Genomic DNA, 72,089 nt, shown 5'->3' with positions numbered 1-72,089 from the left:
TAATGAAAATAATAAAAGCAGCAGCAATAAAATACACGCACATCCTGAAAACCATAGCCCCATAAACCCAAACCCATTGCAAAATATTCAAGGTCTGTGAGTTTTCATAGATTGATCATTAGCAATCAGAGCATCATTGGGCCCCCAAAGAGAAGGTTCAATTCACATGTTTAATGGTTTTTAAATTGGGGGGCGGGGGCGGAGGGAGTATCACTTACCACTTTTTTTTTCACTTCAGGATTATCTTGAACCTCGCTGTTGCTTTTCTCTTTCATCTCTGTGCAGTTGTTTTCCATTTTGTTATCTGATGGGGACAGAGAAAGGTGTTTGCAAAGAAAAGGAGAAACAAAACTGACCCTCCACCCCAGCAGCTTCATGAAGAAGTTGGGAGAGGAGGGGAGAGAAGACAGGAAGCCAATTTGTGCAATCTCCATTGCGTAAATTCCATGGAGCAGATCACTATTCTCCTAACACCACAATATGGAACCAGCCTTCTCAGAAAGGAATGAGTTCACTGCACTATAGAGCCTCTCCCATTTCTTTATCTCAAGCAGCCGATCCAGAAGGATGCAATGATCAGTTGTATCAAAAGGAACTGAGAAATGCAGGAGAAGAAAGAGGACTGGACAATCCTGTCCCTCTTCTGGTGAGGGCTGTAGGTCAATGGGCGATCGCAGATCGACCCTAATGGAGATTTCACTTTTTTTAACCAAAATGGTGCCAGTGTTATCGATTATTTTCTGGTTTCATTAGATCTCTTACCTCTAATCAGTAATATGGAAGTCTGCGATTACATGGGCAGTGACCATCTCCCTATCTCTCTTTCAATCAACCAATTATGTGTTCCACACTTATTACCATCCTATCATCAAATATTGCACCAATCCCAAAAAGCCCTAGCTCGTGTTTACTGGAGCCCTGAGCTTGATTCCTTGGTGCGTGGTAAAATGCAGCTTTTGGAGGTGACTTCGCTGAAAGCTGCCCTCCTTGAGCAAGAGTCTGCAGCTACTGTCTTAAATGTTTTTTTCAGATTAATTGATTTATTTAAACCTTTATTTACTAAAGAAATCACCTCAAGCTTTCACGCTTTATACAAACGAAATTCTTGGTTTAACCACGAGTGTAGACTACTCAAACGAGCAATAACCAGGAAACATAGAGAATTCAGAAGGAACAATACTATTTCAGTATTGAAGGAATTGTTAACTATTAAAAAGAACTACAAGGACATGGTAAACTGGAGGAAAAAAGAGGCCCTATATAAAAATTGGAGGAGCTTGATTACAGCTATAAACAACAATGATAATTCAACTTTCTGGCGGACTGTGAATTCTTTAAGCAATGGCTATGCCAGAGTCGCCGCATGTATCCCGTCTTTGGTCTGGGTAGCTTACTTCAAGAGCCTCTTCTCCTACTCTGTGGAAAACCAGGGTCTTATACCTGTAGCACCTTCTATTTTGTTGAATTCCTGGCCAGATGTGTCTCCTAAGGAAATTAAATCGCTCATTGATCGCCTACACTCAGGTAAAGCCCCAGGTCCTGATCTAATTCCCTACGAACTTTTTAAAGTCAACAGCGATTGGTGGGCCAACATTCTTGCTCCTGTATTCACACAAATTAATGCCTCAGGAGCTATTCCAAAATCTTGGAGACATACTATTATCGTCCCAGTCTTTAAAAAGGGTCAGCGCTCTGACCCAAGCTGTTATCGTCCAATCAGCCTTTTGTCTTGCTTAGGCAAATTGTATTCCTCCTACTTATTAAAGAGGCTGTTGGACTGGGTTGAGAGTAATGACATCCTTGGCTGGGAACAGATTGGCTTTAGAAGGGGTTGGTCTGTCACGGACCACTGTTTAGTGCTCTCCCATCTAGCCGAGAAATATTCCTCCCCCCGAAATGGCACCCTTTATGCGGGTTTTATGGATCTTAAGGGAGCTTTTGATACCATCCCGAGGGAGAGGCTATGGTTGAAACTATCACATTCTACTATGGATAGGAGGTTACTATGGCTTATTCAGCAATTTCATACTGACCTCACAGCTTAGGTTCGCTGTGGCAACCAAGGAGAACTAACCGAGCCCTTTGAACTGGTCAAGGGAGTTAGACAAGGTTGCTCCTCTCTTGTTTAACCTATACCTGAATGATATGGCAACCAATTTCTCAGAGTTTTGTCACCCCACAAAGCTTGCAAGTCATCCCACCCCGATTCTACTCTATGCTGACGATGCAGTTCTCCTGTCCCGCACAAGAATTGGTTTGAAAAGATCTTTGCAAACTTCTTCTGAGTACTGCTCTAGGGAAGGTCTTAAAATAAACCATCATAAATCTAAGATTATGATCTTCACTAAGAGAAGAAAATTGCCTCTTTTTCGCTGGGTATTAGATGGCTTTGAGGTTGATCAAGTCAAGGAGTTTGTTTACCTTGGCATTCTTTTTTCCCGTAACCTAAATTGGAATGCCCATCAAAAAGCAGTGTCCAACAAAATTAAACCTGGGGTTGGTGCTATTGTCAATTTTTTTCACACCAAAGGTGACAAATATATTCCAGGGGCTATTCAGGTTTTTAACCTGAAAATTACCCCAATTATCCTCTTTGGTGTTGCCATCTGGATTACAGTCATCAATGAATCTGTAGATCGTCCACTGCTTCAGTTCTTACGAAAACTTCTAAATGCCCCTCGATGTGTTGCTGGCGTTACTCTTCGTTCCGAGTTTGGCCAAATGTCACTTGAAGCTAGGGCGTGGTTGGCCGCCTTTAAACTACACCTTAAACTGTGCTTTAGCACTGAGGGGTTCCTAGCTTCTCTGAAGCATGACCCTTTTAAATCCTCATGGCAAAAAATCTTAGATGAGAAACTGGCGTTGTTGGGCTTCTCGCAGGATATGTTATCAGATCTTGGGAAAACTGAAGCTTTTGCCAAAATTAAAAAGCGCATTAAAGAGCTTGATTATAACAGCACTACTTTTCGTGCTCGGCGTGTCTGTTCATCCCAGTTCTTCGGAATACCCCCTCCACATGGTCTGCCTGCCTATACATATTATCTAATAACTCCTCGTCTCTGTAGAGCTTTTTGCTTGGCTAGATTGAATGCTAACCCTTCTATGGTAATGCAGGGCAGAATTCTGAATATACCATACTCTGACAGGATCTGCCCTTGCTCTTCTGGCTCTATTGACTCATTAGCCCATGCCCTTTTGGAATGCCGCTTTTACGAGGAACTTCGATCGCACTATATTTCCCCCCTTTTAATATACAAATCCAATGCCTCTGTGACTGACATAATGCCTTTTTTACTAAGCGATAGGGACCCCAAGGCTACATTGTCAGTGGCAAGATTTGTTTCAGTCCTTATATCCCTCCAACACTAGATATATGCTGCTCAAGATCAATTGATCAAGGAGCTTCTAAGGGATAAAAGGAAAGGAAAGGTGAGGGCTGTCCAGTGGGGCAAACAAGGCAGTTTCAGTCCCATAATGCAGTCAGAAGCCAGATGGAAATGGGCGAAGATAATCAGCTTTATCAAGGAGTCTCTGGAGTAGAGCATCCTGCAATCCACTCAAGCATCTTGTCCCAAAAAGGATGGTTGGCGGGTGACCAACCAATAGTGGTCAAAACTTTCAGGCTCAAATGGAGTGCTTCTCCAGAAGAGGCCTTACAGCCACACTTTCAGGTTTACCAGAACCACTTTCTACTTCAGCCAAGCATTAATGCTCTCTCGCTCTCAGTCCTAATGAGCCACTCCCCTTTGGCTAGATATGATATCAAGATGGCCGACAGCCCTCTAAGCACCGTTTCACCACCACCTTCAAGCCACAATAAGTGAGAAGACTTGTGGCCAGCTAATTTTGGCATGAACTGTTTTGGTTTATGCGGTTTATGTACAATCACAACTTTTGGTTCTCCTTTTTAAAAACATGTCCAACGTGTTCCATAAAACATGCCCCATGATTCTATGAATGTTTTATTTTTAATTTTTTGTATTGACTTTTCAATGTTACTAATAACCAAGATGAGAAAAAAATCTCAATTATTAAAGATAACACTTGAAACTGTGATGGTAGCTATGATGTCACTACTCTTTTCTTGCTGAGTTTGCAAGTTAACCAGGGCCACTTATGCAGGGCTGTTTCCCCACGGTCTCCCCTGCCGACAGCTTCGGAGCTTCCTTTTGATTATCTGTGCCTTTTCTGACAATCAGAGATTGCCTTTCTCTCCCTGCACATTTCGCCCAGATGTTTTAGCCAGTATCCAGAAAACGCAGGCAAAAAACGCGGAAATGCCTGGGGAGCATGAGGTGACCTCTGACAGTCGGGAAACATATGCATAATCAAAAGGAAACCTCCAAGCAGTTGGCAGGGGTGACAGCAGGAAAACAGCCCTGTATAAATGTCCCAAGAGTCCAAGCATTTTTCAACTGTCAATGGCCTTTGCTTAAAGTTGCTTTCATCTTAGTTAACTGAAACGGTTACAGAACAGATTAATTGCTTTTTAATAGAGATTAAGAGTTGAGATTAGCCTTCTTATCTTGCTATAGCAGATGTAATTCATATGCACCTGCTGATTGGCTTATTTGCACATCTGTTGATTATCTCATATTTAGTTATGAACCAATCAGTTATCTAGATAATAATCACATGATTATGGTAGAACAGATTTAGAGAAAGATAAGATGGATGTTTTTCTATAAATATGCACTTCTGTGACAATCAAATCAGATTTCTCTGGATGGAAGTCTCAAGAAGATTAGGAGAGAGAACTTGGGATTTTTGATAATCATTAAAAGCAGTGAGACAAAAGCTGTGCTGGGCATTGCCAGCGGCGTGCTTTTATTTCTCATCTATTTATTTTAATCCTTTTCAGTTTTCTGGCTTGTTTTCTGGGAAAGAAAGTGAATCTTAAGTGTACTGTGTGCCGTGAGGAATTCCTCCCAATTAGCTGCTGTTTTACTACTTTTTTCTTCAACAAGAGAAGCTGATACAAAGATAAGGAATCTCAAATGGTAATTAGCTGACCTCTACTTTGCTTTCCGGATATATACCGTATATACTCGCATATAAGCCGAGTTTTTCAGCCCAAAAAAAGGGCTGAAAAAAGCCAACTGGGCTTATACGCGGGTCAATACGGTAGGGGAGGGGAGGAGGGAGGAGGAAAACCTACCATTGCCGCCATCCTTTGCTGCCGGCCCACTCGCGTTCCCGCGGCCTGGGAGCGGCCAGCGGGGCCTGCCTGCTCCCAGGCAGGCCTCGCCGCCGCCCCCGCCGCCTCCCCGCTCGCCTTCCCGTGGCCTGGGAGCGGCCAGCGGGGCCTGCCTGGAATCCCCAATTCATAACTAGACCAAATGGGCAAAACAGACCAGCTGCTGATTATGATCAAGTGGACTCTAACCTATTATGCTCATTTAACAGCCTTCCACCATCTGACCAACGATGTATGCTAAATAGACTTGAAGCATTACATTCCAGTCTGAAAACCATAGTCTCGCTAAATGTCTCGAGTTTGCACTACAACGGCCCAAGAAGATCCTGATGCTATTGTTCCCATTAAAATTGAAGATTCACCAGCTTTAAGACCAATGATTCCTCTCGAGCCATATATTATTATTGAAAAGAAGTCTGGTCAGTGCTCGCCATCCATGGATCAGTCTTCAAGTTGAACTTCTCTGAAAGTTCTTTTATGGGACATAGCTGGTTGGAATACCCGTGCCTCCTCTAGTGAGGTTCAAGCTATTATTAGTGCTTATGATATTACAAGAAATCTGGTGCAAAGAATGTTCTTATTTACCGGACTTTGTAACTTTTGTTAGCCTTCCCTTCCCCAGTTTAAAGGGGGGAGGCAGACCTAAGGGGGGGTCTTGTTTGTTTAATTTCCTCTTCGATTAGATGCCATAGAATTAAATTGATTTTAACTTTGGATTTGTGGCACTACTGGGGGTTTCCCCCCATTTGATCTGGAGAAAAAGGAAACATTTTTTTTCCAAAACTGGTTTAAAGTGGTAACCGAAAGACAGCTACAATGTCCAGAGAAATACTTTCTCTGTAGCCACTAAGGGGGGCTCCACTTTCAATATGCCACCGGAGGTTCACTGCCACATGTCACTCCTCCCCCTTTTTTTAGCCCTTGTAGGAGATTTCCTCTTCGATTTTCCTTGCTGGGTCACACTGTAGTATTTCACCGTGGCTCTGAGGAAGGGGGGTGCTTCTGAACAACTGGGGTCCCAGCAAAATTGCTACCATGTGGGGGGCAAAGGTGTGGCAGTGGGGCAATGAGTGGTGTGAAAATGGGGGGGGGGGTGGCGGATAGCATTCTCACCTGCTCTCATATTGCATGCTGCTATGGCGGGAGGCACATTTTCATGCCCACATCTGGAAGCCGCCTCCAAAGTTGTGCTAGGCAGATTAGTGGAGAATTCTGTGTACTTTAAAAGAATGTGCATCCTTACACCCCAGAGATGGGTTTAATTCACCATGCTGTATTTTAATGTTTACTGTCTTGTATTTTATTTTGTCTTTGTTTTGACTTTGCTCAAGACCTTTAGTCAGAGGAGTGTAATAATAAACTGAAACTGATTTGCTTTAAAAGCTATTACTTGCTTTAAAAGCTATTACTTGCTACCTATAATATGGTTTAAGCATTGCTAGAAGCTTTGATAATTTTAGCATTTATCTTCACAGTAATTGTAGGGACAACTTTTTCATGCCTGTATTTTTTCTGTCTTGTACAATAAAAAAAATAGTTTTTTATCTCAATAAAAGTTAAAAGTTTCTACAGGTATTCTATCTGGTTTGCTGTTGAAAAGTTCAAAGAACTGAACTCAGCCCCTTTACTCCTTTATCAGAAGTAAAGATTATTAATCACCCTAAATAGATAAATCCTGGAGAACTCTGCTGCTAGGCAAAGCCTTTAAATTTTTTAGTGCCAGTCCCATAATGGGATACAGGAGGGAATCTCTTGTTATACAACCACACTTAAAAACAGCTGCCAAAAATAGGCAGTTAACTCTCAAATTAAATGCTTGGCAGAAAGGTTTTGCCTTCACTTTGCATGCAAAAGTGTGATCTAGGAAAGATGAAAAAGTCAAAAGATATACTAGACTCAGGTCATTCTACCATTTTTCACAATACCCTTCATGCCAGATATTCCAACCCTCATCCTTCACATAATCCTTTTTTTTTTAAAATTATGTAATCTAATTCATGCATCTGCATATAGTTCACTAGTCTCCACAAGACACCTTGGGCAATGATCCAGCAAAAATAAGCACAGAATTACAATGAAAGAGTTATGTGCATACTTAAATCTCCCCTATTGAAATGAATGGTTCTTTCTGTGGTTGAGCCTTTCTCATTTCCACTGTTCCTTCTCCCACCTCTCTCCAACCTTAACTGCAATCTTACAGAGGCCCTGGGCTGTAGCCAGTCTTCCACACTAGGTGGAGCTGACACCTTTACAGGTGAGACTTCAAAGGAATAATTAATCTGTCATTTCTTCATCACTTCAATGGTCTTGTTGCCAAGATTTCATTCTTTTCTTGTTGATAGGAAAGTTATCATAGGAGAGGGAGAGCTGGCTAGTTGGAACTTGACATGTGGGGTGCCCCAAGGGTTCATTTTAACCCCAGTGTTTTTTAATCTCTATGTAAGGCCATTGGCCAAGATCAAGAGGAGCTTTGGCTTGGATTACCACCAATATGCTGTGACCTTGGGCCAGTCACAGTTCCCTCAGAACTCTCTCAGTCCCACCTACCTCACAAGGTGTCTGTTGTGGGGAGAGGAAGGCAATTGTAAGCTGGTTTATTTATTTATTTAGATTTTTACCCCACCCTCAATCCCCCCCACCAAAGCCAGACTCAGGGCAGGGTTGTGCATATTGATACACCTGAACTGAAAATAAACCCGAAATTTGCCGTTTCGGCAATATTGAGGTTTTGGGATGACCAAATACCAAAACCTGGGAATCTGCCCAAAGCTGAATAGGTGATTCCCAAAAAAGCCAAATAGATATTCGGCTTTTTTGGGTCTTGGCTATTCTCCTTTGCTCAGATGCACAGCTCTGTGCTTTCTCCCATTTTTCTATCTTTGACTGGTATTGTTAGGGCCCCATAGTTGGGCCCCTTTTGAAGTATGGGTCATGTAATTGGAGCCAACTTGGTCTGACCAAACTAACCATCACTATTCAGTGGGTTAATATGGATCAGGATAGTCTGGAGGCAGAAGGGTCATTTAAAAGACAGGGGTCACCCAATCCCATCCAGAGGGATATACCTTCCAACTAAAAAGCACCAGCTTCAACAGCTGCTGAACAGGCTTCGTTCTGAAGAAAACTGCTCACCTGCACAGATGAGCAATCCCCTTCACAAGAGCTGCCTTGGTCATGACTTTGGCTGGCTCCGATATCACCCCCCACAAAAAAAAAACCTGTTCTCAAACTGAAGGTCGCCCCAAGTAGAGGCTTTGATTCCCCGCACCTTGACCATCTCTTGAAAACAGATTTTGATTACCATAATAAAAGACTGTTCACAGGATGTCATTTGCCACCAAATAAATGTTTTCTGTGGCTTATTTTTCTTGCATTTAAGCCATTTCCCTCAGTTTGGATGTTAATTTGCATGAGCATCATGCTATGCAACCCAGATATGAAGGGAGCCCCCAGACTTTGAGGCATCAGTCTGCCAGTTGGCTCTTTTCGCCAGTCCTTGGCAACGTTGACCTTCTGAATCTGAAATCCGATGGAAAGCTTGGCTCGCAAAAGCCTGGAGGGTGGGGTGACCCCTTTGTGGGCCCATAAAATTGGACCCCCTGTCCCAACATTCACCAAACTTCAGTCTCCATCTAAGGAGAGTCCCTTGTAGTTATGCTGCAAATTTGGACCTGATTTTTTTGGTAAACCCAGAAATAAAGGTGGTACCAGTATGGGTATTCAGCTTATTCTGGGTTTACAAAAAAAATAATATTGGGCCCAATAAACCTGAACCTGAAATTTACTGATTTTTTTTTTGCATGACTCTATTAACAACATATCACTACAATAAATATTATAAAATACCATATTGGGATAAATCGGCAAAAACGGATTTTGAAACTGTACTTAACGAATTGTAGTATTATGTGATTCTTAATTAACTATAAGATGAGAATTTTTTTTTTAATGTAGTGTCATAACACCCCAACGGAAGTCAATGGTGATGGGCACTGAGGTGGGGGTTGGGACTCAGGGCACTATGGAGATATATATTAAGAGAATGTATCTTTTAATTATTAGATAATTAGTGCTCTTTGTATTTCTGTTTGGTTGTTTTGTTTGTATTTTATGTTTTTTTTTCCTTTTTTGTATGTTTTATTAAAAATTTAATAAAAAATTTATATATAAAAAAATAATAATTCTCAAAGACATTCCTCATCACCTGATTGAAAAGAGAGCCATCTATAAAGATTTTGCTGAGACACTGAGAAACAAGGGAATAAAATACAGCTGGTTGCTACCACAAGGACTTACCTTCACCTATAAACAAGTTAAACATGCTGTCAATTCGTTGGAAGATATCAAAAACTTTTTGACAAGGAACAATGAGCTGTCAGACCATATTACAGGAATACAAGAAGAAGAATCAACAGCCCAAGGATCAATGGGTAAAGATTGCCACAGACAGGAGACCACTTCAAGAAAGCAGGCAGATGGCAACAGAAACTCCAGACAGAAGAAAATGTTTAAAAAGAAGGGTTAAGAAAGCCGGAAGAATACCAATTTGACTCTTAATATGGGAGATGGGGGTTGTAGAGGAAAAATGATATCAACTTATTTTTTTACTTGGGGGCATATAAAATTTTTAAAGATCTAATCCATTTTATATGACAGAGATGAGTGACTTGAGAAAATTATGTTAATGTGTTTTGTTATGTTCTCTGTTTTCATTTGTAAAATGATTTTCTTCTTTTCTCTCTCTTTAGTATTAATATTATATTATTATTGCTTATCGAAATGTATTAAATAAGGGGAAAGTATAACATTAAAATAATAACTTATAAGGATTAGAAAATATAAATACAAAGGAGATACCAGATATTTGTAGGGAGGGAGGAAGTCGGTGGGGAAGTCAATTATAATTAATTATATTTAATACTGAAAACATACACCTAATAATTCTTTAATTTTTTTATCGATTCAAAGATTGGTATATAGGATGTATTGTCAAATGAGATGTATCGCAATTATTGAAAAATAATAAAAATATATATTAAAAAAATACATTCTATAGACTATAATGGACCCGATTTTTTTTCTGGGAAACCCGGAAATAAAGCCAAATACCCATTTGTCAGTATGGGTATTTGGCTTATTTCAGTTTACCCCCCCAAATGGGGCTAATAAACACAAAATGTACCAGAAATTTTTTTTTTTGCTCACCCCTATTTTGTACCAGCTGGAGCTCCCAAGGTATCTTCCAAGGCAGCTGCACATAAAGCTTGTTGGTGGTGTCAAGTGCCATCAAGTTGCATCTGACTTATGGCAACCCTGAAGGGTTTTCAATGCAAGAGACAAAGGTGATTTGTCACTGCTTGCCTCTGGGTGGCCCCCCTGGACTAGCCTGGTGATCTCCCATCCAAGTACAAATCAAGGCCAACCCTGCTTAATTTCTGAGATCTGACTAGAGCCAGCTAGATTGGGCCATCCATGCTACAGCAGTCCAATCTGCAGGTTATGATAGTATGAATCAATCTAGCCAAGGTCAGCAGAGACTAGATAACAAGCCAATTTATGAGCTAGATATAATTGAAAGAAGGTGCTCCTAGAAACAGCACCCACCTGCTTATCCATTAACAAGGCCAGGCCCAGGAACACCCCCAAGCTCTGAAATAGATCTTGACCGAAAGGTTAGCTCCATCTAAGAAGAAGAATTGGTTTTTATACCCCGATTATCTCTACCTTTTAAGGAGTCTCAAAATGGAGTCATTCCGCCAGGCCTATAGTTGAGGACAGCTATGGTTTTTCATCAATGCTGGCCTCCCTACCCCCTCATCCTTTTCTGTGCTTTTAATTTATGTACCATCTGATATGGGGGCCCTAACTGCTTTCTCAAACTTATAGCAGACCCTGTGTGTATAAAGGAGTGCCATCTGTTGTTTTACCCTGATTTTATGGGGATAGTTTTTATCTGTTGGTTTTGTTGTATTTTATAATTTTTTTAAATAAATTTTTTATTAAATTTTTAATAAAACATACAAAAAAGGAAAAAAAACAAAATACAAACAAAACAACCAAACAGAAATACAAAGAGCACTAATTATCTAATAATTAAAAGATACATTCTCTTAATATATATCTCCATAGTGCCCTGAGTCCCAACCCCCACCTCAGTGCCCATCACCATTGGACTTCCGTTGGGGTGTTATGACACTACATAAAAAAAAAAATTCTCATTTTATAGTTAATTAAGAATCACATAATACTACAATTCGTTAAGTACAGTTTCAAAATCCGTTTTTGCCGATTTATCCCAATATGCGGCGGCCTTTGACCATATAGATTTAAAATCCTCCATATCTTTATCATGTAGAAAAGCTGTAAGTTTGGCCATCCGCATATACAACCATAGTTTTTCTCTCCACTCTTTAATTGAAGGTTTATTTATTTGCTTCCATTTTTTAGCAATTGTGATTCTTGCCGCAGCAAAACTATATTGACATATGACTCTGTCACCTAGATCTAAATCTTGTTTTGAAATACCCAATAAACAAAAAGCGGGATCTCTCTTAATTTTGGACTTAATCAAATTATTTGTTTCATTCAAAACTAATCTCCAAAACCGCCTAATTTTTTTACAAAACCACCAAACATGCATAAATGTACCTATATCCGTACCACACTTCCAACAAGAGGCCTTACCATCTTTTTTCATTTTGCTTAATAATACTGGAGTTATATACCATCTATAAAACATTTTATATAAATTTTCTCTTATTTCATTTGAGATGGTAAACTTAAACTCTTTTTTCCATAACTTTTCCCATATTTCCAGATCTATATTATGCCCCAAATCTCGCATCCATTTCAACATCACTGGTTTAATCCTTTCCTGTTCTAAATTTATTTCTATAAGTAATTTATAAACCCTACCTATCAATCCCTTGTTGCCCTTGGCTAATATAATCTCAAAGTTAGATTTAGTTTGATTATAACCCAACCTGTTGTCCTTATTAAAAACATCCTTTAATTTATAATACATAAACCAGTCTTTAATTTGAAGTTCTTCTCTCGATTTCAGTAACCACTTCCCATCTTTAAATTCTATCATTTCCCTATAAACCTTACCATCCAAATTTAAGTGTGCACCTCTTCTCAAAAATGCTTCTATAGGATTAATCCAACCAGGAGTTTTACTTTCAAAAGCTAATTTGTATTTATTCCATATTTTTAATAAATTTTTTCTAATAATATGAAAATTAAAATCTTTATTTACTTTCTCCTTCTCATACCATAAATAGGCGTGCCACCCGAATCGCAAATTGAATCCTTCTAATTCTAATAACTTCGGATTCTCTAAGAAGATCCAGTTTTTGATCCAGGTGAAACACGCCGCTTGGTAATACATTCTCAAATCTGGTAATCCCAATCCTCCTGTTTCCTTTAATTCTATTAAATTATTGTATGCAATCCTATGTCTCTCTTTACCCCACAAAAATCTAATAATATCTTTTTTCCAATCTTCAAATATCTGTACACCTTTCAATATTGGTAGGTTTTGAAACAGAAAAAGCATTTTGGGTAGTAACATCATTTTGATTACCGAAATTCTTCCCCACAATGATAATGGCAATTTTTCCCAATTTATCAAGTATTTCTTTATCTTTTGCCATTGATTTACATAATTGTCTTGAAATAAATTGAGATTGTTATTCGATATCCATATACCTAAATATTTAATTTTGTTTTCAATATTAAACCCCGTCTTTTTGATTAATAATCGTTGTTGTGAGAGAGTCATATTTTTGGTTAAAATCTTTGTTTTAGTTTTATTAATTTTAAAACCTGAAAGCTTTCCATAAACCTCCAAAATTTCCTTCCATCTGTCAATTTGTTCAATTGGATCAGTCAAAAAACATACTAAATCATCTGCATATGCCTTAGGTTTATAATGATTACTACCTATTCGTATTCCAACTACATCCTCAACTTTTCTAAGATTATTCAATAATAATTCTAATACTAAAATGAACAATAAAGGGGAAAGAGGACACCCCTGTCTCGTTCCCCTTTGAATTTCAATCTTTGGTGATAATGATCCATTTATAATCAAATTAGCAGTTTGTTGTGTGTAAATTCCATTTATAGCAGTTTTAAACTTTTCGCCAAAATCCATATAATTCAATACCTTAATCAAAAACTGCCAATTAACATTATCAAAAGCTTTTTCAGCATCTAAAAATATCAAGGCTATTGGTGTAGTATCTTGTTCTGCATACTCCAAAAGATCTATTACCACCCTTACATTCTGACTAATCAATCTTCCTGGTAAAAAGCCGGCCTGATCCTCATGTATTATTTGATTCAGTACCCTTTTTAATCTAGTAGCTAAAATTGCTACAAATAATTTATAATCAGTATTTAACAATGAAATAGGCCTATAGTTCTTGACTTCCAGTATATCAGAATTTGCCTTTGGTATCAATGCTATATTTGCCTGTTTCCAGGTTTGGGGGATAATACCTTTTGTCATTCCTAGGTTCATCACATCCAGTAGATAAGGGGTTAACTGTTCCTTGAAAATTTTATAATAATACGCATTAAAACCATCCGGTCCGGGAGATTTATTCACTTTACTCTTATTTATTACTTCTTCCAATTCCTCCTTAGTTATTGGGGAATCCAAAAAATCTTTATTCTCCTGTGTTATTTTCACCCAGTCCCATTTGGCAAAATATTTATCTATTTCTACCTCTGAGATTACGTTTTCCCTGTATAAGTTTGTATAAAATTCAACAAATGTTTCTAATATCTCCTCTTTAATTCTTGTTACCTTACCCTTCCTTTTAATTTGAAGTATTGGTACTCTTTTGTCTTTTTGCTTAAGTTGCCATGCTAGCATTTTACCCAGTTTATTTGCATGTTCAAAAAATCTTTGTTTGTTAAAAATACCTTTTCTTTTAATTTCTTCTGCAATTATGAATTCATATTGCTGTTGGCAATTTCTGATCTTATCCTGCTGTTCCTGTTTGGCTGCTTTATCTTGTACTCTACTTAAACAACGTTCCCCTTGTTTTATTTCATCTAGTATATATTTTATCTTTTTCTCCCTTTCTCTATACCATCTTGTATTTTGTTGAATCAATAATCCTCTAATTACTGCTTTACCAGCATCCCAAACTATATCTTCACGAGTACCCTTATCTGCATTTTCTTTAAAGTAATTCTGAATCTGCAACTTCATTTTGGTAACTATTTTAGTATTTTTTAATAGAAAATCATTAATCCTCCAGATTTTACATCCTCTATCTCCCAATTTAATTTTAACTAATATCGGATTGTGGTCTGACAAAACCCTTGGCAGGATCTCTGCAGCTTCTGATTTTTCTATTAAACCCTTCGATAACCATAACATATCTATCCTGGAATATGTAAGGTGTCTCTGTGAAAAAAAAGTATAACCCTTCTTATTACCATGTGCCAATCTCCAGACATCAAACATATCCCATTGATCTGTAAGAGCATTAAAAACCCTTGGCAATTTTCCTTCATTGGATGCTTTTTTCTTTTTCCCTGATCTGTCTAATTTAGGTGCCATAACACCATTAAAATCCCCCATCCATATCATTTTCTCTGTAGCATATTCAGCTAACAATGTTGACAATTTGTCAAAAAATATTTTTTGGTTTACATTAGGCGCATATAGACCCACAAGCATTATCTTCTGGAAGCCACATATTATTTCCACCATTAAAATTCTTCCCTCAATATCTTGATAGATAACTTTCGGTTCTAACAAAGCAGGTACAAACATAGCTATTCCATTAGTTTTTCTGCTTTCATTACATGCTGTAAAAAGTGTACCCAACCTTGCTTGTTTCAATCTAAATATATCTGTTGGAAGTATGTGCGTTTCCTGTAAGCAAATAACATTAGCTTTAACCTTTTGTAGTTGGTGAAATATTTTGCTTCTTTTGTTAGGCGAATTCAATCCATTAACATTCCAAGATAAAACCTGTAACATATCAAAATTCAGTTAGATCCCATATTCTTCCATTAAACTAAATTAAATTAAAAATCCCTATTTCCCACTGCCTCCCTTCCCCCCCCTTGTTAATTAGTTCAGCCTTCAGGATCATCACTTAGAGAGTCCTCTGGTGGATCTATAGGTAATTCTCCACCTCCTGATGCTTCAAATGCCTTTTCTTCCTCTGTAAATTCTCTGGTTTGATCTTGTTTGGTTGGTTTAATAGGTTTAACCAATTCCGCATCATATCTGCGTAGAAACTGTGCAGCCTTATCCACATCTGTGAACTTGAACCTCTTTGATTTAAAGATGAAAGAGATTCCGTGCGGAAATTCCCATCTAAACTAGATGCCACTAAGTCTCAAATGTTGAGCAATCTCCATATTATCTTTCCTTTTCATCAGTAACCTTGCAGGTATTTCCTTCATCAATCTCAAAGGCTCTTCTTCAAGTTTGAGCGGTGTCTTGAAGTGTTGATTAAGTATCAAATCTCGATGACTTCTTGAAAACAGTTGAAGCAGGCAATCCCTTGGTACTTTGTTCCTGGTTGCATATGCAGAGTTTATCCTGTATGCTGTCACAATCATTCCTTCAATCACTTCTCCAGATTCTTGTAAAAAATCAGCCAAAAGAACTGTCAGATACCCACGTCTTCCACTTTTTCTCTCAAACCACGAATGCGTATCGAGGATTCTTTTATCTTAAGCTCCATCATCGCCATTTGGTCTAAATGTGTTTGTTCTCTGTTAGTTGAAGCTGCTATTGACATCTCAAGGGTATCCACCTTCTTCTTAATTTCTTTGGTTTCCTGTGCATTTTTCTTAAGCTTGGTTTCAACCTTATCTTGCCTGACAGTCAGCGATGTGATTGTATCCTGCAAAGAAGCAATTGCAGCCGAATTTTGAGATGTAGTAATTGTGTTCTGGGATAACTCCTGCTTCATTTCTGTAACATCTTGATGAGTCTTAGTAAGCAATTCAAATACAGAGGTCAATGTCACTTCTGGTTTAGACTTTGGAAGCATCTTAGCAGTGACAGATGTTGATGCCACTGGAGAAGTTGTTTTAGTTGTAATTTGAGTTACAGAGGCCCTTCGAAGAGAAGACTGCACAACCAGCTTTGTATCTTTAAGAATGTCTTTTGCATGCTTCTCTTTGTCTCCCATCAGTAGGCTAAAAAAAGCTGAAAGCAAAACCTCCAGCAATTGTATTCCACAAGGGGGAAGGGGGGGGGCAGAAGGTTTCTTTTAAATCATTACGTTTCAGATGATTTCAATTTGGAGAATATAATCACTATGACATCTCATATATTTTGAGTCATGTCACTTAATTGATTCCCAAGTCTTTCATTTGTTTTGAAGATCTCACTCTTGCCAAAAACTTTTTAAAATGCGTCACACAACTGGCAAAAAGCCAAAAGTCAGAAAAATAAAACATAACAGAATTGTAGATGGTTCAGAGTTTTTATTTAGAAACCAACAATGCCACACACCCCAATTTGTAACTTTAAAAATCCAAGTGAAGTTTTTCAAAAAAAATTATAAAGAAAATCGGCTCCCACCTCGCTTTCTCCTGCTGTCTCTTTAAGATGGCGCCGGCTCTTCAGCGGAGCCCCGTCAGAGCAACCGCCGCTGGTTTCTAGGCGGCTATCGCTCATATGACGGGTCCGCCACCGGCTCCTGACTCCGCATCCCCTCTTACTCCGAGGGGTGCCGCTTGCCAGATTTTCCCAGGGGAGATTAATCGCCCTGTGGCAGCTGGCAGCAGGAGAGCGTCTTCAACGCTGTCGGCGAGGGGATCGTCCGACCGGAAGTCCGTCTTTGAGAATTATTAACGGTGTATCATCTACACTTAGATGATTCTCCAAATAAAGTTTCATAATGATATTTTTCATCCTGATGTCAAAGAAGGAGACCAAGATCTCTCTAGCTTTTGTTTTCTGTACTAGGGTTGACAAGGGGATTCTGTATATCTTGTTTATTGCATAATTTAATTCTTGTTCATTTAAATGAAATATATCAGCAAGCAATCTTATGATGGTCTCTCTGGTACCCCCTAGTCTTTCAGGCAAATTACGTATACACAGGTTAGATTCTCTCTGTTGCAGGTCCAAAACAGCTAGTTGGTCCTTCACTCGCTCTTCCTGGAGTCGTATTGCTTCAATTTGTTGTGCTTGAGATTTCATGTCCATTTTAACTCCTTTCAATTCTTCAGTGTTGTTTTTAACTGTAAGTTCCATCTTATTCATGCCATTTTTCATTACTGTAATTTGATCTTTTATTTCCTTGATCTCATTTATTATGCCATCAAATTTTTGAGTAATAATTAAAGTCATTTGTATAGCTGATTGTTCTTGTTGCATGGAAACCTGTTCAAACTTCTTCTTTAATAATTCTGTTTGCATGGCCAACATTTCCTGTATCTTTTGATGATTACTTTCCATGATTGTCTGTGGCTTTTGTATTTTCCAGACTAATAAGTTAAATATAAGCAGGCAGCTCAGTGCAAAAAAGCTACTAAGTTGTTAGAAGGCTCTGGCTTGGCTTTGGAGCTTCTTCCAGGAGGTATACAGAGGATTGTGAGGCAGTGGGCTTTCCATCGTTCCCACTCTATGATTAAAGAAGATAGGATTTATTTTGCTGCTACACTGAGTGGGGCACATCCGGCCCAACAGCCCACTATGGTTTTTTGTCTTCCTAGAGAAGCCACTTCCTGAATAAAAATGTGGCTGGAGGACTCTGCTAAGGTAAAGGAATGGAGAATCAAAAGTGAAGGATTTCTCCTCCCCCCTTCTATGCCGCAGCCGCCAATTGGTAGCTATTTATGCCACTCAATTCTTTCCGATTATTTTGTTTGCCTGCTAATTCAGTTTTTAGTTTAATTAAATAGTCTTTTTAGTTGGAGAGTCACTTAGAATCCTGGGTGAAGGGGTGCAAAGTCTTTTTTTAAATTTTTATTGAATTTTTAACAAAACATACAATATAAAGGGGAAAAAAGAAAGAATATAAAATACAATAAAGTTATAAAGACAAGAAAAAGTAAAAAGAATTATAAAAGGGTATTTGTATAACATATTCAAAACAATCACCATCAATCTAAATATCCAGTGATACCCTTTCCCCCACACCCACCAACAAAGTGACCCACCACCAGACTTCCGAAGAAGTGTCTGGTAGTTTTGTTTACGTCTAATGTTTAATTTTATTTAAAGTAATTATTTTTCTATAACACTGAATAACATCGTAAAGTCCATTTTCGCCATCTTATCTCAATATGAGGTGGCCTTAAGCCATGTTTGTTTAAATTCTTCCATATCATTTCCATGCAAAAATTCCGTTAGTCTGGCCATCCTCATATATAACCATAATTTCTCTCTCCAGTCTATAATTAGAGGTTTATTTGTTTGTTTCCATACCTTAGCTATTACAATTCTGTCAGCAGCAAAACTATATTGGCATATAATCCTGTCCCGGTCGTACATATTATTTGGTGGAATACCCAGCAGGCAAAATAATGGTTTCCTTTTCACTTTACTGTTAATCAAATTATTTGTTTCTTTCACTATTTTTTTCCAGAAGTTTTTAATTTTTTTACAAGTCCACCATACATGCATATAAGTTCCTCTTTCTTTCCCACATTTCCAACATATTCCTTTATCTCGATTATTCATTTTAGATACCATAACTGGGGTTATATGCCATCTATAAAACATTTTATATAAATTTTCTCTAATTTCATTAGTTATTGTAAATTTAAATTCCCTTTTCCATAAATTTTCCCATTTGTCCAAATCTATATTAAATCCTAAATCCTTCATCCAATTAATCATAACTGGTTTAATTCTTTCTTGTTCTAGATTGGTTGTAATCAACAATTTATACATTCTACCAATCATTCCCTTATTTCCTTTATCTAATATTTTTTTTAACTCGGATTTATTTTTATTAAATCCGAGTTGATTATCTTTATTAAAAATGTCTTGTAACCTGTAATATACAAACCAATCTTTTATCTTTAGTTCTTCCCTACTTTTTAAAACCCATTTACTATCTTTCCATTCAATAATATTCCTATACATCTCTATATCTAAATTTAATTGTATTCCCCTTCTCATATAAGCTTCTGTTGGGTTAATCCATCCCGGAGTTCTATTTTCTAAAATCTTCTTGTATTTTTTCCAAATTTGGAATAACCCAGCTCTAATAATATGAGTTTTAAAATCCCTATTTACCTTATCCTTCTCATACCATAGGTATGCATGCCAACCAAAACGTAGATTATAACCTTCTAACTCTAATAATCGAAGATTTTCTAACTTAATCCAAGTTTTTAACCAGAGAAAACAGGAAGCCTTGTAATATTGTTGTAGATCTGGTAGTCCTAATCCTCCTGTTTCTCTTAGTTGAATCAAATTGTTATACGCTATTCTATGTTTTCCTTTTCCCCACAAAAATTTTAAAATATCTTTTTTCCAAATTTTAAAACTTTTAAATCCCTTAATAATCGGTAAGTTTTGAAATAAAAAAAGCATCTTAGGTAATACCATCATTTTGATTACCGATATTCTACCCCATAACGATAAGGGTATTTTTTCCCAATTTTCCAAATCTGTATTTATTTGCTGCCATAATTTATCATAGTTATTTTTAAATAAATTAAAATTATTAGAGGTCAGCCAAATTCCCAAGTATTTTACTTTATGCTCAATAACAAAACCCGTAGTTGCCTCCAATTCTTGCTGCTGCGAGGGTGCAATATTTTTAACCAATATTTTAGTTTTATTTTTATTTATTTTAAAACCTGCTAGCTTTCCATAAACCTCAATCATTTTATTCCATTCAACAATCTGAGTAATAGGATCAGTTAAAAAGCAAACTAAATCATCCGCATAAGCCTTAACCTTATAATGATTTCTCCCTATTTTATAGCCTACAATCTCTACGTTATTTCTAATTTTCCTCATCAAAACTTCTAATATAATAATAAACAATAAAGGTGAAAGAGGGCAACCTTGCCTGGTGCCCTTTTGTATTTCAAATTGTGGGGATAATTTCCCATTGATTAATAACCTAGCAGTTTGACAAGTATAGATATTTCCAATAACCCTTTGAAATTTTTCACCAAAGTCCATATATTCTAACACCTTTCTCATAAATTTCAATTTACATTGTCAAACGCTTTTTCTGCATCTAAAAATATCATTGCAAAAAGTGTATTATCAAATTCTGCGTGTTCTAAAAGGTCTAACACTACTCTAACATTTTGGCTAATCAATTTCCCTGGAAGGAATCCTGCTTGGTCTTCATGTATGATAATACTTAATACCTTCTTCAATCTGTTTGCTAAAATCATTACAAACAATTTATAGTCGTTATTCAATAATGATATTGGTCTATAGTTTTTTACTTCCATCGAATCAGAATTTAATTTAGGAATTAAAACTATATTTGCTTTTTTCCAGGTATTTGGAATAGATCCTCCCTGTATACAGTTATTCATCACTCTCAATAAATATGGTGATAGTTGATCTATAAAAACTTTATAATAAAGAGCTGTAAATCCATCTTCTCCTGGTGCTTTATTTAATTTACTTTTATTTATTATTGATTTTAATTCCTCTAATATTATTTCAGCATCTAACAGTTCCTTATATTCCTGTGTCATTTTATCCCATTCGAATTGTGTTAAATATTTTTCTATTTCTTTTTCTGAAACTATTCCTTGAGTATAAAGATTCGAATAATAATCTATAAAAGTTTCTGTAATTTTTTGTTTATCTGATAAAACTTTGCCATTTTTCCTTATTTTCAATATTGGTATTTTCCTCTCCTTGCGTTTAAGTTGCCATGCTAGCATTTTACCTGGTTTATTTGAATGTTCAAAAAATCTTTGCCTGCTATACAATTTTTTTCCCTATATCAACAGTTATTAAAATTTCATATTGTTGTTGCAAATTTTTTATTTTATCAATCTGTTCTTGTTTAAGTAATTTATCTTGTGCTTTTCTTAATTGTATTTCTGCCTGTTTAATTTCCTCCAATATTTTTTTCTTTTTCCATTCTTTGTCTCTATACCACCTCAAATTTTGTTGTATTAAGATACCTCTAATTACTGCCTTCCCCGCATCCCAAACAATGTCTTCTGGAGTTCCTTTATCTGCATTTTCCTGAAAATAATATTGTATTTCTGATTTTATTTTATCTGTTATCTTCTTATTTTTTTAATAAATATTCGTTGATACTCCAAGATTTGTTTCTCTTAATTCCCATATTCATTTGCAGCATCAGTGCATTATGATCTGATAAAACTTTAGGTAAAATTTCAAGGGCATCTAGTTTACATGTGACATCTTTAGATAACCACAACATATCTATTTTCGAATGAGAACCATGTCTTGAGGAATAGAAAGTATATATTTTTTTGTTACCATTTTTCAGTCTCCATGCATCAAACATTTCCCATTGATCTGTTAGATGATTGAAAATACCAGGTAATTTACCTTAAAATTTCCCCTGTTTTTTCTTTGATGATCTATCTAATCGAGGTTCTATTACCCCGTTAAAATCCCCCATCCATATCATATTTTCAGTGGCATATTCAGCCAATATTGATGTTAGATCCATATAAAATAATTTCTGATTATTGTTAGGTGCATAAATACCTACTAGTCTCTTTAGCCGATTTTGAAAACTTCCAGTCATTCAGAATTGGATTAGTTGGCAAAAGGAGTTCATGTAACTTACTCAGATGTTGGAAATCAGGGTTCTCTGTTATTAGCTTGTTCAATGTTCGGTAAAAGTTAGAGGAGATTGCAGCCTATATCCATGAGACGTTCGTGGTGGTGGAATTCCTCCTCGGCCGGCGGGACTTCAACCGAACCTCCTCCACATCAAGCAGCTCTTGTGGGAGGGGGGTGGGAGTCAAACTGCTCTTCTTCGGCAGCAGGGGGTTGCCTGCATTCCAATCCACCATTTAGGATCAGAGTCGGGGCTTTGGGGGGGGGCGGTTCAGAACGCCTCTTGGTTCCCTCGAGAGATCTCGGGGGACATGGCGCTGGGATCAGCTCTCTACCGAAAGTGATCGTCTATAGAATGTATTTTGAGGCTCCGGGGGTGTGTGTGCATTTTTCAAGGTAGAGTCACCAAAGTTGCAGTGTAGCTGCAAGATACTTTCCTTAGATGGTGAAGTTTGGAACGGGGGTTCAATTTTATAGGTCCACAAAGGGATCACTCCCATCCTCCAGTTGTTTGTGAGAGCCGAGCTGTCCATCAGTTTTTAGGTTCAGAAGGTCAGCGTTGCTGAGGATTGGCAGAAAGAGCCAACTAGCAGGCTGGCACCTCTGAGTCTGAGGGCTCCATTCGTATCTGGGTCGTTTTGCATTATGTCCATGCAAATTAGCTTCCAAACAGGAAAATGGCTTAAATGCAAGAAAAATAAGGCACAGACAACATTTTTTTTGGGTGGCAAATAACAGATTAGTCTTCTGTTGGGTGATGGGCCTGGAAAGTTGGTCAGACCAAGTTGGCTCAAAAGGGCCCCAACTATGGGGTCCTGGGAGGGGACAATGTCCCCTCCCAAACACAACCAGTCAAAGATAGAAAAATGGGAGAAGGCACAGAGCCATGCAAAGGTGAATAGCTGAAACCCAAAAACTCCGAATATCTATGCAGCTTCCCAGGGTTTTTTTTAAATAAATTTTTTATTATTTTCACAATTTTATACTGATAGGTAACTTTTCAGCAACACATTCATTTCAAATATCAGATAAAGAAAAAATTAACATCGTCGTTGAAAAACATTTCATCCATTAATAAAATGATAATAAAATAAAAGACTTCCCCCTCAACTTCCTTCTCCTTGCTATAAATTTGTATACTCTTTTGTATTGAAATTCTAATCCAAAAATATACATCCAACTTAAAACTAAATTAATCCTGAATTATCTGGGTCATTACAGTTGTTACATATTAGTTGTTAATTTAATATATAGTAAAAAAAATGTTTTTACAAAAAGCTTCCTTAAGCAAAAGGATTAGATCAATAATAACAAAATTCACTAGTTATCATTTAATTTCTTATTTAACCCTCCGTATCTCTATCACCCATAAACTGCATGCTTCCTTTTAACTTTATTCTTGTTATGAGCTTTGATTTTCCCAACACTTCTGTTATTTTTAGGATCCAGTCTTTTTTGTTGGTGTGTCAAGGCCAACTTCTTTCCCTCCTCTTGTTCTTGTTGTTGGTCAGGGTGAAGGCCAAGTAGATCTTTTCCATGGGTTTCCAAAAACATTTTTACATCCTCCTGTGAAATGATAGTAAATTTGACCTTTTTATAGGTAAAAATAAGTCCCTGTGGAAAGATCCAACAAAATCTTATTCCATTCTTTTTCAATGTCCCAGTAAAATCTTTATAGATGTTTCTCTTCATCATCAAATGTTGTGGAATGTCCTTGAGGATTATAAGTGGGTTTCCTTTCATGGACAAAGGGTTGTCATAGAAAGTTTGCATAATATAATCCTTCATCCTGATGTCATAGAAGGAAATCATGATGTCCCTGGCCTTTGTAGTAGGTAATGGATTCTGGTAGGTAAAGGAATTCTATATATTTTATTTATTGCATAGTCCAGATCTTGTTCATTTATCTGAATCAGGTTAGCCAATGATTTTATAATGGTAGTTCTGGAACCTCCCAGTTCTTCTGGAAAGTTGCGAAGGCGAACATTTGATTGTCTTAGCTTCATCTGCATTATAGCCAGCTGGTCTGTAACAATTTCCTGTTGGGAGTGAATAGCTTGGATTTGTTTATCTTGATTTATCTGTTTATTTTTGATATCTTTCTGTTCTTCAACTGCCTTTTTAATTGATATGTCCATTTTCCCCATATCGATTTTTATTGTAGAAAGTTGTGATTTCATGTTTTTAAGATCACTAGTCAATATGTCCAATTTCTGACTGGATTGGTTAGTAGTTTGAGTCAAAATATTGTCGAAGGCTTTCACGGTCAGAGTTCATTGGTTCTTGTAGGTTATCCGGGCTGTGTAACCGTGGTCTTGGAATTTTCTTTCCTGACGTTTCGCCAGCAACTGTGGCAGGCATTTTCAGAGGAGTAACACTGAAGGACAGTGTCTCTCAGTGTCAAGTGTGTAGGAAGAGTAATATATAGTAGTCAGAAAGGGGTTGGGTTTGAGCTGAGTTTGAGTCAAATTGGTCAATATGCTGGTTAACATACTTTCTCATATTGTTTGGTGAAGATATCAGTGTGTTTTAATAGCATTTCCTGTATGTCCTTGTCGACCTTCTCCATATTTATTTCTGAGATTGATTCCAAACAATCACCAATGTAAAGGGTGTGTTGTAAGTGTGCTGGCAGGAGCCAAGACCTGTAACAATTTTCACTTCGTTTTATAGTTTCCCCAAGGTTAAATGGCTCAGATTCTTTTCTTTGTTGTAAAACAATTAGTTTGAAAGATTTATGGCACCCTAGCTTAGCTGTAAAAGGGGGAGTAATGATGTTGTTTTTGCGGATCTTCCTTCGTCTCCTCTCGATAAATTCCAGGTAATAGGAATGCTTTAATTTATGGACAAGGGAGGCTCAAGTCTGATCCTACGAATTCCTGTGATGCTTGGTAGAGCAGTGAGAGTATTTCCTTGCTGTCTTCCATTTCTCAACAAGTCTTTCAAGTAGGAACGTGGCAGAAAGGACGTCTTAGATGGGAAGGATGTCAGCTCCAAAGGAATTTATCCCGTTCACTCCCACCCCTTTTAACACCTCGACGTCTGATTGGTAGCTAGAGTGTCTTTCAAATGTCCCGTTTGTTTTGTCTAAGTAAAGATCAGATAGATAAGGCTCCTGCCGTTTAACTATAGTCTTTTTAAAGCTTCAAAGTCGCTTATATTCTGGGCGGAGAGGTGCGGATTGCAGTAATGATTATATCAATCTTTCAAGTCATCGGAATCAAGGTAAAACCAAAAGAGTTCTTGTGACTTTCTCAGGTGTTGGATGTTGAGGGTCTCATTGCAATAAAGTTGTTCCGTGGTGTTGATAGATAAAGGAGGTTGAAGCCTCAAGCCAAGAAGCCGTTCATGGCGATGGTAATCCTCTCAAATGCCCGTGGGACAACATCCATATCTCCGGGAGGCTTATAAGCACTCTCAGAGGGTATGGGAGTCAAACTACCCTTCGTGGCTGCAGAGGAACTCCTGCTCCCCAGTTCCCTAATTAGAGCCGGGGTGGGGTATTGATTTTCACCCCTATTTGAACGTTTCTTGGAGCCTCTCAAAAAGAGAATTCCTGAGAGACATCTTGCCTCAAGCCAGCCTGTACCAGAAGTCCCCAGCTACCCTGTTTTTGTTTGGATTATGCATGTCATTTCTGACCATCAGAGGTTGCCTTGTTCTCACTCTGTATTTCCACAGATTTTGCCAACGTATTCAAATTCGTGATAAAACAGGTCCCTGAAAACAGGGGCAAAATGCGCAAAACAAGCAGGGAGAGCGAGGCAACCTCTGATGGTTGGAAATGGCATGCATAATCCGAACGAAGACCCAAAGTCATCAGAGGGGTGACAGCGAGGGAAACAGCCATGCAGAAAAGACCTGTGACATCTAAGTTGCAGCAAATGTGAGCAATTATTACACTGCAAATTTCAACAAACTATCAATTAAAAAAACACCTCTCTCACTGAAATTACAGTGGTACTTTGAGCTAGATCACGATGGTACTTTGAGGTGGGTCATCCTTTAGATTTTAAATATTGGTTCAAATGAAGAACAAACTGGCTGAAGCTCCTACATAGTGGAGATGATGATATCATGGCTTCTTTTTCTTTAAAAAAAAAAAAAAGTAAACATGATTCTGCTCAGCGGAAAAAGGTGCCAAAGATCCGTGGCCCCAGAGATTATGATTCTTCTCACTGGCACCTAAGCCAGTTTTCAGGTTCTGTGTTTGAGTGGTTGGTTAATGTTTAATTACCAGAATAATATAAACAATCCATAAAAAATATGAAGTTTTGTTTTAAAATAATGTTTAATTACCAGAATAATATAAACAATCCATTAAAAATCTGAAGTTTTGTTTAAAAATATCTAATAAAGCAGGCTCCATCATTTCTGTGACAAGCATGCTCAGGGAGATCGTGGTTTATGAGGCCATTTTTTCTACTGAGTCAGACCAGTCGGGCCAAACCAGACATCTGTTTTTTTTAAGAGTTAGGTCTAGATGCACCGGACTGAACTTGGGTTCCCGGCAGCAACGCCAAATGGCTGTTAAAAAACAAAGGACAGCCCAAATTGGCTCAGAACACTGCTGCAGGGGGAGGGCTGAAATAGTGCCGGGGGAAGTTATTCTCCTGTTTTTGCTGCTCCACATGCACAGAATACTCCATCTGGGGCAGCAAAAACAGAGAAACCACTTTCCCATCTACATGGTTTGGATGGGAAAGCAGGAGGCCATCCCTCCCCCCTCAGCAGTGTTTGGGCTCTCCTCTATTTTTTAACTGCCATTCCCACAGCTGTTGTGTGGCTGAGAGGAGCCCAAGTTGGGTTTGGGAAACAAACCCAACTCTTTAAAAACCTGTATGTCTCATTTGGCCCTTAGTCTAGCAAGATAAGAATGGTCTGCCCTCATAGGTGAAGGCTCTCCTGGATCTCAGGTAGAAGAAGAAGAGTTGGTTTTTATACCCTGCTTTTATACCTTTAAGGAATCTCAAAGTGGCTTACAATCACCTTCCCTTCCCCTCCCTACAACAGACACCTTGTGAGGTAGGTGGGGCTGAGAGTGGAGAGAGCTGTGACTGGCTCAAGGTCACTGAGCAGGCTTCATGTAAAGGAGCAGGGAATTGAACCTGGTTCTCCAGATTAGAGTCTGCCACTACTAACCACTACACCACGCTGGCTCCTGTGGCAGTGATGTGGGTTTTCCATGGGGGGGGGGGATGAATCAGAACATTTTCTGATGCCCTAAACAGATCATTACCTTACTTTACACACACACAATCTGTAGGGTTTTCCAGGAAAGAGACTAACAGAGGTGGTTTGCCATTGCCTTCCTCTGCATAGCAACCCCAGTCTTCCTTGGTGGTCTCCCATCCAAGTATTGACTGTAGATGATTCTGCTTAGCTCACAAGCTCTGATGAATTGGGCTATTCAATCTGCTAGTTAAATAGCTAAAAACAATGGTAAACTCACATAGCCTTCCCCTTTTTAATGCGGAAGAAAATTATTTGGGTTTAGTACAGCCAAAGTTAAAGTAGATTGCATAGCATATTGAAATCTCTCCCACTGAACTCAATGAAACTTTAATGTTTACCTGTGGCTCTCTTTTTTCTTGTGTATTATGTTGGCTCCAGTGTTGTCTGATACTTGGCAAATTGTATTCCCATAGTCAATACTGGAGGAAGACTGCAAGTGTGTTATACACAACAAAACACTGCATACAGTCTAGCCAAATGTAAACCCTATTAGGCCCCATTGATTTCAAGGGGAAAGTTAAGCAAAGGAAGATGACGACGGAACAGTTTCAAGAGTAGTGTGAGCAGTTTGCCAGACATGCACTGTCCTGACTGAACTCAAGTGCCTCAGGAGAAGGTAGGCTGCCCACATTACTCCCGTCACATCTGTCTTCACCTTGAAAGCAATCAGTTGGTTCGCTGCAACTGAAACCATTAAGATTTACATGGATTGAACCTGTGCTACATTGCATTTGTTCTTGTAACCCATTTGCAGTGATAAATATTATCCAGATGCCTTGATTTCAAATGAGAGTTCTTGAAGGAGAGCAATTCATAATCATACAACTGCATAAGGTAAAAGCACAACTTCTGAAAATTAGATGCTCTAGATACAGTTAATAAAGGCAATGCAGTTCATTCCAATTATTGTACAGATGTTAACAACCAACAGGTGCCTGTTAGACAAAAAAGCTATTAACAAAAACAAGTTTGCTGCTTTTATATTGAAGAAAATGTGTTTGTTTCAATGATTTTGGCAGCAGCAGAAGGAGTTGTAACTACTGATATCCTTCAGGTGTTAACATTACAACAGTCTACAACTAGTTCCCAGTTAATAGGTTCATTTCCTACTAGTGTACTAAAGGTTCTGTACAATTCATAATATATAGAGTTAAGTTTGATCATCCTGAAAAGAGGCAATCACTAGAAAAGATATGATACTATTAATAAACTAAAAGATGTTAAAAAAGAATTTAGTAGAAGAAAGAGAAGCAGTATTTTCTTATTATTGGCATTTCAAATCAAGACCCATCAGTAATTTGCCTAGAACTGAAAACCCATAAATGAGAGAAAAATTCAAACGCCGCTGGATACTCACAATTCTCGAAAGATCCCTTAGCAGTTTGCGATGTCTTGAAATAAAGTCACAGTCTAAAGAGCATTGATATAAGGCCACCAAGAGACGGAAAAGCTGGGGTGTTTAAAAAATGACTAATCAATCATTAAACCCACCTGTATCCACATGCAACTTTTCACTTTTATAGCCTTTCCTGAATGGTGAATCATTAACCTCATCTTTATCTTCAGTAAGATCAGCCAATTTGTGGGAGGGGATTAAATCAGCTTCATCAATATATGAGGAGACAAAATAAAAAAAATGGTTCTACTGTTTTTCCTATAAATCTTGCAACGAGGCTGTTCAAGACCTCAGTTGTTTGTTTTGGCCCTGATTTCTCTCTGAATGTATCTTTGTTATAAAGCCTTTACTTCCTGCATTCAGTAAAATAATCACAAATTTGAGTATTTAAGACAAGATACTCATCTCAGGCATTAGACAGGAATAAAGCTTATGGAGCTTGCAAGATATATATATATATATTTTAAAGGAACAGAATAAAGTGAAACAAAGTTTTAAAAAGAAGCTCAGCATCATCAGAACAGATTAGCAAATGCTTGGTCTCGGGTTTTGTTAAAACGCAACTACATTTTCAAAAGTGCCGCCAATATCATAGGAGGCTTGTTTAAAATGAGAAGTGCAATACCAGACTTCAGCTGTACATGATGCAGAGTTCTGTGCATTTGCACTCCCCCTGACTTTTTACAAACAAACAAACAAACTCTCTGGCGAAAACATGCAGCAGGCGAACATTCTGGATCTGACTACTGTGATCACTCATAAGAACATAAGAAAAGCCCTGCTGGATCAGACCCAGGCCCATCAAGTCCAGCAGTCTGTTCACACAGTGGCCAACCAAGTGCCTCCAGGAAGCCCACGAACAAGACTGCTGCAGCAGCACCGTCCTGCCTGTGTTTCACAGCACCTCATATAACAGGCCTGTTCCTCTGATCCTGGAGAGAATAGGCATGCATCATGACTAGTATCCATTTTTACTAGTAGCCATGGATAGCCCTATCCTTAAGGGCTGAAAAGTATTCTATAATGTATAAATGATGGATAATAGAGCAATTTATGTTGGTGAAGGGAAAGTAAACTCATTTGTAAATATGGATGTCTAACTGCAAATTCATACATTGCTTTCCCCAGGATTGCACCTAAAAATTTTAAAAAGTATTTTACCCTTTGATGACTGTGACAAACACAGGTTTGGAGGTGTGTATCTCATGGATAAACTCATTAGACAACCAGGATGGGCTCCCATTTTGGCTAATAGCCCCCCCCCCCCAATGCAAATAAAGCATTTATAATGATGCAGAATCCATTTTTCTTTTAAAATCACAGTTTCCATTGATACTGGAATGTTGGTGTTTCCATAAGCAAGGACAGGGTTATTTCTATTAGACTGTATTTTTAAACAATCAATTTATTCTAAACAGATATCTGTGATGCAATGAAACAAAATTGGAGGGCAGCAGCACCTTAAAAACCAACAAGATTTTCCTCAGAGGTTTTGTTCTATTACTACAAACATCTGACAATTACCCACCTATCTTTCTGAAGCAATGTTGGAGGCATGATGAGACTGGGAAAATTTCCCTCTTCGTTTTAAAATAGGATTTGTTTATTCTGCTTGTTTGATTGGTAATATAATATTTTTACTCCATACAATTTTTAGAAAAATGACTCAAAAGTGTACCTGTGTACTTATTTACACCTATTTATCTCTTCCTAAGATGAGCTAATGAACATGTAAGTTATCTGTGTCAATGTGGAATTTTATGTTCAGTCAATCATTATTCTTAAGTGATTTTATTATGGAGTTGGTGTCCAAAGTACCCTTCACTTCTAAAAAAAAAAAAGAGAGGCAAAACTTTATGGACATAGTGTGACATAAAGTCAGAATGGTCTGTGCACTTAGGAGTGTAATGTGCATGTTACAAGGACTCCTGGGTGGGAAGGAGCCCAATACATAAAAATACATAGATTCAGCTCTTCACAGGATCCCTGTTAGTGGAACCCTGATAATCCCTGTGTCAGAGTAAAATCCCAGAAGCATATGCTTATTAAAACAAACTCAGATTTCAAATCAAGTGAGAAGCAGACTCTGTGGGAAACTGTTTGTGTATAGAAAAGAAGGTGGCCATTCTTAAACTCTTCCCTTCATTCCCAATGATGGTGTCAGCCCTTGCCCTAGTCCGAACCAATAACCACGACAGGAGGCACACTGGTCCAAGGAAGATGGTTTACTGGCAGCATAGGTAAACAGAGCATACAGGATCTGTGACAGCAATGGAGGGCAATGGGATACACTTGACTATATAAAAGCATAGAAAAAAGCATTTAGCATTCAGCAGCACAGGACAGGCTCACGAGATTACTATTTCAAAACAGTCTAGAGCTGTCTCCGTTCTCACGGAGTACTGTCTACTTCAAAGAGTCCAAGAATGCAAACAATCCTTGAGAGCAGGTTGGTGGAAAAGCGAAACTGACAGACAAGAGACCCAAAATGATCAGATGGCAATGATGGAACTCAAGATAAAAGAATCTTCCCTACGTATTCGTGGATTGCGAGAGAAAATTGAGGATCGGGACTTGCGAAGATATCTGATGGTTCTCTTGGCAGATTTTTTGCAAGAATCTGAAGAGGTCATTGCAGGGATGATTGTGACAGCCTACAGAATAAATTCAGCATATGCAACCAGGAATAAAGTACCGAGGGACTGCCTGGTTCAACTTTTTTCTAGAAGCCACAGAGACTTAATACTTAATACTCATTACAAAACACCATTGAAAGTTGGAGATGAGTCACTGAGGCTGATGAAAGAAATACCTGCAAGATTGCTGAGGAAGAGGAAGGATTTTATGGAGATTGCCCAGCGTTTAAGACTCAGTGGAATTCAATACAGATGGGAATACCCGCAGGGGGTCTCTTTTATCTTTAAGGCGAAAAGGTTCAAGTTCACGGAAGTGGATAAGGCAGACCAGTTTTTAAGAAGATATGATGCAGAACTGGTTAAGCCTCACAAGCCAGCTAAACAAGCTCCAACTAGAGAGTCTACAGAAGAGGAAAAGGCATCTGAAGCTTCTGGTGGTGGAGATTTGCCAGTAGTTTCATCAGAGGACTCTCCAAATGAGGAACCTGAAGACTGAAGATTGAATGGATATGGGGGGTAGAGGGGGGTTGCAGCAACAGGAGTTAAAAATGTACTTATTGTGGATTTAATGGAATTTAATTAAAAATTTGATATGTTACAGGTCATATCTTGGAATGTTAATGGAATGAACTCTCCCAACAAAAGGAGGAAAATTTTTCATCATTTAAGAAAATTTAATGCTAACATTATCTGCTTACAGGAAACACATATACTCCCTAAGGATGTTTCCAGGTTGGAACATGCTAGGTTGGGTACTTTATTTACGGCTTGTAATAGTAGTAAAAAGACTAATGGAATAGCTATGTATATACCTGTTTCATTACAACCAAAAGTTATTTTTCAAGATATAGAGGGAAGAGTTTTGCTGTTGGAGGTAACAATTGGTTACCAAAAGGTATTGCTTGTGGGAATATATGCACCTAACACAAATCAAAAGGTATTTTATGAGAACTTAGCATTATTATTAGCTGAATATGCTACAGAAAAAATGATATGGATGGGGGACTTTAATGGAGTTAAGGTACCTAAGGTTGATAGATCTGGGAAAAAGAAAAAAGCTAGCAATGAAGGAAAGTTACCAGGGATTTTTGATGTTCTTACAGATCAGTGGGATATGTTTGATGTCTGGAGGTTGACACATGGTAATATGAAGCAATATACTTTTTTTTCACAGAGACATCTCACGTGTTCCAGGATAGACATGATATGGATGTCAGAGGGTCTGGTACAGAATTTAGAAAATTGTGAGATTTTACCTAGGGTGTTGTCAGACCACAACGCGGTATCAGCTAAAATTGAAATGGGAAATAGAGGTTATAAACCCTGGAGAATTAATGATTTTCTATTAAATAATAAAAAAATTGTAGACAAATTGAAAATTGAAATATTAAATTACTTTAAAGAAAATATGGATAAAGGTACCAGTGAAGACATAGTTTGGGACGCTGGCAAAGCAGTAATTAGGGGATTTTTAATTCAACAAAATACAAGATATTATAGGGATAGGGAGACTAAGAAAAAATGCATATTAGATGAAATAAAGCAGGCGGAGAGATATTTAAATAGACTGCAAGACAAAGGGGCTAAATTAGAACAACAAAATAAGATTAGAAATTGTCAACATCGATATGAATTTTTACTTGCTGAAGAAATTGAACGAAAAGTTATGTATACTAAACAAAGATTTTTTGAACATGCTAATAAACCAGGTAAAATGTTAGCTTGGCAAATTAAACAGAAAGATAAAAAATTACCAATAATTCAAATAAGAAGGGAGGGCAAGATAACAAGAGCTAAGGAGAAGATAGTAGATACATTTGTGAAATTTTATACAGATTTATATAAAAAAAAGTCAGTTTCAGAGGTAGAAATGGAAGTTTATCTTGCTAAATGGGATTGGCGAAAAATAACGCAAGAAAACAAAGAATTTTTAGATTCTCCAATAACCATGGACGAATTGGAGCAGGCTATAAAAAAAAAGTAAGCTGAATAAATCTCCTGGACCAGATGGTTTTACAGCATATTATTATAAAACATTTAGAGAGCAATTAATCCCCTATCTTTTGGAAGTTATGAATTTAGGGATGACAAAAGGTATTATCCCTCAGACCTGGAAACAGGCAAATATAGCCTTAATACCAAAGGTGAATTCGGATACATTGGAAGTTAAAAACTACAGACCGATTTCATTGCTAAATATTGACTACAAACTATTTGTAGCAATTTTAGCTACTAGATTAAAAGGAGTACTGAACCAATTAATACATGATGATCAAGCTGGATTTCTACCAGGAAGACTGATTAGTCAAAATGTTAGGGTGGTAATTGATCTTTTAGAATATGCGGAACAAGACACAACACCAATAGCTTTTATATTTTTGGATGCCGAAAAAGCTTTTGATAATGTTAATTGGCAGTTTATGATTAAGGTATTAGAATATATGGGTTTTGGTGATAGTTTTAAAACTGCCATAAAAAGTATATATACATATCAAACAGCTAATTTGATTGTGAATGGGTCTTTATCACCAAAGATTGAAATTCAAAGGGGAACGAGACAGGGTTGTCCTCTTTCCCCTTTACTTTTTATTTTAGTATTAGAGGTATTACTGGATAATCTTAGAAAATTTAACGATGTAGTAGGGGTAAGAATAGGGAGAAATCATTACAAACTTAAAGCTTATGCGGATGATTTAGTATGTTTTTTGATTGATCCAATTGAACAGTTTGACAGATGGAATAAAATATTGGAGGTTTATGGAAAGATTTCAGGTTTTAAAATTAATAAGGCAAAAACAAAAATTTTGGTTAAAAATATGACTCTTTCACAGCAACAAACATTGATCAAAAAGTCGGGACTCAATATTGAACATAAAGTTAAATATTTAGGTATATGGTTATCGAATAATAACCTTAATTTATTTCAGGACAACTATGTGAAACAATGGCAACAAATAAAAAAAGATCTGATAAGTTGGGAAAAGGTTCCTTTATCACTTTGGGGAAGAATATCAGTAATTAAAATGATGTTACTGCCTAAGATGCTTTTTCTGTTTCAAAATTTACCAATAGTGACAGGGGTACAGATATTTGAGGAATGGAAAAAAGATATTTTGAGATTCCTTTGGGGTAAAGAGAGACATAGGATTGCATATAATAATTTAATAGAATTAAGGGAGACGGGAGGATTGGGATTACCAGATTTAAAAATGTATTACCAAGCGGCATGTTTCACCTGGATTAAAGATTGGATTCTCTTGGAGAATCCTAAGTTATTAGAATTAGAAGGATATAAACTACGATTCGGGTGGCATGCGTATTTATGGTATGAGAAACAGAAAGTGAATAAGGAATTTAATTCTAATATTATCAGGAAAAACTTATTACAAGTATGGAATAAATATAAAGATGCTTTAGAAAGTAAAACTCCCGGTTGGATAAACCCTATAGAAGCTTTTATGCGAAGAGGTGCACATCTAAATTTGGACTGTGATATCTATAGAGAATTGATAGAACATAGAGATGGGACATGGATATTGAAAACGCGTGAAGAACTTCAACTAAAAGACTGGTTTATGTATTATAAACTAAATGATGTTTTTATTAAAGATAATAGATTGGGATTTAATCATACTAAATCTAACTTTGAGATAGTATTATTGAAAGGTAATAAAGGATTGATTGGTAGGATTTATAAAATACTTATAGAATTGAACTTAGAACAAGAAAGGATCAAACCAGTCATGTTGAAATGGATGAGAGATTTAGGATATAATATTGATTTGGAAATTTGGGAAAAGCTTTGGAAAAATGAATTTAGGTTTACTATTTCGAATGAAATAAGAGAAAATTTATATAAAATGTTTTATAGATGGTATATAACCCCGGTTTTATTAAGTAAAATGAAAAAAGATGACAAAGCGTTATGTTGGAAATGTGGTATTGATATAGGCACGTTTATGCATAGTTGGTGGTTTTGTAAAAAAATTAGGAGATTTTGGCAATTAGTTACGAATGAAACTAATAATATTATTAAAGTAAAAATTAAGCGAGATCCCGCTTTTTGCTTATTGGGTATTCCAAATAGAGAATTGGATAAAGGTGATAGAGTCATATGTCAATATAGTTTTGCAGCAGCTAGGATTATAATTGCAAAAAAGTGGAAGCAAACGATTAAACCTTCAATTAGAGAATGGAGAGAAAAATTATGGTTGTATATGCGGATGGCCAAAATTACAGTATCCTTACATGGTAAAGATAGGGAGGAATTTAAAATTATGTGGTCAAAGGCCGCTGCATACTGGGATAAATCGGCAAAAACGGATTTTAAAAATATAGTTAACGAATTATAGTATAAGGTGATTTTAATTAATGTATAACAATGTGATTTTTTTTTTATTAGTCAACACACCCCATCGGAAGTCCATTGGTGATGGGCACTGTGGTGGGTGGTGGATTTTTTAAGTAGGGCGTAATATATATCCTTATATGTATAACCAATTATGTATAACAATATATGTAGAACCATATTAACAATATATGTTTTTATATGAACAGTGTAATAACAGAATTGTACGCTCTATGTATTTTTTATTTTATTTTATTATTATGTATATATTTTTCTTTTTTTTTTCTTTTTTTTGGATTTATTATAAAAATCAATAAAAAAATTATAAAAAAAAAAAAAAAGAAAAGAAAAAAAAGAAAAGCGAAACTGAGACACAGGCCTGACAGATGGCCACATCCCTGGCAACCGTGAAAGAATGGTGGATCATCTTTTCCACTAGAGGGCTGTAGACATCACTTCAGAAGTGGATTAGATTAGTAATCTTCAATTCATTGTGAATTGAGGCCTGCTTTTAATCCTATAGCTCAGGGTACCATGGCAACCCCCCTCCCTGGAGCGGTCTGGAGGTTCCCACAGAAGAAAGTCAAAACACCTAGGAAGAGGAATAATACGTTGGCCTTGGCTGGCATCTGGTTCAGCCACAGCATACCATTCTCATGCTAGTGCCAACATGGTTTCTGCAAAGGAAAGCCTTGTCTCCCAAAACTTTCAGAATTTATTAACAATCATGTGGGTAAAGGTGATCTGGTAAACATTATATCTTGAACTTCCAAAGACCCTCACCAAAAGGCTCCTGGGTAGACATTATGGTATAAGAGAGCAGGTGATTTAGTGGAGTAGAAACTATGACAGGAATTACGTCATTATAATGACAGGAAGCAGACAGTAGGAGTTCTTGCAATGGGGGAAAGTAAGCACTGGGGTCCCAGAAGGATCAGTATTAAAAGAGAGAAGATGATCAGGGTTTGGGGGTGAGCAACGAAACGTCCAACTTTGCAGACAATACCAAATACTCAGGATGGTGAGAACTAGAGTGGATTGTGAAGGATTTTTCCAGACTGGGTGAGTGTGCGCCAGCGTGGAAACGGAGGTTCATTGTAACTGTCAAGAGATACACATTGGGACAAAAATAAATCCTGGCTTGAAATATATGTGATGGAGGCTGAACTGGCAGTGATGGTCCAAGAAAGATCTTGGAGTTTTGGTGGGTAGCTCAACCACAATGGCGACCCAGGGTGTGGCAACAGTGAAAAATGTAAATTCTGTGTCAGGGATTATAAGGATACCTCACTTTTCTCCTGGCATTCTCAGGACCCAAGAACAGTAACAACAGATATTATACAAAAATAAACATCTCTTAATATAATTAAATGCAAAATTATACAAATAAGACACAGCCCATATCTCCAGAGAGATTTGTCTGCCCCCCTTGACCACTGTTTTCCAGCAGCAAGTGAAGACATGTCTGTTTTGTTTTAGGCATTCTCTCACTGACCTTCCTTCCTCTTTATGTGTTTTGTTTAATTGTTGTTTTTAAATGGCTTCATAATATGTATTTTTAAAAGTTCTTTTAATGTTTTTGATTGTTCATTGGCTTGGGGACCCTAAGTGGGGTGGGAAGGCAGCATAAAAATGTTCTAAATCAATCAATCAATCAATGTATAATCTTCAAGCAGCCCCATAAACTCTCTGAACTAGCTCTATCTTACAGCCTCCTTAGAAGGCCCAGGGATAGACACAGGGCTGCCAACCTCCAGGTGGCACCTGGAGATCTCCCCCTATTACGATTGATCTCCAGATGACCAAGATCAGTCCCCCCATATGGCCATTTTGGAGGGTGGACTGACTCTATGGCATTGTACCCCACTGACATTCCTCCCTTCCCCAAATTCTGCCCTCCCCCTGCTTCACCCCCATAATATCCAGATATTTCCCAATCCATTGTTGGCAACCATAATTAGGCACCCACCTCACCCCTTCCAGGAGGCTGTTCCCCAGCAGTGGGGCTGACCTGGATTGTACCCTTAAGTGTGGGTGGACTGTTTCACAGGTTCATAGTGAAAAAGGTGGTCCTTCAAGTACATGGACTAGAGGTCATGAAGGAGACAGATTGAGAACACAATGCCCCAGTATTGCAATGCCCTTGTGTTGCTCTGTGGTGCCATCCCATTTGGAATGCTATGTACAGCTAGGGATGCCAGGCTCCAGATGGGACCTGGAGATCCCCTAGAATTACAACTTCTCTCCAGAGATCAATTGCCCTGGAGAAAATGGATGCTTTGGAGGTTGGACTCTATGGCATTGTACTCCATTGAAGTCCCTATCCTGCCCAGCCTCCATCCCCATATCTCCAGGAATTTCCCAACCTGGATCTGGCAACTTTACCACACAACCCCAGCTGGTGGCTGGAGGGGGGGACCTGGCAACCCTCTGTATAGCCCTGGTCTCCATATCCTAGAAAGGATATTGTAGTGCTGGAAAGGGCACAGAGAGGACAGCCAAACCGGTCAAGGGGTTTTAGCACTTTCCATGTGAGGCAAGACTATGAGGTTTGAGGCTTTTCCATTTACAGAAGAGATAACTGGAGGGGCACAATTGAATGCATGAGGTGATGAACATAGAGAGGATCCCCCCCCCCATAATACTAGACGTCACAGGCACTCAAGGAAGTTGAAGGGCAACAGATCAAGGATGGACAAAGGGAAGTACTTCATTCAACAGGCAATAAAACTTGTGGAATTCTCTACCACATGATGTCATGATGGCTGCTGCTAGAGAAGGCTTTAAAAAGAGACTAGATTAATTCTTGTTCCATCAGTAGCTATTAGCTATTATGATTAAATGGAACTCCCATCCACAGAGGCTGAATACTTGTACTAAGAGCAGGAATAGGAGGGTTTTGTCTCTGTGCCTTGCTAGTAGCCCTTTCATTGTTGTCTGCCTGGACACTGTGATCTAGCACAGTTAGCGTTTTGGGGGTTTGAGTGCTAAAGTGTCCCATCGCGATGCGGTGGTTCCAGGGGCATACCCGGAAGTGACGCAATCACGTTGCTTGCAGAATTGTTGCCCCACCCCAAAAACCTCCCGCCAGAGGAGAGGGGGACCTGGAAAACCTATTGCCTACTGAGGGTATAAAAGAGCCTTATTGTCAGATTCTTGGCCTGATCCAGCAAAGCCATGCTTATATTTATAAAATTAAATACACATGAATGGTTCCTCATCTCTTTCAGCAGTCTAATGTTACAGCGAAGAAGACTTTTCTGTAATATACTTGCACCCTTATACCTGAAAGCAAATCCAATTGATTTAATGGAGTATGTACAGAACCTAGGGCTGCCAACCTCCAGATGGGGCTTAGATTTCTCCCGGAATTACAGCTGATCCCCACACTACAGAGATGAGTTCCCTTGGAGGAAATGGTAGCTTCAGAAGGTGAATACTGTGGCCTCACAACCCTGCTGAGCCCTTTCCCCTCCCCCACCCCCCAGTTCTGCCTTCACATCCCCAGGAATTTCCCAACCCACAGTTGGCAATCCTGACAGGACCAGAATGTCATACTGTGTACCCATCTTCACTGAAAAGTGTCCTATGGCAACCACAAATTACTCTGGGTTTTTTGGGACCACAGAGCTGGGTTATTCCTGATGCAGTGTCTTGTTTTGTGGGTCAAGCTTTCAGGTACGATTTTTTTTTTGTTATTATGACATTGCATATGACAGTGAATGGAACTAGCAGTTGGATTTGTTTTAAACCAAAAGCGGTATACCAAGATAGGAGCGACGATTTCTTCAGCAAGTTCTCTGTGCAACCAGACCTGTGGCTGAATTCTGGAACTGTTCACCTGTAATGTCTGAGTCCACCTGTCAAATCCCAAACAACAGAACATCCAGACAGAGTCATCTAAGAAGCAGTTTATTTGGGAAGCATAAGGTGTATAGCAGCAACTTACAGGAAAAGGTACGAGGACTCAAGTGTGGGGAAGCGGGCAGGTTGAAACATATACATCAGAAAGGCACCGTTGGATACCAGGCTGAGCCTGGTTCCCATGATAGATTACAGTTATCGCGCCGGGGCGCAGGCCGTCATAACAAACCTCTGAGCTACTTGACCTTGACTCCAGCTGCGCTCTCAGCCTGGAGCTCACATCACCATACTAGTGGAGCCTTTACTCCTGGTAATGAATGACCTTGGGGGATTGTGCAAATAGGGTTTCCAGGTCCCTCTTTGCCACTGGGGTTTTTGGGATGGAGCCTGAGCAGGGCAGGGTTTGGGGAGGGACTTCAATGCCATAGAGTCCAATTGCCAAAGCAGCCATTTTCTCCAGGTGAACTGATTTCTATTGGCTGGAGATCAGTTGTAATAGCAGGAGACCTCCAGCTAGTAGCTGGAGGTTGGCCACCCTAAGTGCAAACCATCCCAGTTTCAGAGTTGCTGTTGTGCATGTGTTTTTTGAAATAATTGCATCAACAGGCCAGGAAAGTTCTTCTGATCCTTCATAGTTCATCAGTCACTGTGTGCACTTGAAAATAAATGTTATATGGTAGCAGTTTGTTAAGTTGTGTTGGTAATTATGACAAGAAGCCACCTTTTCTTCACTCCCTAACAGTGTACATATTCAGGATGGAAACCGAAGGTCAAATGTACTAGTTTCAAAAAACAGAAATTCCTGTTTTTTGTTTGTTTGTTTCAGATGGATACAATCTATCCTATCTGGGAGAGAATCATCAGCCACCCGTTCTCACGTGTAGCGGTCAAGGAGGCAAAACTCTTTCAGCCTTTTAACAAGCTGAATTTGCAACTCAGCTGCAGCCCCCTCCCCTTTAAACTACACTAGGAAGTTATTGTGGCAGACGCAGACTTTTCCAGGCAAAATAATCCCTTAGCAATGTGTGACTCATGTCCTTTCATCATCCAAGCATACCTAAGTTTGCACCATAAATGCCAAGAAACAATACAAGGTACTTCATTCTTTTCTACAAAAAAAACCCCTCTCCTCTCATGCACACCTGATTTAATCTGTTACTGTATCCTAAAATAGGTCATGACCTTGCATTCTATGGCTTTGCAAAATATGTGTTTCCTTATCATAAATGTCTTTGTTAGCTCTTATAAAACGTGTGCCCAAATACTCATTTTTAATTTCATTATCCTTTCTGTTTCCTTGCTTTGGTTAAGAGTTTAGAAGGAAGCCAGGAAGCCGGATTTAAGCCTCTGTGCTGAGCCCCCACCCCCAATCCAGCCCACAATGATGGTATAATAGTATAATCTCATAAACCTTGGGCATGATCCAGCTCATTTATTTTATTTACACTTTTGTTATTTTGTTTAAAATATTAGACCTTGGCTCCCAACTATATGCTGTGAGGCCAACAAAAGGAGGTACCACTTCACACAATGGGCACTTACAGCAATGATATAAAACAAATACCACAACTTTCAGGAAATTAGAAACAGCAAGAGTATTGTTCACAGTGCCATCCTAAGAAGTAGACGTAGAAGGGCGTAACTCTGTTTACACTGCACTTTCAATCACTTAAATAGCATTAAAAGTCCAGATAAACAAAGTTCTTAGTTTCTGTCTAAGATCAAAATATGTGTCGGGACAGTTTTTTTGTTTTAATGAAATAAAATGGAATGGATTTGGAGAATTAGATTTGTAATATCTCCAAATGCCAAGTACATGCATAAAGCAGAGCAAAACTGTGTGACAGAGGCAGGGCTGCCAGCTCCAGGTTGGGAAATACCTGGAGATTTTGGGAATGGAGCTTGAGGAGGGTAAGGTTTGGAGAGGGGTAGGGAGGGGAGGGACTTCAATGGGGTATAATTAGGGTTGCCAGGTCCCTCTTTGCCACTGGCGGGAGGTTTTTGGGGTGGAGCCTGAGGAGGGCGGGTTTGGGGAGGGGAGGGACTTCATTGCCATAGAGTCCAATTGCAAAAGCGGCCATTTGCTCCAGGTGAACAGCTGGAGATCAGTTGTAATAGCAGGAGATCTCCAGCTACTACCTGGAGGTTGGTAACCCTAAGTATAATGCCATTGCGTCCACCTTCCAAACCAGCCATTTTCTCCAGAGTCCAGTTGCCAAATCAGCCATTTTCTCCAGGTTAACTGATCTCTGTTGTAATAGCGGGAGATCCCCAGCCAGCATTTGGAGGCTAGCAACCCTAGAAAGAGGTTTGATTAGAAATGTGGGTTAAGATCCAAAATCAGTCATGAACTAATGGTGTGTGGGGGGAGGGGCTTGTGGGCCAGGCTTATTACTTGCTCATTTATCATGCTATTAGACTTGCTTCACATTAATGGGTCAAACCACCCAAGACAAATTCCTCTTAGTAACCAGCATATTTGACTATATCTCTATAATAAATGTAATTGATTTTGCAGGGAAAAAGAGAAATAATACACATCTACTGAGCTGCAGTCATCCATTGTAAGGACACCATTACATAACTGGTAAGGCGCCATTTATAACTTTAAGAAAAAAAGGGCATTTCCCAAGAACATGATAGATGTCTATAAAATTAAGCATCCTGTCTCCCCCTTGCATAATACTACAACACAAGGTTCTCTATTACACAAATCCACACAATGGGAAGTTGGCTTGTGGATAAGCAGCCCAATGTAAGCGAGGAATTGCCCATCCCCACACACACCTGCACTGGCTGCGTGCATGAAAGATCCAGTGCACAAGATGCAACCTGTCACATTTTTATCCTATCTAAAGGCACTCAGAGCAGCATTTGTCATCTTCTCTCCTATTATTTTATTCTCACGACAGCCCTATGAGATAGATTATGCTGAGAGAGGAAGAGAGCTAGGGTTGCCAGGTCCCTCTTCGCTATCGGCGGGAGATTTTTGGGGCGGGGTCTGAGGAGGGTGGGGATTGGGAGAAGAGGGACTTAAATGCCATAGAGTTCAATTGCCAAAGCGGCCATTTTCTCCAGGTGAACTGATCTCTATCGACTGGAGATCAGTTGTAATAGCAGGAGATCTTCTGCTATTACCTGGAGGTTTGGCAACCCTAGAGAGAGCGCAACTGGCCAAAGATCCCTCATTGAGTTTCTGGGCAGGGGTCCTGGTGCAAAGACCGTCAAAAGGGGGAGAAGAAGGGGGGCAGAGGCAACAGCAACAAACTGGGTGGGAACGTGGAGCGTAGATACTATACCCTCACTTTCCTGTGCCACTAGCTGCTGCCACCATGGCAGGGGCACATTCTTATACCTCTCTGGAAGCAACCTTAGTCTTAAATACTTTCTCAATCTCTGTTGTAATTAACTGTTACAACAGATTTTCTATCAATAACAGCTCCAGGAAAAAATACATTCCCAAAGATACGTAAAGCAACAGCAGCGTCTAGCAATGTCTCTTGCATTTCACAAAACTGTGTGGTCCAAATCGATTACTTATTACACCTCCCCCATAATTATGGTTGCTCATTATTACCTCCTCCAGAGTAACTCAGAAGCTTAAAAACAGTGCACATTGGATTTTTTGTTTAAAATCTGTAACTACCGCCTAAACTGGATTCCTAATGTTGAGGTGACCCCATTCCTCCCATCAAACGAGGGGAAGGTGGGAGAGAATTTTTTCACTCTTGCCTTCTGTTTTTAGCACAAAACCAAATGCCAAAGACTCCTGTTCTCTCTCTTGGCACACTAAGGTTATGGACATAAAGAGAGTAAAGGAACTGGGGAAACTACGAAGCAACCATGTTGAGATGGTTTCATTTTCTCACAGACTCTCGTTCAAGGACTGTTTATCTAAACGCTCACATTCCTATTCCCTTTGAAGCTGGTAGGCGCCCGTGGGAGCCTTGGTGTTTCTAGACTGTTTGGAGTTTCTTCATGAGACTGTATTGCTACTGCTTTTCTAGTGTTCCCTTATAATCAAATGCTTGCCATTTCCCCCCCATTCCTGCCTTTGGATTTCTAAGCTCTGCTTGCCTGTGATACCATTAAACCAACTCTTTTGGACTACTAAGTCTCCTGGTGTGGCTTTTGGTTTTCGATGGGACAAGTGCTTACATTAAGGCAGGAATCACACCTCTCTCATCTGTCAGGCTAGAGCCCCGGAGGGTTCCCCTGCCGCTCGGATTGGAGCTAGGACGGTGCTCTCCGAGTGACCTGCCCGTGGCTGGAGCCCCGCGCAGTTCGCCCGGGACCCGGGTGAGAGCGAATCTGCTCCCCGGGTGTTGGGTTCCTGCTAGGAGCCCTGGAAGGCTTCCATCCTTGGTCCCTTCCCTTAGGAACAGCGGCTGACGACCCAGAGCTCGTACGGGATGTTTTAGCTGAGCTACATCGTACTGATGCAGAAGTTAATCGCCTGACTGGACTTGTTCGTGCTCAGTGGCGTTCTCTAGCCGCGACGGTCTCCTGGACGTCCAACATCGCGAATGCCAGTGCCTGCCAAGACCTCCACACCATTGACTGGTTGGTGGAAGATGCTCGATTGGCTGCAGAGGATTTACAATTGTTGACTAGCCTGTTGGCGGGACTAACTGCCAGTGAAACGCAAACGACTCTGACTGCGGCCCCAATCCGTCCTGCCACGTCTTCAGACATGGCGACCCCGGCCACACCAGCCCCCGAGCTCTGCCAAATGAAGGCAAAAGCGGTGGCCACACGGGTGGCTGCGCTTTTTCAGGGTCACACTGCAGCCACTATTTCGGTGGCTGAACTCACGAAGCATCTGACCCCCGACTTCGGTGCTACTGCCGCGGCCTTGGCAGTGCAGATCCAGCCGATGTTGGATCTGGCAGATCCCGCTGAACTCCTCTACACTTTAGAACAGGAGGCCCTTCCACTCATTACCACGGCACTGGCTGCCAAGCTAGAAGCCGACCAGGCCCTGGCTGAATGCAAAAGAGCGGAGGAGCTGGCACGGGCAGCGGCAGAAGCTGCGGCAAAAGCTCGGGCTGAACAGGAGCAGAGGGAACGCTTAGCTGCTGAACGAGCGTGGGCTGGCGTGTGCCCCCGACAACCCGGGGGCTATGAATCACCCCCGCTCTCCCCGACTTTCATCCCGTTGCGTAGTATTCAACGCTCCCACAGGTTGGCGGGGACTTTGCCCGAGGTGCCAGACTGTTCCGACGAGGAGGACTTATACGGTGGGGAGTCTGTCTGGGCCGCTAATTTACGGGTCAGCCAGTCCCGCCGTGCTGGTGGCACCAGCGACGAGGTGTTTTTGCTGCGAAACCAAAATCTGGACCTTATGGAGCAGTTGGTGCGCTTACAGGACCAACTGACTCTGGTACTCAGGGACAACGACCAGTTACAACGGGCTCAAACTGCGCCCGTTGCCCCGGCTCCCGTGATGCCGCAGCAACCGCCGCAACAACCGCCGCAGCAACCAGCTGCGCTGATGGTTCCTCCTGGCGGAGGACCCGCAGCTCCTGGCGGGGGTCCCGTTGCTCCTGGCGACACGAGGTTGCGGTTGCTCTTCCACCCGCCTCAGCCTTAGCCTCCGATGCCCTACCGTCGACCCAATTACCCGAAGTATACAGAGACTTTGAGGATGTTTTTGATGTAAAAGAATGCAATGCATTACCCCCCCCCCCACCGTACTACGGACTGTGCGATTGAGGTGGTGGGAGACTGCAAACTGACTAAAAGCAATATTTACCCTATGAGCGTTTCTGAACGCGCCGTGCTGCGAGACTTTCTAGACAAAAATCTTGCTCGCGGGTTCATTCGGCCATCAGCCGCTCCCAACTCAGCCCCTGCTTTCTTTGTCCGTAAGAAGACGGGTGACTTGCGATTGTGCATTGACTTTCAAAAACTCAACGCAGTCACCCAAACCAATGCCTACCCCATCCCGCTGATCTCGGACATTTTGGGACAACTGAGGGAGGGGCGCATTTTCACCAAACTGGACTTGGTTGAAGCTTATTACCGGGTCCGGATTCGTGATGGGGACGAACCCCTCACAGCCTTCTCTAGCTGCTTCGGAATGTATGAATTTCTGGTGATGCCTTTTGGATTAAAAGGGGCCCCGGGGGTCTTCATGCAACTCATTAACAAGGTCCTCCATGATTTATTATATCGGGGCATGGTGGTTTATCTCGATGATATCCTTATTTACTCTAATTCCATGGATGAACATATTACTCTGATCAAAGAAGTGTTACAATGTCTCAGAAACAATCAACTCTACGCTAAGTTGTCTAAGTGTGAGTTCCACCAAGAACAATTAACCTTCTTGGGATATATAGTCTCACATCAGGGCCTCACCATGGACCCTGCTAAGATAGAATCTGTACTTGATTGGGCTCCTCCCTCCACCCGCAAGCAGGTGCAGCAGTTTCTCGGCTTTGCCAATTTTTACCGAGGTTTCATTCCCAACTTTGCTCAAGTGGCACTGCCACTCACTGACCTCCTGAAAACCAAGGGTAAGAAGGTCTCTGCCACGTTGCCCACCGCTAAGATTCATTGGACAGATCAATGTCAATCTGCCTTTGTAAGTCTCAAGCAGCTTTTCACTTCTGAACCTGTGCTGCAGCATCCTGATCCTGACTAAATGTTTATTGTGCAAGTGGATGCGTCTGACGTAGCTATGGAGGGGGGCTCTTCTGCAAAGAGGGCCAGACGGTCTTCTTCGCCCCTGTGCTTATTTTTCAAAGAAATTTGTGCACTCCCAACTGAACTGGCCAATTTGGGAAAAGGAAGCTGCAGCCGTCCATCATGCCCTCACTATGTGGAGGCAATTTCTGGAAGGTCCCTTCTAGACCCTGGGAAGTACTTGCTATGGATTTTATGACTGATCTCCCCCTCAGTGAGGAAAAAACGGTTTTATGGGTTATTACCGACTTGTTTTCTAAACAGGTGCATCTCGTCCCGTGTGCTGGTATTCCCTCCGCCCCAAAGTTGGCCCGCCTCTTTGTGTCACATGTCTTCCGACTGCATTCGTTTCCGTGCAAGATTGTGAGCGACCGTGGAAGTAGTTACGTTGCCAAATTTTGGAAGGCTTTCCTCAAATTAGTCGGGGTGGAACAGGGTCTCTCTAGTGTTTTCCACCCCCAAACTGATGGACAAACTGAACGGGTCAATGCAGTTTTGGAATGTTATCTCCGTTGTTATGTGAATTACCACCAGGACGATTGGGTTGGGTTGTTGCCTTTTGCTGAGTATGCTTATAACAATGCTGTACACCAATCCACAGGTTTCAGCCCGTTTCAAACCGTGTATGGCCAGGACTTTGGTCCCATTGGCCATATTGACGTTTCAGGGGAGGAGGGTGGTAAAGATGTGGCAGCTTGGGTGGACGCAATCCATACCACCTGGCCCTGGCTAGTAAAGAATCTGGAGCGGGCTAAACGTAAATACAAAGCTCAAGCCGACAAGCACCGGTCTCCTAGTCAGGACTTTAAAGTGGGAGAATTGGTCTACATGTCAACAAAAAACCTCCGGTCTACCCGCCCATGTAATAAACTCAGTGCCAAATACGTGGGTCCCTATCCCATTGCTCGAATCATTAACCTGGTAACCGTGGAACTCTCTCTTCCAAAGACTCTGAGGCGCATCCATCCAGTTTTCCATGTAAGCCTCCTGAAACCTCATATTGCGTCCTCACGATGGCATCCCTAATCTCTTCCAGAGCAACCAGTGATGGTGGGTGGGGAGGAGCATTTCGAAGTTGCTAAGATCCTGGACTCTCATGTCCGTCATGGCTCTCTTCAGTACCTGGTTCGTTGGAAACACTTCCCCACTGCCTGTGACTAATGGGTTCGGTCTCGGGATGTTTCCGCCCCGCACCTAGTGCACGCCTTTCACGATGCCTACCCCCACAAGCCGTCCCCCTTGCAGGGTGGGGTGGGGGCCTAAGGGGAGCAGAATGTCAGGCCTGCTCGCTGTATCTGAGATGGTTTCGTTTTCTCACAGACTCTCGTTCAAGGACTGTTTATCTAAACGCTCGCATTCCTATTCCCTTTGAAGCTGGTAGGCGCCCGTGGGAGCCTTGGTGTTTCTAGGCTGTTTGGAGTTTCTTCATGAGACTGTATTGCTACTGCTTTTCTAGTGTTCCCTTATAATCAAATGCTTGCCATTTCCCCCCCATTCCTGCCTTTGGATTTCTAAGCTCTGCTTGCCTGTGATACCATTAAACCAACTCTTTTGGACTACTAAGTCTCCTGGTGTGGCTTTTGGTTTTCAATGGGACAAGTGCTTACAGGCTTTGAATGGCTTCTGTATTGTTATCCTTGGTAGCATGTTTGTAAAGTTGTGTATGTATCATCAAATTGTAGTTTAAGATCTTTATATATATATATATATATATATATATATATATATATATATATATATATATATATATATATATATATATATATATATATATATATATATATAGTGGCCTCATGGTGCTGTTTTTTCTTTACTGTACAAGTCCTGTAGTCAACCTGGGAGAATCCTCCTTCCCCCTCCCCTCCCAAAAGGATATCCATCTGCAGCAGATCAAAGTGTTTTACACCCGTGTGGGTTACACCAGTGACACTTTCTTTTCCACTTTGGTTTTTTTTTTTGTAGGGTGTTATATTGCAAACCAATAACAAATGAGGAGGTGACGGTGCCTGCGTATAACTCAGTCATCATAATAACTTACAACTAACTAACTTTGGTTTTTATTCAGAGCTGATATTGTATTGAAATAAAACTTGATTGATTGAATAATATACAATTTATAAGAAATGAGATGATTCAACACTGGTTTAGCGTCATGCCTGAATGCAGGCTCTACAAAGCTGGGTACTGAACAAGCATGCAATCAAAACCAAGGGTTTGGACCTGACATGTTAACTGTGGTTTCTGTCAACAGTTGTTTGTGGTTGAATGCAGAAATCCCAGTTCATTCAATAGCACCATCTCTTTCAGCCTCCGCATACACTGATAAAAGCACAATCCAACAGCAGTGTTCCTGCTCCAGCCACCAAGGATGCTTTCTAGGGATTGTTCCTCTCTGCCTTCTCTCTAGCCCCTCCCTGCCCCCCGGTGATGATTCACAAAGCATAAGAACATAAGAAAAGCCCTGCTGGATCAGACCAAGGTCCATCAAGACCAGCAGTCTGTTCACACAGTGGCCAACCAGGTGCCTTGAGGAAGCCCACAAACAAGACAGCTGCAGCAGCACCATCCTGCCTGTGTTCCACAGCACCTAAGATAATAGGCATGCTCCTATGTAGGGCTGTTGAAAAAAAAATCGGTAAAATTCGGATTCGGCAAAATTTGGCCTGTTTTGATTTGGGAAATGTTGAAGTCCGAACACCCCCGATTCGGATCTGTGCAATTCAGAGCGAGATTCGGAGTTCGGGAAAAAATTTGGCTGTTTAAAGCCATTAAAAACACATTCGCGCCTTTCCGCGGCTCCAGGGAGGCATGTTTGGAGGCAGAGGTCTCAAACTTTCAGTGTAGCTTGAGGTGACCCTTCTTGCAAGAACCACCAAGTTTTGTGACGATTGGGGCAGGGGGTCCTGAGTTATGGGGCCCGGAAGGGGTCCCCCCAAAAAATTGCCCATTGGAATAAAGCAAATAAGAACACATTGGCGGCTTTGCACGGCTCCGGTGGGGGCATTGTTGGAGGTAGAGGTCCCAAACCTTCAGTGTAGCTTGAGGGGACCCTTCTTGCAAGAACCCCCAAGTTTTGTGAAGATTGGGTCAGGGAGTCCGAAGTTATGGGGTCTAGCAAGAGCATTCTGTAATGCTCACTATATCTATGTTTTCTCTTAAAACCATGCACTCTAACTCCCCCATTTTTGCTTGGAGGCTTCTAGCATTAGCATAGAAACACCTCCCCACTGCCTCTCTCTTTTGACTTGCCTGGCATGTGCCTTTGGGCATCCTTAAGTGGTTATCCCGCATTTTTTTACCATTCCCTTTCATGTCTATGCCATTCCCATGTGGGCAATCTGAAGCAATTTTCCCTTTGTCCATGTGCCTTGAGTCTGCCCAAACAGGATGCTTCTCAGCTCCTGTCGGCTTTCCCCCCAGGTTCAGTTTAAAAGCTGCTCTGCCACCTTTTTTATATTACACGCCAGCAGTCTGGTGTTTCATCTTGGTTCAAGTGGAGCCCATCTCTTTTGTATAGGCCTGGCTTGTCCCAAAATGTTGCCCAGTTCCTTACAAATCTAAAGCCCTCCTCTCTGCACCACCATCTCATCCACACATTGAGAGTCGCCAACTGTGCCTGCCTAGATGGTCCTGCACGTGGAACCGGTAGCATTTCTGAGAAAGCTACCTTGGAGGTCCTGGCTTTTAGTCTCCTGCCTAGCAACCTAAATTTGGATTCCAAGACCTCTGGACTATACTTCCCCACATCGTTGGTGCCAAGGTGCACCATGACCACTGGCTCCTCCCCAGCACTATCTATTAGACTACCTATATGATGGATAATGTACCAGGCAGGCAAGTCACCATGCGCTCCATGCACCTGCCAGAAACTCAGCTATCTACATTCCTAAGGATTGAATCCCCCACTACAAGAAGCCCCCCTCCCCTCAGAGGCATATCCTCGGTACGAGAGGATATCTGTTCATCCACCAAGGAAGAGTTCCCTTCTAAGGTACCACATCCCCTCACCTCAGTGAGATGACGTCCTTCCCCAAGGACTCCATCATCCGTGATTGGCAGGCTGCTGTCACCCTGGGACTGGGATGTGACTATTTCATCCCTGGAGTCCTTACTCTCCTCTCTCTCTGCCTGCCTCAGCTCATCCAGTAGAGCTACCTTGGCCTCAAGGAAATGAACTCGCCTCCTGAGAGCTAGGAGCTCCCTGCACCAAGCACACACACACCACTTCTGTCCAGCAGACAGATAGTCATACATGTGACGCTCCATGCAGCACACTGGATAGCCCCCCCCCCCCCACAACCCCTGCTGGCTTTCTATCTTCATAACTGGTATTTTAGTAATCAATTTATTGTTATATTATTCTTTGATGTTTAAACCCTGCCCTTTATACCTGCACTCTTCCTATAACAAATAAGAACTGAGTGCCGAAGCTTCCTTGCTCTGCAGCTATCTGCTGCTAATTCACACAGATGTTCAAGTTGTTCGGTACTCCTATTGGATGCAGAGAATTACTCAGTCTGCCTTTATTACCCACTTTACAGGTCCCCAGTCACGATCCCCAAACTAAGAGCCACAGGGCAAGAGCCCTTGTGCTTTCGCCCTTCGTCTCGCGCCACTGGCAATTTTTATGCTCACAGCAATTTATATGCTCACAGCCTTTGCCTCTCACACACAAGCTCCACCCAGCACCAATTAAAAAAACCCTCTTTAGAAGCAGCAATCAAGCTTTAAGACAGTAATCAAGCTTTAAGCACCCACTCACCTTCTGGCACAACAAACACAATGCTCTCCCAGCAAACCTCACTTAGTTATTTCTCAGTTTAATTAGGCAAAGTTAGGACTTACTTTGTAGTCTTACTTTGTAGCCTGTAGTCCCCAGCTCAGCTGATTCAAAATGCAGCCTCTGGCGAGCAGTAGCATTTGCAATTTATATGCTCACAGCCTCCGCCTCTCACACACAAGCTCCACCCAGCACCAAGACTGAGAGACTTCGGTCAACCTCTCTGAAGGGGAGAAAGGTTGTGGCGCACAGTCTGTGGCCCTTGCATTGAACAACCTATCAGAATACAAGTATCTAATGAAACTGATGCTGCTCTTCAACAATCAGCCACCAACATTCTGAGGTCTTCTTACCACTGATCTACTTTGGATTATTTTTTTGTTTGCCATTAAGTTGCAGCCGACTGGTTGCGCCCCTGTAGAATTTTCAAGGGAAGAGATGTTCAGAGGTGGTTTGCCAATGCCTGCTTCTGCGTAGTGACCCGAATATTCCGTCATGGTCTCTTATCCAAATACTATCCAGGGCCAACCCTGCTCAGCTTCCGAGATCTGATGAGATGGCTAGCCTGGGCTATCCAGGCTGAGAACTGAAACTGTCCACCCTTCCTACTACACTGGTTCTTCTAGCACCCTTCAAGTTCCTAGCCACTGTGGAAGACTGAGCTAGGCAAATGTAACTATGCAAATATAACATGCAACTATAACCCACTGATTAAGCACAAATAGCATGCTTCCCCATACTTCTGGTGGGTCTGCACTCAAACCTATTGAGAATGCCAAGGCTTGTTCCAGATACATCTTTCATTGTAATGATACTCATAGGGGCTTGGTCTACACATGTAGTAAAATGAGACAGTAGACATTGTGAGGTGGTAGGATGAATTGTGCCTCTTCTGACTGCAGGTAGGGTGGCATTTTTTAAAAAATGCTCTCTTCATGGAAAGGTCCTTGCTGATAGAAAAATAACATGCAAGAAGCAATCCATCCTAGAACTTGTTCCCTGAGGTGCCACGTTTTGTACTTACAGGGATTTTTAATGCATGGAAAGCATCCATAATTGGTATTTCCCACTGTGATACAGTCAAGTTGAATGCCACAGGATTTTACCAGGCCTGTCCCAACTGGTTTCCCCTCTTTTAACAGCCACTTGGAATACTTCACTGTTCATACAAGGTGAAATTGACCATTTTATTCTGGTGATGAAACTTAAATAATTACTACATCTTTCCCTATATCTAATTAATCACATGGCATCTAAAGATTGAAGCACACATTGTACCTGGTTTAAGGAAGCCGTACAGTCAACAGGAAATGGGAAGCAACCTTACAGTGGTTCAGAAGTGTTTAACAGCATCTCTGGAATGTTAGCATTACTTCATTTCCCCCCTGTTAGATGTTTTGAATAATTATTGTCCAATCATTATCTTGGTAGTCTTTCCAAGTCTTTTTTACAGGCAGAGCGAGGGACTTGGAAAGAAATCCACACATAGGCACACAGAGCCAGGTGTGGTGTTCTGACAACTCTGTTGCTTAATCCAGGCCAGTGTTTTAGACCACCAAAGTCCACTCCAAGACTCGGTGAAGGCAGGAGCAGGGAGAGAGGAAGTTCTTGTCGCTGCAGCTCCAGAGAAAGAATTGGGCTTATTAAACTGTGCTCCTGTTTGAAACTTTGTTTTGCCAACAAGTCACAGCTGACTTATGGCGACCCCGTAGTGTTTTCAAGGCACGAGACATTCAGAGGTGGGTGTCTGCGTCACAACCCTGGTATTCCTTGGAGGTCTCCCATCCAAATATTAGCCAGTTTTGGGGGTTGAAACTATGCTGTCTCCTTATTTCAGTGTCCAGCATTAAGGACACAACACCACACACATGGGCATGCAGACTTTTAAAAAGATATGTATGGGGGCACATAACTATTTCTAAGGATTATTAAAATATGTAGGAAGCAGTCTTCTTAATGACTTGCAAGGATGAATGAAAGAAACAAGATGTTTGAGTCTCCAATTATATGTTAAATTAATCCCACCAGAAGTAACCCCAAGTAAGCCCCACGCTGAGGGCCAAATTACCCAGGTTGACAAGACTTTTTTTTTTTAAAGAAAAGAAGCCATGGAGGAGCGCTAATCAGATTTGGGAAGGGAGGTATGAACATTTTGCCCCAACACCTTTTTTCTGATCTCTGTCACAGCCCACAGACATCCTGCTGCTGCTATTTCCCATCTAGGAACTAGCTATTTTTTGCAGATTTGGAGAGGGTATTTATTTACTTAGGGAAAATAGCATGGGAAGGGGTGGGGTGTTAAAAACAACCTTCCTCACTTCCACAACAGCCCCAACTGGATTTGTCCTCCCATAGGGTTGCCAACTGCTTGCTTATGGCGGGCAATCTACCCCCCATTACTGCTGTTGCCCACTGACTCTCAGATGGTCGGTGGGCGTAAGTAGGTGGGGGAAGAGAGAGGGAGTGACCAGCATTATCTACGCGATGACGTCACTTACAGTGTAACCGGAAGTGCCGACATGAGGCTTTCCCTGCCCCCTCCTGTTCCTATCTTAAGTTTCCAACCAGCGGGTTTTGCTCCCCCTGCCCTACCGCCACTCAGCTGTTTGGCAGAGGTGTGAGCTTTCTTTTTTGCTTTGCAGTTTCCCTGGTGCTGCAGCATGTGAGCTTTCTTTGCAGCACTCTGCCAAGTGTCCCAGGTTTCTCAGGCAGCTTTCCTCCTTGGCCTCTTTTCCCCACGGTTTCTCGCGAGTGCTAGTGCATTCTGGCCCTGCCCCCTTTAACCCTTCCATTGAGTTCTTAGCCAGTGTGTCCTCATTTCATCCCTGCAGGTGGAGGTAGCAGGGGCCGGCTGTAGAATCTGGCCCTGACCATGCGGAGCAGGAGCAACTCCGGCGTGCGGCTGGACGGCTACGCCCAGCTGGTGCAACAGACCATCCTGTGCTACCAGGTCTTGATGCCAAGTGTATAATATATATATAAAGGCTGACGAAGCCACACAGTGGTGAAAACGCAGATCCAGTCCGGAGGGGTGTTTCCTGTGAGCTCAGCACTTTTTCATCTTGCCATTCTGTTTGGAGTGCAGCCAGCATTTGAAAGATACCAGCATTGGAGGAGAGCACTGCTCAAGGATTTAATTGAACTAAGAGGAATCCATAAATGGACTTGTACAGTTGCATTGGCTGTATTCCATTAGTAAATGGACTTTTTGTAATAAGCGTATAGATAGGATTTTTGTAATTTGTATTTTGTAAGAGCAATTTGTAGGTATTTATTTGAGTGTATTTATTGCACTTAAATTGCATGACATTACAGTCAGATTTAATGCTGTTTTGCTTTGTTTACTAACTGGAGGTTGGCAACCCTACCAAAGACAGGTCTTTGACCGGCCTAAAGGTAGAGTGAAACCTCTCTGCCATGCTACCGGGCACAGCTACCCTTTAAACCAGGGGTGGAGAACGTCCGGCCCAGGGGCCGTTTAAGGCCCGCGAAATCATTTGGCCTGGCCCTTCATGGGTCCTGGCAGATCTCTAGCTCAGAAGGAGCTAAGACTGGCGATCCACCCCCTCCCACGGACAGAAGGAGCCTCTATTCAAGGCAGATGTGAGTTTCTTTTGCCGAGAAAAGGAACCTTTTTCCCCCCCTTGCAGAAGAGTCTTCAGCGATGGAATTGCTAGGACCACCCAAGAAACTGTGTTAACCCTTTCCCACCCGGGCCATGGAGAAACGTATTGGCTGGCTAATTTTAAGTTGATAATTTTGTATAGCCCGCGAATGATGTTATAAATATCCAAATGGCCCTTGGCAGAAAAAAGGTTTCCCACCCTTGCTTTAAACTGTCTGCTGTTTTCCCGAGGCAGACCCAGACTCTCCCTGCCCTCTCCCTGAGGCAGACCTGAACTCACTCCTGCCGTGCTTCCCTCCAACTTTCTTTCTCCCTCCTGAAAGGTGCCTGGATGCTGGAGTAGCTCTCCCACAGGCTCAGCGGAGTGGCTGCTTTTCCTTTCAGGGGTAGGGCAGCTTTCTCTCTGCCACAACAGACATAATCAGCATGAGGTTCATTTTTAACAAAAAGATGACATTACCTTATACTGAGCCAGATTATTAGCCTAATATTTTAGTGGCAGTGACCCTCTGAGGTCCCGGGTGGAGGCCTTTCCCAGTCAGAATACCAGAGATTTTTTTTTTAACTGGATATGCCAGAGATTAGCCCTAGACCTTCTGTGTGCAAAGGGGCACATGCTCTGTTGCTGAGGTATGCTCTCCACCCAATATAAAAAGGTTAGTGCCAATTTTATGAGGAACTATAGTGCCGTATAAACACAGATGTGAAAGTGCAGATGAGGTCGAACAAGCAACATGCCACATTTACTAAAAAAAAGTTCATTCAAAAGTTCATGGATAGTACAGGCATAAAATGGTAACAGTACAATTGGTTGGTCTAGTGTGAATCTTTAATGTTTCTTGGAACCATATTGTCTCACTGCAGGGGTGGACTGAGTGATTCTGGGGCCCTGAGCAAAAGTCCAGAATGGAGGCCCAGAACCACTGCCCCCCACTAGCCCCATGCCAGGGCCAAGGAAGGGGTGGCCCTGTGCAAGGCAGGTGGGAGCTGTCAACAGAAGTCAGCTGCCTGAGACCTGATCAGAGCAGGTGCCGGGGGCTGTCCCGCTGAATGCGTAGCCCAAGCCCCTTGGGTGCAAACAGCAGTGGCAGGAACCTCCATGTTTCTTCTTTTCCCCCTCCATAGATGATGGGTGGCCCCTAACTCTGGAGCCGCTGCCTTGATGCCCATCGACTAAGACTGCCCCTGCCTCAGTAACACATACTGAACCCACTTTTTAATGTGACATGTGAAGAATATTAAAAGCAGGAATGAGATCAGCTATGAGTAACTTTCAGTCTTACCACTTCGTAGCTTGATTTTGTAAGTAATCTCATAGGTACATGTCAGCGTAGCATTCCTAGCACATGGCAGTTCACAGCAGACACCACCATTTACAGCTGCCCCCACCCAACATATTCTACTACTTCTTTCGCTGCTGGGAACATGGCTGGTCCTACTCAGTAGGCAGAGATGGATGGATTCCTCCAGATCAAACCGGAAACTAAAGGCTGTGTGTTCCTATAGCATTACTATCACTAAGCTCATTACAATATTCTGTAGCCAAACTCAGTCCCTGAACCTCAAAGCCCTCTTGTACTGATGGCTGCTGTTAGTGGCCCTGAGTGGTGGTACTGCTTCCTAAGGAATGGCACATTCCATTTTATGTTTTGAGCCACCATGCAACAGAATGGTTTGTGGTACACCAGCCTATGCACCTCTCCCCCTCTTGCTTGAGTTTAGCACATCACAGGGAGAAACACATTATTATGATATCTGGCACATCAAGTGATGAATAGTACATGTGGAAGAGCCACATGAATATTACATGTGGAAGAGCCAGTGGCTTGCAGGGGCTAGGGCTGCTGAACCAGGACTGGGAAGACTCAAATACCCCAGTCAGCCAGACCTCACTGGGTGACTTTGTATGGGCCACTCGCTCTGTCGGTCTGACCTACCTTACAGATCTGTTGTGAGTGTAAAGAAGAGAGGAGAACTGTGTACACTCCCTTAGGGGTTAGAATCACTATCAACTCATTAACTGACGTTGGAAAATTTATGAGAAAGTACAGAAAAGACCTCTCTCCTGGAGAGAGAGAAGAAGAAGATCTCTCTTTACAGGGAGCAATTGGAGGACAAGCATTATAAGATTACTTATGTAAAAAACAAAGATCATGGCTAAAGCAATCTCATGGAATGTGAATGGACTGAATGAAAAAATTAAAAGGAAAGGATTTTTAAACTTTTGCATAAACAAAAATATACATTAATATGTCTACAAGAAACTCATATAGCCAGAAAAGATAAAAAATACTTGGAAAGGAAGATGCTGGGTCAAGTGTTTATATCATCATCTAAAACAAAAACCAGAGGAGTGGCTATATATGCACAACCTAACTTGGCTCCAGAACTTGTATACAAGGATGAAGAAGGCAGAATTGTGATAATCAGAATAAAAATAATGGGACAAAAAACATTGATTGCTGGGTTTTATTCACCAAATGAAGGAAAGGCAGTATTTTATAAACAACTACATGAACTTTTGCTCCAATACGCTGAAGAACAGGTCTTATTGATGGGAGATTTTAATGGAGTCATTTCACCTACCTTGGACAAGAAATCTAAAGCTAAAGATGATAAAGAGGGATGTCTCCCAAAAACTTTTTTTCAAATGATGAGTAATTTTGAACTTCAGGACATCTGGAGAACAATGAATACTACAGCTAAAGATTTTACCTTTTATTCAGCAAGAAATGATTCACACTCAATAATAGATATGATTTGGGCAAGCAAGTCTATTTTTACACAACTACATAAAGTACACATTATACCAAGAACTTTTTCTGACCACAACCCAATTTCTTTTGAGTGGAATAATAGACAAGCATTTAGATGGAGGCTAAATGATAGACTCTTGAAAGATGAGAAAATTCAAACAGAATTGCACGCTCTTATTAAAGACTTTTTTGAAATAAACATGAATGGAGAAACTAGCTTAAATACAGTTTGGGACGCATTTAAAGCAGTGATTAGAGGATTTATGATCCAAAAACACACGGCATGGAAAAAACAACAGTTACAATCAACTAACAGTATACTTTGGGATTTACAAAAATTAGAACAAGACCTTCTTATTGAATCTCAAGAAATACTATTTTACAGAAAATAAATGTCCTTAAACACCAGCTAAATATGGTAGTTTCAGAAGATATGAACAAGTCATTGAAATGTGCAAAGCAAAAATATTTTGAGCATGCAAACCGTCCAGGTAAATTTTTGGCAACCCAGCTAAGAGACTGGTTTCAAAAAAAGATCATAGCCAAAATACAAACACAAAAAGGACCAATTTATACTATGACAGATATTCAGAAAGAATTTGTATTTTTCTATTCTAAACTATATCATAAGGATGAGATCTCGAATAAGAAGATGGAAAACTTCCTTCAATCTATTAATCTTAAGAAGTAATCATCAGCTCAAAAGGATTCCTTGGAAGCACCAATCTCCTTGGAAGAGTTAGAAGAAGCTCTGGTTAAGCAAAAAACAGATAAAACCCCTGGTCCAGATGAAATAATAGCCTTGTTTTACCAAACATTTAAATTACATCTGCTGAATCCATTGTTGATGGTTTACAATACAATACTGGATACTGGCTTGATTCCTGAAACATGGACACATGCTTTTATCTCATTGATTCATAAAGTTGGAAGAGATCCTGAGAAGGTTACAAATTACAGACCTAGCTCTCTTTTAAATGTGCATTACAAGATATATACCTCTGTTTTGTCAACTAGAATTAAACAACTGATTAAAGACTTGATTCTTGAAGATCAAGCAGGCTTTGTTCCGGGAAGACAAATTAAAGATAACCTTAGAGTACTTTTAGATGCTTTAGAGTACTATGAACATAATATTCAGCATAAATCTGCTTTATATTTTTGGATGCAGAAAAGGCATTTGATATGGTCTCTTGGGACTTTATGAAAAAGGTTTTGGACAATATGAATTTTGGCGAAAAATTTAAAAGAGGTATAAATGCAATATATACATAATAACAAGCGAAAATATTAGTAAATGAATCAATGTCAGAAAATTGCAATATACAAAAAGGGACAAGACAAGGATGCCCACTTTCACCTTTGCTTTTTATTCTGGTCTTGGAAACGTTATGCTGTAAAATACGAGAATCAGAAGACATCCATGGTCTAAAGATAAAGAAACATGAATTTAAACTGAGAGCATTTGCGGATGATCTTCTATTGATTTTGGATGATCCTACTCACTCTGCTAATACTTTGAAAGGTATATTGGACTCTTACAGTGAGGTTTCAGGTTTTAAAATTAATCAAGAGAAAACGCAAATAATCTTTAAAAATCTTACTATAGCAGAACAACATGATTTTATTGACAAGACAGGATGGGAAAATGCAAAAAAAAAATACTTGGGAATCTGGATTTCTATCAAAAATAAGGATTTGTTTACAAACAATTATGTCAAGTTATGGGAAACAATAAAAAAGGATATGCTGATATGGTCAAATAAAAAACTTTCTTTGCTTGGACGTATTTCAACCATACAAATGAACATTTTACCGAGATTATTGTTTCTGTTTCAAAATGTACCTATAATATCCCAAGTAAAACACTTCGATGCTTGGAAAAAAGATTTAATAAACTTCATCTGACAAGGGAAAAAACCAAGAATTGCCTACAAGTACTTGGTAGACTCTAAAGATAGGGGTGGTTTTGCACTTCCTAATTTTAAACTATATGCTGAAGCAGCTGCGTTGGTATGGCTTAAAGATTAGATGGAATTGTCCAATACACGTTTATTAGACTTAGAGGGTTTTGACAATAGAAGTGGATGGCATGGATATTTATGGTTTGGTAAAATTAAGGCTCACGCATCCTTTCAGCAACACATGGTTAAATCATCTTTATTTAAAACATGGTCCAGATATAAACATTTGCTGGAAACAAAAACCCCATTATGGATTTCATCACAAGAAATGTTGACGTTGAAACCATTAAGACCAGCCCAATTTATTACTTATCAAAATCTCTTAAGTGGGAAGGAGTACACTGCTCACTTAAAGAACATGAAGAAGTTAAAGACAATCTAACTTGGTTCCAATATTATCAAATAAAATCTTTTTTTTTTCAAGATCGAAAAGTGGGATTTTCAAAAAATAAATCGACCTTTCAAAAACTTATATTGGATACAAATGAACACGTAGTATCGAAAATCTACAAGTTATTGTTGGAACTTTATTGTGAGCAAGAAAGAATTAAACCCACTATGATTAATTGGGCACAAATGTTGGGTCACGATATACAACTTCATAAATGGGAAAGACTTTGGTCTCGAGATATGAAATCCATATTTTCTCAATCATTAAGAGAAAATATTTACAAAATGATTTGCTGTTGGTATCTGACACCGAAAAAACTGGCAAAGACTTACAAAACAATGTCCCCACAATGTTGGAAGTGTAAAAAAGAAATTGGTTCATTTCATCACATGTGGTGGACTTGTGAAAAAGCTAAAAAATTCTGGGACATGATATATAATGAAATGAGGCTGATTTTACAGAATAATATCCCAAAGAACCTGAAATGATGCTATTAAGTATGATACTGGACACTATATTACCCAAAGATCATTTTTGATGTATGCCACTACTGCAGCAAGATTGACATATGCAGCTAAATGGAAACTGACTGAAATACCAGATAAAAAAGACTGGATACAGAAAATGATGGACCTGATGGAAATGGCGAAACTTACAGCTCTAATGAATCAAAAAGATAATACACAATTTTCGGAAGCATGGGGGGCATAGAAAACTTATTGTGAAACTGAATTTCAAATGGGGTCGTTTAGAGGGTATTCATTAAACTAATATTTTTATACATAAGTAAAAATAGCTTTTTATCATATGTTAAATTTATAATAAGGGCAAAATGTTATGTTATAATTGGTTGATTAAGTAATTAAGATATTAGTGAATGCAATGATATGTAAGATTAGTAACCATTTACAAAAGAGAAATAATTTTATTTCTAGATGGAAGAAGGTGGAGGGAGGTCAAACGCAATTTAACTTTAATGTTATAATATATCAACAAAGTTTTGTTTTTCTGTTATTGTAATTTTGATGACAATGGACTTTTAAACTTGTTGAATAGTCGAGTTAAAATTTTGGAGAAAATAATAATAATAAAAAATTTTTTTTAAAGGAAACTGTGTACACTCCCTGGAAATTCTTCAGAGGAAGGGTGGGATAAATAATGTGACATTCAGAACACAGATCAGGAGATCATCTGATGTGACATCAAACAAAATGCAAGAATGTTTGCCTGCAAGTCATCAAGTGATGAAATATCAAGCCGCAGACATTCTGTATGTGAGTTCACCCAAAATGTCATCAGAGAAATTATTCAAGCCCATGGCAATGGTAAATGGTGATTACAAATATTTTAAGTATCAGCCATTCAGGTAAATTGATACGGTTTACGAAGAGAACCGCTTTGGCAAAAGTGCTATAATGTCTCCCTCATGGCTTGTTGGTCACAAAGCAAAGACAATCAGTACTGTGCCAGGCTGAGAGCCATTCTACAGCTCACAAAACAAGTCCAAGAACTGAGCCACATTGGTCAAACTGCAATTAAACTGGTCTAAGTGCAGAATCATACACTCAGTAGGATCCAAAGAAAATCTAATCAAACCTTCTCATGTTCAGTATGGTCTTGCTGTTATTACTTTCTGGAAGTATTTCTGGTCCTGCTCAGGGATTGGTAATTTATTATTATTACTCTAGTAAAACAATTGCTCATTTCCTGCTTAGAACACCACAACACTCCTTGTAATAGGTTTGTAAAATAATACAATACAATACATATCAAATAATGAGCTCGTTTAAAATATTTCATAAAAACAATGTAAACATATTACATTAACCAATATACTCCTTGTGATTATAATGGACACCTTCGTAGCCTTGAAGAATGATTACTGCAATATACTGTACAGATGGGTCTGCCTTTGAAGATTGTTCAGAAACTGGACCAGATGCAACACAGCAAAAAGAAGGAGGAAAAGGAACTCTGGCTTTTGTAGAGGAATAATAATAATAAGAGTTGGTTTTTATATGCTGACTTTCTCTACCACTTAAGGAAGAATCAAACCGGCTTACAATCACCTTCCCTTCCCCTCCCCACAGCAGACACCCTGTGAGGTAGGTGGGGCTGAGAGAGCTCTAAGGGAGAGCTGTGACTAGCCCAAGGTCACCCAGAAGGCTTTATGTGTAGGAGTGGGGAAACCAAGCCAGTTCACTAGATTAGAGTCCGCTGCTCGTGTGGAGGAGTGGGGAATCAAACCCGGTTCTCCAGATTAGAGTCCACCCCTCCAAACCACCACTCTTAACCACTACACCGAGCTGAAAATAAGTGAAAATAAGTCCTGATTGCTCTGATCTTTAACCACTCTGACAATCTAGTGTTAGATAAACCATACCTAACCTAACTCTTGGAAGAGCGGTTGAAATGTGCTAAGGAATTTTGAAGGTTTCTCTGGGAAGGCATTTCAGTATCAGAAAGTATATTTGAGCTGCTTCCACACACAAGGGTGGTTTTCTCTGGTGGTCAGATTGTTTTTGCAATGGTGTGTGAAATCGCACTTGCAATAGAGATTCCAGAGGGTGGAGTAGGGTTGCCAGTTGGGAGTAGTCAGAGGGTAGGAGCATGGGGGAGGGGTGAAGACTGGGAAGACAACAGCATATGATGTTGTGATGTCACTTCCAAAAAGTGACATCATGACATCAGTGACACTCTAAAAATTGCCCAAATTTCTATGGTAAAAAGCAGAAGGCAGTGGCAAGCCACCTCTGTTAGTCTCATGCCTTGGAAACTCTATGGGGTCACGATGAGTCAGCTGCAACTTGAAGGCACTTTACACGAGGACTGCCAGCTCTGGGTTGGGAAATACCTGGAGAATTTGGGGGCGGAGCCTGAGGAGGGCAGGGTTTGGGGAGGGGAGGGACTTCAATGCTACAGAGTCCAATTGCCAAAGTGACCATGAACTGATCTCTGTCAGCTGGAGATCAGTTGTAATAGCAGGAGATCTCCAGCTAGTACCTGGAGGTTGGCCACCCTACTTTACACACACACTATGATTAAAACTATAGAGATTTGGGGAATTCTTAGAGCCTCACTGATGCCTTCATTTCCCTCATCAGTGTTGCTCCCGCTGCTCCCTGGTAACCCTATGGCAGAGGGTAGTCCATTTTCCCTCTATTGTTAGCGGTGGTTTCTCTTTCACACCTGATGCACACTGAAGCACTCCTCACTGCTGTGTTCTTACATAACCATCAGGATTCTCTGCACCCCCTGTTTTAATCTGGGGAAGGATGCATGCATAGCACTGCATAGAAATATTGCAATACTACAATCTAAAAAAAACCCCACCCCATCCACATATGTGCCTAGACCTTGTAGGATGATTCCCCTCCTGTCCCCACGATGTAAAAGGCAGGCTGAATTGCGGCTGATATTGTGGTGCAAATCCCTGCAGCTGCCTAGGGTTGCCAACCTCCAGGTACTAGCTGGAGATCTCCTGCTAACACAACTGACCTCCAACCGATAGAGATCAGTTCCCCTGGAGAAAATGGCCGCTTTGGCAATTGGACTGTATGGCACTGAAGTCCCTCCCCTCCCCAAACTCCACCCTCCTCAGGCTCTGCCCCAAAACCTCCCACCGATGGCGAAGAAAGACCTGGCAACCCTAGATTGGCCCTTGGGGTTATTGACTAGATAACATTTTACGGAAGTCTTGCAATTGCCATGTTCCGGAGTATTATTATTTTTCCTTTTAAAAAAGAAGATTTTGAATTTTTGGCAGCAGCAGGACACATCATGGAGTCTCAGGGATGGACATAGCTGCAAATTTAACAGACAGACGTGCACACTGTGCTGTAGGGGGTCGGAACAGGGGCATTTGTAATGCTGCTGAAACAGCACTACAAGATTGCCCTTATCTGAGCCTCCCAAATTAGTGTTGGTGCCAGTAATACCAGGAAGGTGGTTTCCCAGCAAGGACAGGGCAGTTCACTGACAAAATGCAGAGGAATGAAGTGGGTGTTTCCTTTAATTCAAATACAAGGTGTAGTTTCCTTTTCAGACACAAGAAATGGCTCATGCCTATAATGTCTTGCTGGTGAAACATTTTTTACATGTTTAAAATAAAGCGGATTTTGTATGTGTGTGCGCAAGCAAGGAATGGGCTATTCAGGATTTGTACATGAACAGAAGATGACATCATGAGGAAACAACTAAAAAATCCACACTAAGGTGACTGACATACGGAAAATCCCCCGTGTGAAAGCAGCCTCAGTCTTCATAACAAACCTCATTTTGGTCATAAACATGCACTATGTTTATATGTTTTTAAAGTATGATGGTCTTATGGCTGCTTACCACATTTCAATCTGAGTGGATTACTCTTCCAAAACAATCCCTCAATGGTTGAAAGCATAACGCAGGAAGGTCATTCTGGGGACCTTGGTTCTCAGGGAAGACCATGGCGCTGGCCGGGCAAGTGGTTTGCTGTCATGTGATATTTAGATATAGTCTGAATTCTTTTAGTGGTGGTAGTTGTGGGGGGGAGTATGTGGTGACTTAGCACTGACTGCACCTTTCTCTAACCCACTTGTACTAGTACAAGCATACCTCGGAGATACTGTGGGTTTGGTTCCAGACCACTGCAGTAAAGAGAATATTGCAATAAAGCAAGTCATACGAATTTTTTGGTATCACACTTCATATAAAAGTTATGTTTACACTATAATGTAGTCTATTGTGTGCAAAAGCATTATGTCTAAAAAACAATGTACTGTAATAATAATGAAAAAGTTTGAAATAGTGTGAGAACTACCAAAAATGTGACACAGAGACACAAAGTGAGCGCATGCTTTTGGGAAAATGGCGCCAATAGACTTTAACAGCAAACAGTACCTCTATTGGCCAATAGACTTGCTTGAAAATGCAATCTCTGCGAAGTGCAATAAAACGAGACATGCCTGTACATCATTCCTACGGTCCTATGTTTTCAGAGATGGGACTTGCATACCATCACTCCTGTGCCATTAAAACATAATGTGGGGAACACCCCCTGGCAGATGCACCAAGGATACAAAGGTGTGGACCTTTATGGCAGCAGCTTCTAGATGTGTTTGTAACAGAGAGGAGAACGTTAACTGGGGAAGAGCAGATAAAAAAAGGACTTTAACCTCCTAAGTTGTTAGCTAAGCATGTGCAAGTGACAACTTTTATGCAATGTTTTAAAAGCAATTTGAAATTTAAAAAATCCCTTTCTCTATATGTTAAACATCACCATGGTGTGCACTCAATGAAGCCTTAGCCATTAACATGATAAGACAGACTTAAATTGTCAATTGGATCACTCAAATATCGACAACCCAATTAAGAGAGAGCACTTCAATCGAAGACAATGCTGTTCAATACAACATTAACTAGGGCAGAGTACAGGTATGCCGTGAACTTGGATGCGAACGTGTTGCCAGGCTAATTTACCTCGCTCGGTTCACCTGATTGCAAGCTCTGGCTCAGGCTGCCTTAAGGGTTATTGTCAACATTTGGCTTGAGCAGCTTTTGCACCTGTACATTACCTGCTTGTCATTCCAAATTTTGGCTACTCTCCCATAGCCTGAGATCTAAATTGTCTCAATTGACAATTACACCCAGATGCATTCTTTAAACAAAGCAAGTTCTTATATAGCTTTTGTTTTTGGATTTTGCTGTGGACCAACATGGCTACCTAGGCCTAAAACAGCATCCAGTAATTAGGGTTGCCAACCTCCAGGTACTAGCTGGAGATCTCCTGCTATTACAACTGATTTCCAGCCAATAGAGATCAGTCCACTTGGAGAAAATGGCTGCTTTGGCAATTGGACTCTATGGCATTGAAGTTCCTCCCCTCCCCAAACCCCGCCCTCCTCAGGCTCCACCCCAAAAACCTCCCGCCAGTGGTGAAGACGGCCTGACCTGGCAACCCTACCAGTAATTGACAAAGTAGACAGAGATATTCAGCTTGGGCCCCCCAACCCATGTCAAACCTTTGTGACTATAGATTGGTCAGTTGTTTCCTAGGATACCAATAGCCCAAAGGATGCAGCCACTACTCAACCTTCATCTTTGCTACCCATAGTGCAATCCAAGACAGAGTTACACCTTTCTAAGCTAGTAACTTAAGGGGACCTAGAAGAATGTAACTCTGTTCAGGATTGCATGACAGTAAACCTGTGAAAATCCTTTGTTCATCACAAGTGTGCTTCTTTCGGTGGACATGCCAAATGCACAGACTGTCAGCCTTGTCGTGAGTGGACTTCTCAGGGCAGGACACAGGTCATAATTCCAAGTCTTCAGACGGGCAGCTTTGGCAGCGCAGCTTTTCTGATCGGGTGACCAATCAGTTTAGAACAAAGTGCTCCATCTCAGCTGGACTGAGATCCAACCTACAAGTGTGAGTAACATAGTGTGCAGTGCTTGGTTGTTCTTTCCTTTGCCAGCATGCTGTAGTGGTTAAGTGCGGTGGTTTGGAGCAGTTGACTCTGATCTGGAGAGCCAGGTTTGATTCCCCACTCCTCCACATGAAGCCAGCTGGGTGACCTTGGGCTAGTCACAGTTCTCTTAGAGACCCACCTACCTCACAGGGTGTGTGTTGTGGGGAGAGGAAGGTGATTGTAAGCCGGTTTGATTCTTCCTTAATTGGTAGAGAAAGTTGGCATATAAAAACCAACTCTTCTTCTTCTTCTCTATTTTAAAGGTAGTCTAGGAATGGGCAGGCTGTGCTTTTGAATGGAAGGAGAGAAGATAGAGACAGGTTGCTTTAATCATTCCTTTCTGGTCATTTTTGCAGCTCAAAATTATATTCCCAAAGGTGTTGTCATCTGCCTGGGATGGTATTGATGGAATCTATGTCCCTTTAATAAAGGATGAAAAGCCTAACCTGCCCCATTTCCACAAATTAATCTTCTGTTGAAGGAACAGGACATTTTTTTGGCCAGGCCAGCTGGCAAACCTTCTCACCCATGGGAAAAATAGATATGGCAAACATATCGGTACCCTTTGTATTTCTCCTGCCTTGGAGGAAAAAGCAGTTTGGGAAGGGGGATTTTGAGTAGACAAACCACAGGAAGAGAAAGGGAGATACAGATTATCCTCTACACAGACATACACACTCACACTGGACTTACACTCTCAGTTTTGCACTGTAGGTTACACTTCCCTTTTAAAAACCATCAGGGGGAAGACTCATGGAAGGGCCCACCATGTATAATTTGACCTCAGGGCAAAACTCAGCCAGAAGCTGGAGATCTTTGGTTGCATCTCCCAAGCATTTTAAATAGCAGCTCCAAGGAAGGGGAGGAGGAATGGATCAGGGCCAAAACACGGGGAGGGGAATTATTCCTTTGCCATGCTGTTTTTCTTACTTCAAATGGCCCCTGGAAGCTACCGTTTTCTCATTGGGGCAAAAGTTAAGTCCTCCTCTGCCTGCAATGGACTCCTGGACTGGACTTCATCTGCTCTCTCCCCAAATGGCCACTACTTAGCTTTAAGGAAAGCTTGCGAGATCCAGTCCTAGGACTCCTGGAGTCTCGGCTCTATTGATAAACCACTGCCACAAAATTCATGCTCATAAAATGGGATGTTCCAGTGAATGGAGGGGAAAGGGTATTTGTCGTATGGCCTGCAGAAATGAACAGCTGGTTAGCTACCAGGCCAGATTCATGCAAATAGAGGTAACTAATTTATGCAACATGGCTACAATTGAACATGAAAATTCATGATTTGGGGAGAAGGGTAGAAGGAGAGAGAAGGAAAGGGAGAGAGAAGCAAGGAATCCAGTATAAAGTCAATGCAAGTTTGTAGTGCAGAAATATCTCAGCAATTTCCTGTATGAAGGAGATGCCAGCCATCCACTATATTAAAAGGTTTGCCCACACATAAACATGATGATTACAAAAGGAATACAAGTTATTAAAATCAGCAAGATCATTAATAAATGAACTAAAGAAATGGAGTTCAGGGTTTAGAACATGCTTCATTTACTTAAACAAGTATTGCATTGTGGAAGAAGCCAGTCCTAATGAAAAGGGACTTGATCTCATTAAAAGATGCATTATAGGCAGCACATGACTGTAATGTTATTATATTTAATTGGTAGCTTATGTCATTCCCCATACCACTAATAGATTATTATTTATTATTATTATTACTAGCTCAAGGCAAAGGACAGAGAATATTTATGTGCCTAGTATTAGGACAGTAAACAAAGCAAATCACTGAGTTTTTACTGAATACTGTCTTCAGCATAAAGTACGGTGTAGGTTCTGACCCAAGCATACCAGGACAGGAAACTCAACATTTGAAGGGTTCATCTCACATCTGATTGTTCATTTCCAGATGCGATTGCCAAGTGGCCTGTAGAAAAATGCCCTGCCCCTTTAATAGACGCTGACTGTGTGGAAACATGCAGATAAAGCTTTTCATGGCATAAAATCGCCTGGTAAACTATCACCATTAAGCCTCTATTAAAAGGATAGCACATGTTTTTTCTCCAGGCAGCTGGCAACCCTGTTTCCTAATGGTACTATATATCATGGCAAAGCCAGTATTTAAGGGACTTGTAGAAGACATTATATAAAGGAAGCACATTGATAAATACTGTGCTGAAACTATTTTAAGGAAGTTCAAATATTCCCCTGAGAAATGTTGCCAGTCTTATCAAAGCCCCTGAACTAAAAATTCTTGACGTTTTGCTTAACTGGGAACTGCTAAATTTGCCTTGAATTTAGCTTTACTCAGTATTTTGCAGCAACTTAAGGATTTGTGAATTGCCCTGATTAATTTTGCTAAGTTACTAAGTCAATTCTTTTAGTTTCTCATAATGTTTTTTCCAGAATAGAAACCTCAAAATTTGAGCTCAGTTTTGTTTCTGGTGAAATTTGGTGGTTCTGAGCTCTGCAGGACTTTCTTGTTTCTGGAGTATTATGTGCCAAGTATCGTATAAGAGTTGGGAGTGATTTTGTTTTTTTGAAGTTTAGACATTTTGTGACTTTTAAATGAGGTAAATAATTAATTCAGGATCTTCTCACATTACACAATAGCAGCATGCTTCCAGGAATTAAGGAGTATGAAGAGCTAGATCTTCTAATGGAATTTTCCACTATTGGATGGATTCCCCCATCATAGAATCATAGAGTTAGAAGGGACCACCAGGGTCATCTAGTCCAACCCCCTGCACAATGCAGGAAATTCACAACTACCTTCCTCCCACACCCCCAGTGACCCCTACTCTGTGCCCAGAAGATGGCCAAGATGCCTCCCTCTCATCATCTGCTTAAGGTCATAGAATCAGCATTGCTGACAGATGGCCATCTAACCCCTTCTTAAAAACCTCCAAGGAAGGAGAGCTTACCACCTCCCGAGGAAGCCTGTTCCACTGAGGAACTGCTCTGTTAGAAAATTCTTCCTAATGTCTAGAGGGAAAATCTTTTGATTTAATTTCAACCCGTTGGTTCTGGTCCAACCTTCGGGGCAACAGAAAACAACTCGGCACCATCCTCTCTATATGACAGCTCTTCAAGTACTTTAAGATGGTTATCATACGCCTTCCCAGTCTTCTCCTCTTCAGGCTAAACATACCCAGCTCCTTCAACCTTTGCTCATAGGACTTGGTCTCCAGACCCCTCACCATCTTTGTTGCCCTCCTCTGGACATGTTCCAGCTTGTCTACATCTTTTTAAAATTGCAGTGTCCAAAACTGAACACAGTACTCTAGGGGAGGTCTAACCAGAGCAGAGTAAGACCCATGCAAAATAATTACCTTAAGGATCCTTATTAGAGTGGCAGAGACTCAGAACCTCCAAATGGTGAATGGTGAGAGTGGACCTGATGCAGGTCCCTCTGATGTAGAAACCCTTTCCCACTCCTGAGCTTGTCAGCTATATACTGCAGTGCCCTTTTCTTTTTCCTGTCTTATCAAAGGAAAAACCATTTGACCCCAGGAAACATTAGTTAGTTGAGCTTCTAGCTGCAGGAGCCTTGATCATGGAAGAGTAGGGTTGCCAGGTCCCTCTTCACCACCGGTGAGGTTTGGGGAGGGGATGGACTTCAATGCCATAGAGTCCAATTGCCAAAGCAGCCATTTTCTCCAGGTAAACTGATCTCTGTTGGCTGGAGATCAGTTGTAATAGCAGGATATCTCCAGCTAGTACCTGGAGGCTGGCAACCCTATGGAAGAGGAATTTGCAGTGGACCCCAGAAATGTTTTCAAAGTGCCAGATGGCTTGTGTGCTCTTCAAGGAAACTATGGGGAAAATATCCAGGCATCCCATCCCCCAACACATTAAGAACTCATAAAACATTCACTTTGTGCTTCTTTTACAGTTGCAGAGAAGCCATCAGGTTTGAGGAACTTTTGGATTGTTAGTTCAGGCTGAGCTGTTATCTGCATTCTGCAAGTCTGTGTTTTACAAGAAGTCAGTTTTGTCTTTATTTTCCTTTTCTTTCAGGTAAGAAAAGACTAGCAAAAGCATGAAGACATTATGTGGTAAGTCATGTGACTATTTGTGTGTTGTACCGTATGTTCTTCTCAGAAGGGTCCTTTGTACTTTTATGCCTATAAGAATGCTTCTTTACATCTTTGATGTATCTTGATGAGATGATTTACATATTTAATTCGTAATCACAGGTTGCCTCTATGGTTTTGTCACCAAACATTCCAGTAACTGGATGTGAACTTTGGAGTCTGCAGAATTCCCTGCCACTGCATTTGAGCATCCCTTGTGGTTTTAGAGTGTTTAGTTGTAGTGGATACTTTGTTTTATAGAATGCTTGATGATCACTGACCTGTTGACTGGTAAGACTACAGGCTACCTATATGCCATTAAAGGTTTATGAATGAATGAAAGGACTACAGGCTACATCACTGTATCCCCTTAAATTTATATGTTTTTATTTTTATCTGTTGTTCATATATAGATATGTATTTAGTGTTTATGTAGAGCTTGTGTGAGCTTGCAAGCCAACCTTGCTGTTGTGTAGACCTTCAGCCCTGAGGGATAGTCCTAGACCAGAGTCCCCTATAGGCTTGGGTTAACAGAGGAGCATCAGGATGGCTCCCAGCAATTTTGTTTAATTTTTGCATATGTTCCCTCACTCTGTATGATGCCTTTTTCTTTCATGGCTAAGCTCCCCAGGGGTGGAGCCTGAGGAGGGCAGGGTTTGGGGAGGGGAGGGACTTCAATGCCATAAAGTTCAATTGCCAAAGAGGCCATTTTTCTCCAGATGATCTGATCTCTAGCGGCTGGAGATCAGTTGTATTAGCAGGAGATCTCCTGTTACTACCTGGCAGTTGAAAGAGAAGGCAGCATAAGGCTCAATTACAAAGAATATATATATATATATATATATATATATATATATATATATATATATATATATATATATATGTGTGTGTGTGTGTGTATATATATATATATGTGTGTGTGTGTATGTATATATATAGCAATTGTTATAAGAACAAAATTGTATACTTCATTCATCAACAAAGCAGAAAATAAATTTACTCAGGAGTAGAAAGGAAATTTACTCAAGTGTAATATATTGCAGCATACAAAAAGTTGCCCCACAGGGCGTAAATTTACTAAAGAGTAGAAAGAAAAATTACTCCGTAGTAATATGATATAACATACAAAAAAATGCCACGCAGGGCTTAATTCTCACCAACAAAACAGAAAGTAAGTAATGATTATCAAGTAACTACTATTTATCAGTTGTGACAGCAGTCACAGTATAATCACTGAAAACCAGGATGAAAGAGACAAATTAGCTAGTATAATGCGTTCTTGCCACCTACCTACTATTATTATACTAGCTAATTTGTCTCTTTCATCCTGGTTTTCAGTGATTATACTGTGACTGCTGTCACAATTGATAAATAGTAGCCCTGAGTGGCTTATTGACAGATTGTAGCCCTGTGAGGCTTTTTGTAAACGTTCTTTTTTGTGTAATTATGTGTGCTGTAACACATTACTCTTGAGTTACTTACTTTGTTTTGTTGATGAGAATTAAGCCCTGCGTGGCATTTTTTTGGTATATCATATTACTCCTGAGTAATTGTTCTTTCTACTCTTTAGTAAATTTACACCTTGTGGGGCAACTTTTTGTATGCTGCAATATATGACACTTGAGTAAATTTCCTTTCTACTCCTGAGTAAATTTATTTTCTGCTTTGTTGATGAATGAAGTATACAGTTTTGTTCTTATAACAATTGCTATATATATATACTTATATATATAAAAAAACTTTTCTTTGTAATTGAGCCTCATGCTGCCTTCTCTTTCTGTCTATACTATTTCAGCACAGGTTACCTATTTTCCTGAGACTACCTGGCAGTTGGCAACCCTACTGCCACGGGAGACAGAGCCAGCCACAAAATGGCTGCTGGAGCTTACATTCAGCTGCAGACAAAGCAACATTTTAAAAAATCCACACAGCCAATCAGAAGCCTTT

Source organism: Euleptes europaea, chromosome 9 (genome assembly GCF_029931775.1).
Source record: "Euleptes europaea isolate rEulEur1 chromosome 9, rEulEur1.hap1, whole genome shotgun sequence".
NCBI classification, from domain to species: Eukaryota; Metazoa; Chordata; class Lepidosauria; order Squamata; family Sphaerodactylidae; genus Euleptes; species Euleptes europaea.
This window is presented reverse-complemented; position numbering follows the sequence as displayed.